The sequence below is a fragment of the Pseudophryne corroboree genome, chromosome 1 (assembly GCF_028390025.1).
Source record: "Pseudophryne corroboree isolate aPseCor3 chromosome 1, aPseCor3.hap2, whole genome shotgun sequence".
NCBI classification, from domain to species: domain Eukaryota; kingdom Metazoa; phylum Chordata; class Amphibia; order Anura; family Myobatrachidae; genus Pseudophryne; species Pseudophryne corroboree.
Genome location: NC_086444.1, coordinates 435,156,428 through 435,228,516, shown reverse-complemented (window position 1 = coordinate 435,228,516; position 72,089 = coordinate 435,156,428).

Genomic DNA, 72,089 nt, shown 5'->3' with positions numbered 1-72,089 from the left:
TATATATTATAATAATAATACAATTATGGATGGACGGACTGCCTGCCGACTGCCGACACAGAGGTAGCCACAGCCGTGAACTACCGCACTGTACACTGGTTGATAAAGAGATAGTAGTATACTCGTAACAATTAGGATGACACTATGACGGTATAAAGAATGAAAAAAAAACCACGGTTAGGTGGTAGGTATATAATAATAAATAATACAATTCTGGTCGGACGGACTGCCTGCCGTGTGCCGACACAGAGGTAGCCACAGCCGTGAACTACCGCACTGTACACTGGTTGATAAAGAGATAGTAGTATACTCGTAACAACTAGTATGACACTATGACGACGGTATAAAGAATGAAAAAAAAACCACGGTTAGGTGGTATATATTATAATAATAATACAATTATGGATGGACGGACTGCCTGCCGACTGCCGACACAGAGGTAGCCACAGCCGTGAACTACCGCACTGTACACTGGTTGATAAAGAGATAGTAGTATACTCGTAACAACTAGTATGACACTATGACGGTATAAAGAATGAAAAAAAAACCACGGTTAGGTGGTATATATTATAATAATAATACAATTATGGATGGACGGACTGCCTGCCGACTGCCGACACAGAGGTAGCCACAGCCGTGAACTACCGCACTGTACACTGGTTGATAAAGAGATAGTAGTATACTCGTAACAATTAGGATGACACTATGACGGTATAAAGAATGAAAAAAAAACCACGGTTAGGTGGTAGGTATATAATAATAAATAATACAATTCTGGTCGGACGGACTGCCTGCCGTGTGCCGACACAGAGGTAGCCACAGCCGTGAACTACCGCACTGTACACTGGTTGATAAAGAGATAGTAGTATACTCGTAACAATTAGGATGACACTATGACGGTATAAAGAATGAAAAAAAAAACCACGGTTAGGTGGTAGGTATATAATAATAAATAATACAATTCTGGTCGGACGGACTGCCTGCCGTGTGCCGACACAGAGGTAGCCACAGCCGTGAACTACCGCACTGTACACTGGTTGATAAAGAGATAGTAGTATACTCGTAACAATTAGGATGACACTATGACGGTATAAAGAATGAAAAAAAAACCACGGTTAGGTGGTAGGTATATAATAATAAATAATACAATTCTGGTCGGACGGACTGCCTGCCGTGTGCCGACACAGAGGTAGCCACAGCCGTGAACTACCGCACTGTACACTGGTTGATAAAGAGATAGTAGTATACTCGTAACAATTAGGATGACACTATGACGGTATAAAGAATGAAAAAAAAACCACGGTTAGGTGGTAGGTATATAATAATAAATAATACAATTCTGGTCGGACGGACTGCCTGCCGTGTGCCGACACAGAGGTAGCCACAGCCGTGAACTACCGCACTGTACACTGGTTGATAAAGAGATAGTAGTATACTCGTAACAATTAGGATGACACTATGACGGTATAAAGAATGAAAAAAAAACCACGGTTAGGTGGTAGGTATATAATAATAAATAATACAATTCTGGTCGGACGGACTGCCTGCCGTGTGCCGACACAGAGGTAGCCACAGCCGTGAACTACCGCACTGTACTGTGTCTGCTGCTAATATAGACTGGTTGATATTTAAAGAGATATTAGTAGTATACAACAATACTATACTGGTGGTCAGGCACTGGTCACCACTCCTGCAGCAAAAGTGTGCACTGTTAATTAATATAATTGTACTCCTGGCTCCTGCTAACAACCTGCAGTGCTCCCCAGTCTCCCCCACAATTAATTATAAGCTTTTAATTTATACATTGATGACTGTGCAGCACACTGGGCTGAGCTGAGTGCACACAGACTGAGTCACACTGTGTGACTGACTGTGCTGTGTATCGTTTTTTTTTTCAGGCAGAGAACGGATATAGCAGAGAGAAGTGAACGGATATATTATATTAAATAAAAGTTAACTAGCAACTGCACTGGTCACTGACTGTGGTAAACTAACTCTGTCTGCGACTCTGCACAATCTCTCTCTATCTAATCTATCTATCTCTATTCTAATGGAGAGGACGCCAGACACGTCCTCTCCCTATCAATCTCAATGCACGAGTGAAAATGGCGGCGACGCGCGGCTCCTTATATAGAATCCGAGTCTCGCGATAGAATCCGAGCCTCGCGAGAATCCGACAGCGTCATGATGACGTTCGGGCGCGCTCGGGTTAACCGAGCAAGGCGGGAAGATCCGAGTCGCTCGGACCCGTGGAAAAAAAAGTGAAGTTCGTGCGGGTTCGGATTCAAAGAAACCGAACCCGCTCATCTCTAGTATAAATACGCCCCAAACCGGACGGACCTCGTGGGTTTAGCTAGTGGAGAGGAGAGAGGTAGTGTTGTGTGGGGTAGGAGATTTGGAAAGTTGTTTAGGTGAGTTTAAGTGATTGCTGGGTGGTGTATTTGGTTTGTAAGTCATCTTGTGATTATTGTTGTGGTGTTTTTTAGAAGTTTGTCCATTTTTTGTGGGGGATTTTCAGTCTATTGTGTGTGTGTGTGTGTGTGTGTGTGTGTGTGTGTGTGTGCGTGCGTGTGTGTGTGTGTGCGTGTGTGCGTGTGCGTGTGTGTGTGCGTGTGTGTGTGTGTGTGTGTGTGTGTGTGTTTGGGTGTGGTTGGTGTGTGGTGTGTAAGGTGTGTTTTGTGTATTTTTTTCTTAGTGTTATTTGTTGTTTGTGTCAATTATGTCTCAGTCAGAGGTCAGTGAGGTGGGGGAGGTGAGTGAAGTGGAGGGGGGTAGTTTGAGGGAGGAGGTGAGTGAGGCTGAGGGTGTTAGTGAGAGGGAGGAGGGTAGTGAGTCGGAAGGGGAGAGTGAGGGTGAGGAGGAGGGTGAGGTTGCTGCTGCGGCCTCTAGTGAGAGTGGTGGTGCTGTTGCTCCGCAGCCATGCACCACTACGAAGACAGGACGCAACGTGAAATTTAGTTACTCTGAAAATGTTGCGTTGGTTGGTGAGCTGATGCACCATCATTGTCAGCTCTTTGGCGCTGAGGCCTCCAAAGTCACATCTCGCAGAAAGAGTGTTATTTGGGGTAAAGTTGTAGCTGTTGCGAACTGCAAGGGACTTGTTAGAAGGACCGAGGACACGTGTCATACACGTGACATAAAGCGCCGTGTCATGGCCAAGATGGTCAAGGAGGCCAAGTCTGCCCGCCAAACCGGGGGCGGACATCCGTTTAACGCTACTTATGCTCAGTGGGAGGAGCCAGTGCAGAGCTTAATTCCTAGCTAAGTGGTTGGTGCCACTCATGTGCGTGATTCCGATCGGTTCAGGCAGGATGGTGAGTATTTGTTTTTTATTTTTATTTTTATTAAAAAATTTAGTTTTTTTTAAATCAGTCTAGTCCTGCTATTTGATATATTTTGTCTATGCTAGTTTATTGTGTATTAGTGTGTGCAATTGTGCCTCTCATTATTGTTTGTGAAAATGCTCCAGTATGTTCGGATTGTCTGGTGCTAATTAGTTTAAGTCCTTGTAAATGTTCCTTGTGAAATGTCCCTTATTTAGGAATGTTTGTATTGGCCAACACCATTTACCTGAAAATGTTTTAGTGTGGATTTTTGAATATTTTGTAGTTACACAAATATCGCATGATGTTTAGTGATGTTTAAATTTTAAATTTTAAAACTAAGACGCTTTTCTTGGTGGTGTTTTGAAGTTTCAATAATAGTGTTAGTGTTCCTAAATACATATTTGGTTAAGGATTGATGCATTTGGTATGTAGTCTGTTCTTGATGAAAAATTGTATGTGTTCATAATTGTGTTTGTTACAATAATCTTTGTGGCATTGTAAGCTACGCACGTGTCAGCATGTGTGTAGCATTGGCCCTCATTCCGAGTTGTTCGCTCGGTATTTTTCATCGCATCGCAGTGAAAATCCGCTTAGTACGCATGCGCAATGTTCGCACTGCGACTGCGCCAAGTAACTTTACTATGAAGAAAGTATTTTTACTCACGGCTTTTTCTTCGCTCCGGCGATCGTAATGTGATTGACAGGAAATGGGTGTTACTGGGCGGAAACACGGCGTTTCAGGGGCGTGTGGCTGAAAACGCTACCGTTTCCGGAAAAAACGCAGGAGTGGCCGGGGAAACGGTGGGAGTGCCTGGGCGAACGCTGGGTGTGTTTGTGACGTCAACCAGGAACGACAAGCACTGAAATGATCGCACAGGCAGAGTAAGTCTGGAGCTACTCTGAAACTGCTAAGTAGTTAGTAATCGCAATATTGCGAATACATCGGTCGCAATTTTAAGAAGCTAAGATTCACTCCCAGTAGGCGGCGGCTTAGCGTGTGTAACTCTGCTAAATTCGCCTTGCGACCGATCAACTCGGAATGAGGGCCATAGTGTTTTTAAAATATTGCAGAAGTTGCATTTCACAATAGTTTTAATTTTGTTGTTTGGTGTTGTTTTAGTGGTAGGTATGTGTTTGTAATACATAATTGAGAAATGGTGTTTGTTGTTAATGTTGTTAGCAAATTCATTTGTGTGTACAAATCATATTTTCCTTTGGATTACAGTGGCAAGAAAACGCACACGCAAAACCACTTCATCAAATGTCGCACATGGTGCTGCTGGTGCTGCAGGTAAATTTTTAACACATAAAAACTTAAGGAGGATGTAAAATCATTGTCAAAATTCTAAAAGTGCAATTGTTTCACATAGGTCCATCCCGCCATCACCCGACTACGCAAATGCGCACAGGCCACGGATCCACCACGCGGAAACACGTGGCACATAAAAGACCACAACCCGATCTGCCAAGACCACAATCTGCCTCTCCACCAACGCGCCGCATCTCTACGGTCTCATCAAGGCCACCGTCGGATATGCTGGCGCCCTCCCCACCACTTCAACCGCAGTCCCCTCAACTTCCAGGTGAGTCCAAACAAATAAACATACCAACACATACCACACAAAACATTAAAGATAATTAGCTAATAAACAAACACACACAGTAATCCTCTTAGATTAGCCTTTAAAATGTTTAACGCAAATGGTTTTGAGATGTCCAGCCCTTTAAAGAACCTTAAAAATGTCTTCTATTTGTATGTCACAACATTTGAAGAAAACACTAGCATATTTGGCACAAGTATACAAACAAATCAGAAAGTCAAGTTAGCACACAGTATAATGGCCCTCATTCCGAGTTGATCGCTCGCTAGCTGCTTTTAGCAGCAATGCAAACGCTAGGCCGCCGCCCTCTGGGAGTGTATCTTAGCTTAGCAGAAGTGCGATCGAAAGGTTAGCAGTTCTGCAACATAAAAATTTCATGCAGTTTCAGAGTGGCTCAAGACTTACTCCTAGCTTGCGATGACTGCAGTCTGTTTAGTTCCTGGTTTGACGTCATAAATGCCCTGCGTTTGGCCAGCCACTCCCCCGTTTCTCCAGCCACTCCTGCGTTTTTACCTGGCACGCCTGCGTTTTTTAGCACACTCCCTGAAAACGCTGAGTTGCCGCCCAGAAACACCCACTTCCTGTCAATCAAACAATGAACACTCGAGCGACTGAAAAGCGTCACTCAAGCTTGTGTAAAACTACAAAGTTTTGTGTGAAAGTACTTAGCGCATGCGCGCTGCGTACCATGCGCATGCGCAGAATTGCCATTTTTCCACCTGAACGCTGCGCTGCGAAAAACGTCAGCGAGCGATCAACTCAGAATGAGGGCCACTATTGGGCCATTGTGTATTTAACATTTAAAAAAAAAATGTGTGATTTTAGAGTCTAGCCATCATAGATGTACTGTAACCTACCAACATAGTGATCAAGGCAAAATCAGACTCAGGAAATGACCTTTAAAATGTCATTTAACATCATGTTTGGCCTTAATGTTGTGTACCAAAATATTTAGATATAAATGGATAAATAGGGCAGGTCATAATGGGAAGGCAAAATGTATGCTTATGTAGGAATGGACTTGGCATCAATATGTTTGTTGCATGTTGTTTTTTTAAAACAATTATGGAAAAATATCTATATAAATAAAAAATGCGTATTTAAATTTTATCCCATTCAAACACACACAGATAAAGGCAGCATGACACCCGCACAATAGTCAGATGATATGGAGGAAACTTATGTGCTTAACCTGCAGCCAGTAGACCCGACCACACCAAGCACGCCACCTATGGCTCTGCCTCCGCCACCAACTACTCCAATACCACAAATGAGCCTAGGCACACCACCGCCACAAAACCCAGAGCAGGCCTTTTGGGACAGCTGGGCAACACAGCAGTCGCAATATGTGGACTGTCTTCGCAGACACACCCAGCTGCTCTCAAGTCTGTCACATTACCTGCCCCGAATAAGTCACACTATGAGCAGACAAAATTCTGAGCTCAGCAGAATTGGTACTTGCATGGAACAAATGTGGGCTGACAACAGCCACGTGATGCAAACCTTGGCCAGGATTATGGACAACCAAATGAGGCAGCATCAGAACTACCTCAATCTTCTTGAAACAAATAATCGCCTTTGTGAAAGTCTAGGAAGAATCATAGAAAACAACACGGCATCAAACAAGCAACTTAACGCCACACTTACCAACCTCAGCCACAATATCTCTACACTACACACCCAACAAGCGAGCACCAGCTCCGAAACAACAACCCCTTTAAATACGCCTATTTCATCCCCAGTAAGAAGATCCAGAAGAAGGAGATCGAATGTCTCCGACCCAGACTCTGCCGGCTCTAAGGGCCCACAAAAAAAATAATGTTTTCCACAACAGGTGTTTGGTTCTTAGGGGGGTAAAGATTATCAGGTTGATTAAAAAGTTAATTTTCACACCAAAAAATATAATAAACATATTTGTTTGAACAAGATTCACCTGATTTGTGTCTGAAATCAATATAGTTATATTGAGTTAATTTAGATTATGTTATTATTGTGAAAATATGTCACACACAAAAAAAAGACTTTACATAATGGGTGGCCAAGAATAGGCCACATATGCTGAACCTATTATAGGCTAGAGATGAGCGGGTTCGGTTTCTCTGAATCCGAACCCGCCAGAACTTCATGTTTTTTTTCACGGGTCCGAGCGACTCGGATCTTCCCGCCTTGCTCGGTTAACCCGAGCGCGCCCGAACGTCATCATGACGCTGTCGGATTCTCGCGAGGCTCGGATTCTATCGCGAGACTCGGATTCTATATAAGGAGCCGCGCGTCGCCGCCATTTTCACACGTGCATTGAGATTGATAGGGAGAGGACGTGGCTGGCGTCCTCTCCGTTTAGAATAGATTAGAGAGACACTTGATTTACTAATTTTGGGGAGCATTAGGAGTACTCAGTACAGTGCAGAGTTTTGCTGATAGTGACCACCAGTTTTATTTATAATCCGTTCTCTGCCTGAAAAAAGCGATACACAGCACACAGTGACTCAGTCACATACCATATCTGTGTGCACTGCTCAGGCTCAGGCCAGTGTGCTGCATCATCTATTATCTATATATAATATTATATATATCTGTCTGACTGCTCAGCTCACACAGCTTATAATTGTGGGGGAGACTGGGGAGCACTACTGCAGTGCCAGTTATAGGTTATAGCAGGAGCCAGGAGTACATAATATATTATATAGTGAGTGACCACCAGACACACAGTGCAGTTTATTTAATATATCCGTTCTCTGCCTGAAAAAAGCGATACACACAGTGACTCAGTCAGTCACATACCATATCTGTGTGCACTGCTCAGGCTCAGGCCAGTGTGCTGCATCATCTATATATATTATATATCTGTCTGACTGCTCAGCTCACACAGCTTATAATTGTGGGGGAGACTGGGGAGCACTACTGCAGTGCCAGTTATAGGTTATAGCAGGAGCCAGGAGTACATAATATTATATTAAAATTAAACAGTGCACACTTTTGCTGCAGGAGTGCCACTGCCAGTGTGACTAGTGACCAGTGACCTGACCACCAGTATATATAATATTAGTAGTATACTATCTCTTTATCAACCAGTCTATATTAGCAGCAGACACAGTACAGTGCGGTAGTTCACGGCTGTGGCTACCTCTGTGTCGGCACTCGGCAGCCCGTCCATAATTGTATATACCACCTAACCGTGGTTTTTTTTTCTTTCTTTATACATACATACTAGTTACGAGTATACTATCTCTTTATCAACCAGTCTATATTAGCAGCAGACACAGTACAGTGCGGTAGTTCACGGCTGTGGCTACCTCTGTGTCGGCACTCGGCAGCCCGTCCATAATTGTATATACCACCTAACCGTGGTTTTTTTTTCTTTCTTTATACATACATACTAGTTACGAGTATACTATCTCTTTATCAACCAGTCTATATATTAGCAGCAGACACAGTACAGTGCGGTAGTTCACGGCTGTGGCTACCTCTGTGTCGGCACTCGGCAGCCCGTCCATAATTGTATATACCACCTAACCGTGGTTTTTTTTTCTTTCTTTATACATACATACTAGTTACGAGTATACTATCTCTTTATCAACCAGTCTATATATTAGCAGCAGACACAGTACAGTGCGGTAGTTCACGGCTGTGGCTACCTCTGTGTCGGCACTCGGCAGCCCGTCCATAATTGTATATACCACCTAACCGTGGTTTTTTTTTCTTTCTTTATACATACATACTAGTTACGAGTATACTATCTCTTTATCAACCAGTCTATATATTAGCAGCAGACACAGTACAGTGCGGTAGTTCACGGCTGTGGCTACCTCTGTGTCGGCACTCGGCAGCCCGTCCATAATTGTATATACCACCTAACCGTGGTTTTTTTTTCTTTCTTTATACATACATACTAGTTACGAGTATACTATCTCTTTATTAACCAGTCTATATTAGCAGCAGACACAGTACAGTGCGGTAGTTCACGGCTGTGGCTACCTCTGTGTCGGCACTCGGCAGCCCGTCCATAATTGTATATACCACCTAACCGTGGTTTTTTTTTCTTTCTTTATACATACATACTAGTTACGAGTATACTATCTCTTTATCAACCAGTCTATATATTAGCAGCAGACACAGTACAGTGCGGTAGTTCACGGCTGTGGCTACCTCTGTGTCGGCACTCGGCAGCCCGTCCATAATTGTATATACCACCTAACCGTGGTTTTTTTTTCTTTCTTTATACATACATACTAGTTACGAGTATACTATCTCTTTATCAACCAGTCTATATATTAGCAGCAGACACAGTACAGTGCGGTAGTTCACGGCTGTGGCTACCTCTGTGTCGGCACTCGGCAGCCCGTCCATAATTGTATATACCACCTAACCGTGGTTTTTTTTTCTTTCTTTATACATACATACTAGTTACGAGTATACTATCTCTTTATCAACCAGTCTATATATTAGCAGCAGACACAGTACAGTGCGGTAGTTCACGGCTGTGGCTACCTCTGTGTCGGCACTCGGCAGCCCGTCCATAATTGTATATACCACCTAACCGTGGTTTTTTTTTCTTTCTTTATACATACATACTAGTTACGAGTATACTATCTCTTTATCAACCAGTCTATATATTAGCAGCAGACACAGTACAGTGCGGTAGTTCACGGCTGTGGCTACCTCTGTGTCGGCACTCGGCAGCCCGTCCATAATTGTATATACCACCTAACCGTGGGTTTTTTTTCTTTCTTTATACATACATACTAGTTACGAGTATACTATCTCTTTATCAACCAGTCTATATATTAGCAGCAGACACAGTACAGTGCGGTAGTTCACGGCTGTGGCTACCTCTGTGTCGGCACTCGGCAGCCCGTCCATAATTGTATATACCACCTAACCGTGTTTTTTTTTTCTTTCTTTATACATACATACTAGTTACGAGTATACTATCTCTTTATCAACCAGTCTATATATTAGCAGCAGACACAGTACAGTGCGGTAGTTCACGGTTGTGGCTACCTCTGTGTCGGCACTCGGCAGCCCGTCCATAATTGTATACTAGTATCCAATCCATCCATCTCCATTGTTTACCTGAGGTGCCTTTTAGTTGTGCCTATTAAAATATGGAGAACAAAAATGTTGAGGTTCCAAAATTAGGGAAAGATCAAGATCCACTTCCACCTCGTGCTGAAGCTGCTGCCACTAGTCATGGCCGAGACGATGAAATGCCAGCAACGTCGTCTGCCAAGGCCGATGCCCAATGTCATAGTACAGAGCATGTCAAATCCAAAACACCAAATATCAGTAAAAAAAGGACTCCAAAACCTAAAATAAAATTGTCGGAGGAGAAGCGTAAACTTGCCAATATGCCATTTACCACACGGAGTGGCAAGGAACGGCTGAGGCCCTGGCCTATGTTCATGGCTAGTGGTTCAGCTTCACATGAGGATGGAAGCACTCAGCCTCTCGCTAGAAAAATGAAAAGACTCAAGCTGGCAAAAGCAGCACAGCAAAGAACTGTGCATTCTTCGAAATCCCAAATCCACAAGGAGAGTCCAATTGTGTCGGTTGCGATGCCTGACCTTCCCAACACTGGACGTGAAGAGCATGCGCCTTCCACCATTTGCACGCCCCCTGCAAGTGCTGGAAGGAGCACCCGCAGTCCAGTTCCTGATAGTCAGATTGAAGATGTCAGTGTTGAAGTACACCAGGATGAGGAGGATATGGGTGTTGCTGGCGCTGGGGAGGAAATTGACCAGGAGGATTCTGATGGTGAGGTGGTTTGTTTAAGTCAGGCACCCGGGGAGACACCTGTTGTCCGTGGGAGGAATATGGCCGTTGACATGCCTGGTGAAAATACCAAAAAAATCAGCTCTTCGGTGTGGAGGTATTTCACCAGAAATGCGGACAACAGGTGTCAAGCCGTGTGTTCCCTTTGTCAAGCTGTAATAAGTAGGGGTAAGGACGTTAACCACCTCGGAACATCCTCCCTTATACGTCACCTGCAGCGCATTCATAATAAGTCAGTGACAAGTTCAAAAACTTTGGGTGACAGCGGAAGCAGTCCACTGACCAGTAAATCCCTTCCTCTTGTAACCAAGCTCACGCAAACCACCCCACCAACTCCCTCAGTGTCAATTTCCTCCTTCCCCAGGAATGCCAATAGTCCTGCAGGCCATGTCACTGGCAATTCTGACGAGTCCTCTCCTGCCTGGGATTCCTCCGATGCATCCTTGCGTGTAACGCCTACTGCTGCTGGCGCTGCTGTTGTTGCCGCTGGGAGTCGATGGTCATCCCAGAGGGGAAGTCGTAAGCCCACTTGTACTACTTCCAGTAAGCAATTGACTGTTCAACAGTCCTTTGCGAGGAAGATGAAATATCACAGCAGTCATCCTACTGCAAAGCGGATAACTGAGTCCTTGACAACTATGTTGGTGTTAGACGTGCGTCCGGTATCCGCCGTTAGTTCACAGGGAACTAGACAATTTATTGAGGCAGTGTGCCCCCGTTACCAAATACCATCTAGGTTCCACTTCTCTAGGCAGGCGATACCGAGAATGTACACGGACGTCAGAAAAAGACTCACCAGTGTCCTAAAAAATGCAGTTGTACCCAATGTCCACTTAACCACGGACATGTGGACAAGTGGAGCAGGGCAGGGTCAGGACTATATGACTGTGACAGCCCACTGGGTAGATGTATGGACTCCCGCCGCAAGAACAGCAGCGGCGGCACCAGTAGCAGCATCTCGCAAACGCCAACTCTTTCCTAGGCAGGCTACGCTTTGTATCACCGCTTTCCAGAATACGCACACAGCTGAAAACCTCTTACGGCAACTGAGGAAGATCATCGCGGAATGGCTTACCCCAATTGGACTCTCCTGTGGATTTGTGGCATCGGACAACGCCAGCAATATTGTGTGTGCATTAAATATGGGCAAATTCCAGCACGTCCCATGTTTTGCACATACCTTGAATTTGGTGGTGCAGAATTTTTTAAAAAACGACAGGGGCGTGCAAGAGATGCTGTCGGTGGCCAGAAAAATTGCGGGACACTTTCGGCGTACAGGCACCACGTACAGAAGACTGGAGCACCACCAAAGACTACTGAACCTGCCCTGCCATCATCTGAAGCAAGAAGTGGTAACGAGGTGGAATTCAACCCTCTATATGCTTCAGAGGTTGGAGGAGCAGCAAAAGGCCATTCAAGCCTATACAATTGAGCACGATATAGTAGGTGGAATGCACCTGTCTCAAGTGCAGTGGAGAATGATTTCAACGTTGTGCAAGGTTCTGATGCCCTTTGAACTTGCCACACGTGAAGTCAGTTCAGACACTGCCAGCCTGAGTCAGGTCATTCCCCTCATCAGGCTTTTGCAGAAGAAGCTGGAGGCATTGAAGAAGGAGCTAAAAGGGAGCGATTCCGCTAGGCATGTGGGACTTGTGGATGCAGCCCTTAATTCGCTTAACAAGGATTCACGGGTGGTCAATCTGTTGAAATCAGAGCACTACATTTTGGCCACCGTGCTCGATCCTAGATTTAAAGCCTACCTTGGATCTCTCTTTCCGGCAGACACAGGTCTGCTGGGGTTGAAAGACCTGCTGGTGACAAAATTGTCAAGTCAAGCGGAACGCGACCTGTCAACATCTCCTCCTTCACATTCTCCCACAACTGGGGGTGCGAGGAAAAGGCTCAGAATTCCGAGCCCACCCGCTGGCGGTGATGCAGGGCAGTCTGGAGCGACTGCTGATGCTGACATCTGGTCCGGACTGAAGGACCTGACAACGATTACGGACATGTCGTCTACTGTCACTGCATATGATTCTCTCAACATTGATAGAATGGTGGAGGATTATATGAGTGACCGCATCCAAGTAGGCACGTCACACAGTCCGTACTTATACTGGCAGGAAAAAGAGGCAATTTGGAGGCCCTTGCACAAACTGGCTTTTATTCTACCTAAGTTGCCCTCCCACAAGTGTGTACTCCGAAAGAGTGTTTAGTGCCGCCGCTCACCTTGTCAGCAATCGGCGTACGAGGTTACATCCAGAAAATGTGGAGAAGATGATGTTCATTAAAATGAATTATAATCAATTCCTCCGCGGAGACATTGACCAGCAGCAATTGCCTCCACAAAGTACACAGGGAGCTGAGATGGTGGATTCCAGTGGGGACGAATTGATAATCTGTGAGGAGGGGGATGTACACGGTGATATATCGGAGGGTGAAGATGAGGTGGACATCTTGCCTCTGTAGAGCCAGTTTGTGCAAGGAGAGATTAATTGCTTCTTTTTTTGGGGGGGTCCAAACCAACCCGTCATATCAGTCACAGTCGTGTGGCAGACCCTGTCACTGAAATGATGGGTTGGTTAAAGTGTGCATGTCCTGTTTTGTTTATACAACATAAGGGTGGGTGGGAGAGCCCAAGGACAATTCCATCTTGCACCTCTTTTTTCTTTTCTTTTTCTTTGCATCATGTGCTGATTGGGGAGGGTTTTTTGGAAGGGACATCCTGCGTGACACTGCAGTGCCACTCCTAGATGGGCCCGGTGTTTGTGTCGGCCACTAGGGTCGCTAATCTTACTCACACAGTCAGCTACCTCATTGCGCCTCTTTTTTTCTTTGCGTCATGTGCTGTTTGGGGAGGGTTTTTTGGAAGGGACATCCTGCGTGACACTGCAGTGCCACTCCTAGATGGGCCCGGTGTTTGTGTCGGCCACTAGGGTCGCTAATCTTACTCACACAGCTACCTCATTGCGCCTCTTTTTTTCTTTGCGTCATGTGCTGTTTGGGGAGGGTTTTTTGGAAGGGACATCCTGCGTGACACTGCAGTGCCACTCCTAGATGGGCCCGGTGTTTGTGTCGGCCACTAGGGTCGCTTATCTTACTCACACAGCGACCTCGGTGCAAATTTTAGGACTAAAAATAATATTGTGAGGTGTGAGGTATTCAGAATAGACTGAAAATGAGTGTAAATTATGGTTTTTGAGGTTAATAATACTTTGGGATCAAAATGACCCCCAAATTCTATGATTTAAGCTGTTTTTTAGTGTTTTTTGAAAAAAACACCCGAATCCAAAACACACCCGAATCCGACAAAAAAAATTCGATGAGGTTTTGCCAAAACGCGTTCGAACCCAAAACACGGCCGCGGAACCGAACCCAAAACCAAAACACAAAACCCGAAAAATTTCAGGCGCTCATCTCTATTATAGGCAAGACATTTTAAGTACATAATGAGCATCATCCTCCTTATTTGCTAGAATAAGCCTCTATTAATACCAATATACTGTCTGGCCCAAGGTGGATTTGGATCAACGTGTGAGAAAAGTCTGACACCTGTGCACATTGCCCATGCCACCCAGCACATAGAAAATTTACATTACTGTATGCCAGTGACACTCCTGGTTCAGCCACCATAGTGTACAATCTCGTTTGCTATGCAATGCACACAACACAAGTGTGTCTAAAATAAATTAAAGAATAATGTTAGTGAGGTCAGTAAAATTATTCTGCTATGTGTGTTAAGTCACATTACACATGTATTTTAAGATTTTAACAAAGTCTATTTGTGACTAATCAACAATTTTAACTTTTTAAAAAGGCGGCCTGTAAGCTTGGATTCTAAGGTAATTTCAAAATAGTCAGGAGTCTGATCAAGGCTAAAACAGAGGGGGTAATTCCAAGTTGATCGCAGCAGGAAATTTTTTAGCAGTTGGGCAAAACCATGGCCCTCATTCCGAGTTGATCGCTAAGAGTCATCGCATCGCAAATGTCCGAAATGTAAGTATCTGCGCATGCGCAAATGCGTGATTACGCATGCGCGAAGACATACGTACGACAACTGTGCAAAATTACTTTGGACAAAAAAAGCCGTAACTGCCAAACGAAAACAAGGAGTGGCGTGGGCGTGGCGGAGGCGAGACTTCGCAATGCTCCGACATGGGCGTGAAAGTGGGCGTACTGTGTGGGAGTATGCAACTTGCAATGGGCGTGTTTTTCGCACATAAACTTTGTCGCTGTTAAAACTAACATAGGAAACCGTAGCAACATTCACGCAGCAGCAGAGTAGGTCTGCAGTTACTCTACATTTGCGAAGTACTGGTACAAGTGTGTATGCAGTAATTAGCAGTTAATTGGAGAGCACATTCATCTGATGTTCAATTACTTGTTAATTACTGAGCCCATGAAAGTTACCAACCAGCAATTGACTGAACACACATTACATGTTTATTCTACTCACATATTAATCTCACACACTGTTAAATAAGGTTGTTATTTGTGTTTAACTTGGTGTGTAAGCATTGTGCAGAAATGTTTGAATGTGTGTTAGACTACTAAATACAAACAAGTTACATTTTTATTTAAAGTTATATAATTCTGCAACATTCTGATCAATTAACCAACACCCACATAATGCCGCATACACTATGATTTATTTTTAAAAGTCACAATAATATATGTTTTTAACATCTGTCAATGTTTTCAATGATGTCATGTTGTCCAAAGATATTTTATCAAGTTGTCGTGTCTGTTTTATTAATATGGACATTAAAGTGTGGTGCAAAACATACCTTTTTTTTTTTTTTTTTTTAAATTTGAAGGAGAATTAGCAGATTGGTCACCAAGTGTCTATATGTTGACATAATCTTTTTGTAAGTAAGATTTTGCTAATGCATTACCTTCAAGAAATTGCACACATTTTGAATTTATATTTTTTATTTCAGAAATAATATGATCCAACATTTAAACATGGCTCCACATGAGTCTCACAGGCAGAGATAGACCAAGCACCAAGCAGATGGCACTGACAATAATTAGATAGCAGAACTCAGTACTCTGCAAATTTCTGCTTCTGACAAAAGTATATTTTAAATTCATAAATTCAACATATTTCACACCCTGCCACACATAAATTAGACACAAACTGAGAAAGAATTATTATCCACCACACAAACACAACAATACACAGCACACTAGTGAGAGGAAGATGGCTCTGTTGTTTGTTAAAAGAAACTCACAGGCTACAATTCCTCCAAACAGAAAAAAGACATTTCACTAAGAGGGAGTGATCCATTCTGGCCACACAAGCCAAGTCCAAAATAACATAGAGGCAACTACAAAAACATGGGTGCTGCCCATCTGGAGAGACATCACTTTCTTCTTTTTCTTCCCGCCTGAGGCTGATCTTCTTTGCTTGGTCTGCGGAGTGACCTTCGTTGGGCCTGCCCAGTGTCCTGTTCTTCCTGGGCAGGGGCAGGGGAGGGAGCCGATGTGGTTGGCTCTCTGCCACTGTGGGCAAGGGAGACAGCGATGGCCTGGAGCCCTTGCAAGATGTTAGTTGCAAGGCTTTGGTTTGAGGAGGCCAGTTGTTCTTGGGCCTGCCTGATCTCTGCCAGACTTTGGCAGAGTTGAGCAACACCTTGCTCAACACAGGTTCGGATCTCAGTGAGCCGGACAGTTATCTGGCTTACCTCCCGGATGACCCCGTCTTGAAATGTGTTTAGGCTCTCACCATACCTAGCAATTTCAAGCAGGATCTCCGGGATAGCAGAGGGTTGGGTGGGGGGGCCAGTAGGAACCTGCATAGGTGGGTTTTGTTGGCCCACACTGGCAGACCCACTAGGTCCCTCCACCTCAGCCTCAACCACATTACCGGCCTGTGACTCAAACTGTTCACCACCCTGTGCTGTGTTTTGTGGCAAGCAAATAGAAGAATGTGTGGGGGAAAAGTTGGAGGCAAAATTAGTTTAAGATTAAAAAAACAGTTCAAATTTCAGACAAATACATGTGTAAACTTACCTTCCAAGTCATGTCCCGTCAGAATCTCAGGCAGGTCCGTGTCCATATGAGACACCCCTTGGCCCTCCTCATAACTCACACAGGCCATCGCCATCTCCTCCAAGTCAGTAAACTCCACAGCGACAGGTGGTCCCCCCCCTGTTGCCCTTGAGGCATTCCACTCCGCAGCCCTCTTTGCCTTCAGGCGGGATTTGAAGTCGGCCCACCTACATAAATATTGTGAAAGAGGGAAAAAGATGAGTCTTCTTATTGTTCAAAGTAAATATATAGCACACATGTTCTGCTTGTGTTTGCTAGACATAACATGACATGTAACTACATTTTATGTTCAACTTAGCACAGAAAAAGGATTGTCAAGATGCACTTACCGTCGTCTCACTTCCTGTGATGTTCTGACGACAGAGCCAACTTCATTCACAGAATTTGTGATGTCTCTCCAGATGCGTTCTTTGGAAGCAGCCCCCATGTTTTTGGGGCCCCTATGTATTTTGGCCATGGCCTGCGTGACCAAGACACGCAACTCCCTCTTAGTGAATGCAGGCTGTCTTTTTTTCCGTCTGGAGGTAGCCTGTGAGGTTTCTTCAGGTTGGTCATCTCCATCTTCCTCCTCACTAGCAGCTTCTGTCTGCTGTGTTTGTGTGGCTAAAGTCAATTCTCCCTCAGTTTGCTCACTATGTGTGTGTGGCAGGGTATCCACACTCAATGGTTGAGGTTCAGAAGCAGAAATTTGCAGAGTACTAGGTCCTGCATCAACATCCGCAGAGGCGGATTCTAACAAGCGCCTTTGACACTCTAGGCGTTGTTTCTGCAATGCCATCTGCTGCTCTGCAATGCGGTCTATCTCTGCTGCGATTTGCTCACGAGAAGCCATGTTTGTGATGACGTGTGTACGCCGAGGTGTGTGCGCTTATATACCTACGTGCGACTCGTTAATTCACACAGGTGTACACTGTTATTCTGTTTAATGATTGCACTGCTTATATAAGGGCCTACTTTGCACGCTGTAAGTGGTAGTTTGGCGTTTGTTGTTGGCTTGTGCGGGAAGGTGATAGTGGAATTGGCAGAGTGAGTAATTGTCAAGCATACCTTTGTCCTTTTCTTTGCGTTTTGAATATAGACAGTGTTGCATTTTTTGGTGCGTATTTTAGTTTGTGAGTATTCAGAATTGTATTGGTTTTTTTTTTTTTTTTTTTTTTTTAAATACATTTTAATATTCTTAATTTTATAACACATATATATTTTGCTAGTCCATTTGTGTAAATATTCCCGTGCTTCTTTGTTTTGACTGTCATTTGTGTTCTCTTGTAGGAGTTGATTTATTGGTGAAAAGAACCTATTTTTGTTCTATTTTTGGGTGTGGTTTCCAAAACCAAGAGTTTCTTTCTTTTGGAGCAGGTAAGTGTCCTTGGCCTGTGTTGTTGCTTGTTTGTTTGAATTGTCGGTATGTTTTTTTTGACTGTCATTTGTGTTCTCTTGTAGGAGTTGATTTATTGGTGAAAAGAACCTATTTTTGTTCTATTTTTGGGTGTGGTTTCCAAAACCAAGAGTTTCTTTCTTTTGGAGCAGGTAAGTGTCCTTGGCCTGTGTTGTTGCTTGTTTGTGTTTGTTAAAAATTTATTTTAAATTTTAGTATCAAGTTTGCTAAACAAAGTGTTTGGGTTTTCCAGGATTGATCTGCAAAGTAGTGTTTGTCTTTCCTGGACTAGCTACTAATTTTTTTTTTTTTTTTTTGCGATAGTTTTTGTGCATTAATATATGTTTATTCTATCCAAATTTTAAATTTACTTTTATTTGCTTTTTAATTTTGCATTTTGGACATGAATTCAACACAGAAAAAATGTACGCTCCTGCAGTAAGTTGACACCACAATAGTAAACACAGTTATTGTTGTAAATTTTGGGAAACTTAGATTTTGTATTTTTAAACATTTTATAACATTCTCTCCAAAAAGTGTGTGATGTCAATACATATTGCGGCAGAAGCCCTACCTCCCCAACCCACGCCAGCACTCCCACCCCAACCGCCAGCCCCACAACCACAGCCGGCTCCTCATCAACCAAGGCAACGGAGGCGTGCTAGGCCACCAATTTTCAGAACCCGTGTCATACTTTTTGGGATGCCAGATGATGTGGTGGTGCGTAGATACCGGCTGCCACCACATCTAATCCTAGACACTCTCTCCATAATAGAGAGTGATCTGGAGTCTGAAATTCGGTATCCTACAGCAATACCACCATTGACACAATTCCTTGCAGTGTTACATTTTTTGGCCACAGGATCATTCCAGCATGTTGTTGGAGACCTGGTTGGCATGTCGCAGGGCCAGTTCAGTAAGGTCCTGCGACGTGTCTGCCAGGCTTTCATCAAGCGTGTTAAGCAATTTATTGCTATGCCTTTGGATGTTGGTGCCCTAGATGTGGTGAAGCGGCAATTTGCGGAAGGTGGTAGTCGCTTCCCACATGTTATTGGGGTTGTGGATGGCACACATGTTGCTATTCAGCCACCAAGACATAATGAAGAAATTTATAGAAACAGGAAACTGTTTCATTCTCTGAATGTAATGGTTGTTTGTGGGCCATCCCTCCAGATCCTTTCCCTGAACGCAAAGTTTACAGGAAGTTCCCATGATGCGTATGTCATTAGACAATCAGGGATATGGCAGAGATTAAGATCAAGTCAACGACCAGACATGTGGTTATTGGGTGAGTTGTTGCTCAAATATTTTAGTTACAAACTTACAAAAATATATGAAATTTGTGATCTAAAATTTTGCTTTTATTCCAACAGGAGACCGTGGATATCCTTGCACCCCCTGGCTCATGACTCCTTACCGTAATCCCAGGCCAGGACCACAGATGGCATTTAACTCCGCGCTTACTGCCACTAGGCAGCTGGTGGAGCGCACAATTGGTGTCCTGAAAGGGCGCTTTCGTGTGCTCCACCGCACGGGTGGCGACATCATGTATTCGCCGGAGATGGCAAGTAAAATAGTGGTCCTGTGCGCAATACTCCATAATATCGCGGTAAGGAGTAGTGTCGAGCTTCCTCAGGCAGAGGAATTGCCTGATGAGGAGCCAGGGGTTGTGCCACGCTTCGGTGGGGGGAGTGTGACACGGAGGGGGAGCCAAGTGAGGGCAAGAATTGTAGCAGAACATTTCAGGTATGGTGTTTTTAACATTTATATTTGCACAAATAATACAACCCAGTATGCTTATGTATTTTTAAACATGATTGCATTTAGTATGTTCTTGTAAAGTGATTGGGTAATGCTGTTGTTGTGTTGGAATGGTTTTTTCTTTTTAAACACAAAAAACAAAAACACGTTAAGCTGACAATGTTTATGTAATAATTTAAATACTGTAATGATAATAAATAGTGTCCTTATTTATTTTATATCCTCAAATCCTGATTATGTAAACAAACACACAAACAAATGATCCTCAATGTTTGACACTTTGTGACTGTCCAGCTGAATGATCACACGACCTGTGGTGAGTACACAGATATGTTTAGTAATTTTCAGTAAAGTCTGTGTCTCTGTGTGTTTATTCTAATTGTTTCTAACAAACATTTTCGCTTCTGCTAATGCGAATTTCCGCTCGTGCAAAATAACACTCTGCTCTTCACAGCATTGCAAAGATCAATAAAGTTATTAGAAATGACATATTTTTGGCCAATCACATGCTAACAGACACTATAAATATATGCCCAAATAAGGAAAACGCCATTGCCATGATGCGTGCAGCACCGTTCTCCAGGCGGGAGCTCCGCGTGCTGGTAGCGGTGATGGACCGCCGCGTAGGCCGCGTTGGGCGCTTCATCCCCAATCGGGTGAAGCGCGAGGCCTACGCGGAGGTCCGCCGCCTGCTGCGGACTCGCGTCCGCAGCAGGCGGACAATCATCCAGCTCGAGAGGCGATGGAGTGATCTCCGCAGGCGGACTCCAGATTTGTTGGCGGAGATCCGCCAGCAAATCCGTGCTCTCCATACCCGAAGTAAGTTACATTACATAAGATTTTTTGCTTAAAATGTGATAATGCTTGATCTTCCCAATTTTGAACAAAAGGTTTTTTGTAAACCATTGTGCAAAACCATGTGCACTGCAGGGGAAGCATATGTAACATGTGCAGAGTGAGTAAGATTTGGGTGGGGTGTGTTAAAGCATCTCAATAATTTGCTGTGTTTAAATTAAACAGCCTGTATTTTCCATGCCCATAATTGAAAAAGTCCACCAAATCTAACTCTCTCTGCACATGTTATATATGCAACCCCTGCAGAGCACATGCTTTTGGACAATTGCAAACTAAATTCCAGCTGTAATCCCCTTTGAATTATCTACATTTTACAGTAAGTGGTAGGCTAATTGCAACCTTCAGTCTCCTTTTTAGGAAATTAGGTCAGTGTGTGTGGTTAGGGGAAACAGTACTGACTGTAGTAAAGTGACACGAAACAAGTGCATGTTTCCAAGAAATAAGAAGCAGCCAGGAAACTGGTCCAAAATACTTGATAAATGCTGGCTATATAATAAGGGCCCTTGAATAGTAATCTGGTGATGTTGCCTAGACAAATCACTATGACTCAATGGACTAGATTAAGGAATGAGCTTCAAAGTTAAAGTTTGGCTTCATTTTGTTTGCTATGGCCAACATGAAGAGGATCTTAACATGTTTGATTTTCTATTTTAAATTTTTTAAAAAAAAACATGTAACATAACATTTATATTTAAAAATCAATACTATGTAATTTTGCATGATTAAAAAATGTGGACAATATTTTCATTCTAGGACAACAACAACGGCACAACTCCCCACCCCCTTCCCCTTCCCACTCCCCCTCCCCTTCTCACTCCCCCTCCCCTTCTCACTCCCCCTCCCCTTCTCACTCCCCCTCCCCTTCTCACTCCCCCTCCCCTTCACACTCCCCCTCAGCTTTCCAGTCCCCCTCATCTTCACAGTCCCCCTCAGCTTCCCAGTCCCCCTCAGCTTCCCAGTCCCCCTCAGCTTCCCTGGCCCACTCCACTTTCCATTCCCCTTCTCACCACACCTCTCCATCTCTTTCTGGGACCCCTTCTCCTCCTTCCCATACCCCTTCTCCTTCCACTTCGACATCCCCATCTGAACCCCCCTCACCCTCTATTGCTTTAAATTTCTCTCCGCCCCCCTCGCCCTCTCAATCAGACCCCCCCTCTGAAATTGCGGCACTAATCCAGCCTCCTTCCCCCATCCAGCCTCCTGCCCCAATCCCTCCTCCTTCCCCAATCCCTCCTCCTTCCCCAATCCCTCCTCCTTCCCCCATCCAGCCGCCTTCCCCCATCCAGGCAACATCCCCACCAAGTGAATGGGCAGAGGAAGCCCCTGCAGAACATTCCGGGAGTCTGGATGTTTCCGAGGAAAGTAAGTTTATTTAAATTTTATACAATAAGATTACCCACTTACACTTACAATGCCAAAACATGCAGTGTTGTACTGTTTGAATTCTTGGACCCTGGAAAAATATTTAAACATTTCATCATGGTGTACATGTTGCCTTTACATATTTGTGAGTGTCATTATATGTACAGTGTGTATGTGTGCAATGTTTTGTGTGTCCACTCTAGGTTGACACTCATTAGGTAGCCAGGGTTGCCAGGACAACAGGGTTTATATGTGTTACTTTTTCAGTGAAACAGTTAGACCTGAGTGGATTTTAGTATGTTGTTTGCCTTTTACACTTGGGCCTGTGTAGTCTGAATATTTACACTTACAAATCACATGCTTCACTTTGTTATGCAGCCTAATGACACACTGTTTTTTTGTGTGAAAGTTACATTCTCAAAATTAATAATTGTTCGAGTCAAACATGTTTCCACTTATTTAGTAAGGGCAGCTTTCAGGGAGTGTGGGAATGCTATGATATGTTGGGCTGCTGAAGATGTGTTTATGCAGTGTGATGATGCAGGACCAACCCCCTAAAAATAAAAAAATAAATAAACAACAAATGGGAATGAATGCCAACATGGTGTCACATTGACGAAGATGGTAGTTATCTTTAACATGGGATGTCGGACATAGCAACCAATAAGATTATACTTAAAAAATTGGGAGCCACTTCTACAATATAATAATCATATTTTGGCTTGATTGCTATGGGCAACGTTCCATCTTAAATATAACTCACATAGTAGTAAATGTAACACATGGTCTGGAACACTTTAAAATCTGAAAAAAAGGCTGAGCAGGCTTGTGTGTTCTGCTAATGATTGTACCATAAAACAGCCAGGATGTAGTAACTTTGCCATTAAAGCAGACCTGTCCAAACTGCGGCACTCCAACTGTTGAGAAACTACACATCCCAGCATGCCCTCACACAGCTTTGCCATTCCCTGACCACAAAACTGTGTAAAGGCATGCTGGTATATGTAGTTTCACAACAGCTGGAGTCCAGCAGTTTGTACATGCCAGCATTTAAGTGTGCTTTGCGCCTTGCTTGGCTAATAAGTAATGTAATTAAGTTATTAATGTTTGTGTTGCATCTTAATTTCAGATGTTGCAGTTGGAGATCCCACAAGTTTTGCAGGGATTCTAAACACCATGCGCCAACACCTGCAAGCAATGCTGGATTGTGTGGACCATTTGGAAAAATTTGCATAATTTAGAATATTTGATTTACCAAAAAAAAAAAAAAAAGTTGTTTAAAGTTAACCGGGTGTTGTGTTTCTTAATGCAAAAAAGGATCAGCAGATTTGCAGGTAGAATTTTTATGACAAAAAAATTACACACATCTAACGTTACATTTTTACCCAAAAAAAAAGGATAATATTGTGTTAAGAAACATGTAAACACCTTCATTCACAAACAACACCTTTAAAAATTAAAAAAGTGAAGGAAAAAAAAAAAAAATTTACACTTTGACATGTTGATGGGCAATTATGGCAACAAAGTGTTAATCTGGTTTTGTTCACAGACTTAATTGTTTTTGAACATTAACAATCAAAACACTAATTGGGTTCGTAATTGAAAAGGGCTTGTGGTCTTTAAAAGGAAAGGTGTAATTGCACTTAATAGTCCAAAAAAACATTTTTGTGCGTTTTACCTTAAAAGTGTGCACTTTTACGCCAAACTTTGTAAATATACTCAAACTTAGTATTTTTACGATTAAGTATGTGTTATTGCGATGATTTCGCAATGCTGCGATGGTTTTGCATTACTGCGATGTCATTTGGCGTACGCCCACTTTGTGTAATACTGCGTGCGAATTTGCAAAAATACGTTGAGGGCGGAAGTTCGCAAAATTACTACATTAACGCAACTTTGCGAATATGTTGTGCGTCCGAAAAACTTAGCGATCAACTCGGAATGAGGGCCCATGTGCACTGCAGGGGAGGCAGATATAACATGTGCAGAGAGAGTTAGATTTGGGTGGGTTATTTTGTTTCTGTGCAGGGTAAATACTGGCTGCTTTATTTTTACACTGCAATTTAGATTGCAGATTGAACACACCATACCCAAATCTAATGGGCCCTACACACTGGCCGATATTTTGAAAGATATGAACGATCTCGTTCATAAATGAACGAGATCTCGTTCATATCTTTCAGTGTGGAGACTTAAGCGATGAACGATGCGCGTCCCCGCGCTCGTTCATCGCTGGTCTCCTGTCGGCTGTGCATGCAGGCCAATATGGACGATCTCGTCCATATTTGCCTGCACGTCTATGGAGCCGGGTGACGGGGGGAGTGAAGAAGCTTCACTCCCCCCGTCACTGCCCCCCCCGCCGCCGGGTCGCTCGTCGGCCGTATCGGCCGTCGGGCACCTCGGCCAGTGAGTAGGGCCCATAACTCTCTCTGCACATGTTATATCTGCCTCCCCTGCAGTGCACATGGTTTTGCCCAACTGCTAAAAAATTTCCTGCTGCGATCAACTTGGAATTACCCCCAGAGTGAGAGTGTGTTTTTACAGGTTGTAAATTCAACATAGAACAGGACACATACCCGGTTAATGTATATTCTATGTAGTCTGGATGAGCTGTATGGCCTCTTAATAGTCCACATAAACCAAAACGCACTGCGCAGCTTACGCAAAGCCTATTCAACCTGGTAACATCGTCAGTTTCATGGCCCTGGTTTATGTGAAAATGATGGAGCAGTGTCAGGAATACATCTGAACACATAAATTTACTGCAACAGCCATTTGTGTGTGTGGGTTTGTAATCATGTAGTTATGTTCTTTTTTTATGTTGTAAAAAATGTAGGGTGAACTTAGGTTTAACATGAAACATATCTAAACACGATTCTCAAAAGCAGGTCTATTTGAAAATCGTAATTTTATACGAATCTCTAAATTTCACGGCCGAAATGGTCCTTTCGCGGTGGTAATTACAAATACGAATTTTGAGTAAATTACCGAGTTGTATAAAATAACAGGCGTTTTTGACCTATGGTGTATTCATTCGTATTTTTTTTCTCTGACTTAAAAAAAAATACAAATGCACTCATCACTGCCGAGATTTGAGTTTAGTAAATTCCCGAGATGACACTTTGAAAAAAAACCACACCAAATCGGTTAAAATCGGGAGCTTAGTAAATTTACCCCATAATGCCCACAGTAGTAGTGCTCCTTACACATACTACCCACAGCAGTACTGCCCCTTACAAATAACGCCCACAGTCATAGTGTCACACATAATGCCCACAGTAATAGTGACCCTTACATATAATGCCCACAGTAGTGTCACACATAATACCCACAGTAATAGTGCCCCTTACATATAATGCTCACAGTAGTGTGACACAATGCCCACAGTATTATGGGGGCCCCTTACACATACATCTGCACAGTGCCGTAACTAGGTGTGTGCGAAGGGGGCACCGCACACAGCGCAGGCGTCCTGTAGGCGGAACCAGCCGCATCCGTGATCTGTAAGTTCCACTTCCTGCTGCAATGTACAGTATAGAAGCAGCTTCCCGACCTCTATCTTAGTCCCACGCCTCTCACCTGCTGGTTCCCTCTCCTGCTCCCGGCCTGCTGCTACAGACTTCTGCGCGCTGCCGGTGCCATCCTGTGCTCCCCAGCAGCTACACCCCGCACTCTGGCGCCACTCTGTCCGGCCCGCAGTCCTGGATTCCACCACCCCTGCTGTCACCTTGTACATGGCCCCTGGCCGCACGGCAGCTTTATTGGTAGTGCCTACTCGCACCACAAATGACACGGAAGACGGCTGCGGGACCCGCTCCACCTCCAACACACAGGCTGTGGCTGTGAGAGCACCAAGCTGCCCGTCTGTCACACTGAAATGGGGGTTATTCTAGATTGCAGGTTTTTTTTCTGTGGTGCTCCCCCTCTCAGTCATTCTTTCTCACCCACCCCTGTCTCTTTCCCCACCTCATTCTCTACTCCCAACATCTCACTGTCAGGTCCGGGTGTTTTTGTGAATCCGTTAACCTGGAACCAACCTCAGGTGTAGGTGCTGGGGTATGAAGAAAACAGGGAGGACGAAGGAAGTTCCGTTTCATATATTTATTAAAGTAACAATTCGGTAAGGAGTTAAATGACTAGTTGTTAATCATCATTATACTGAAGTATTGCAGGAATGACAGAAATAATATGCAAGAGAAAACTCAGAAATAAATAAAAGAAATGTTCATGGAAACATATGCAGAAACAAGCTGAAGAATAAATGTTGAATTGTCCAAATATAAACAGGCTTTGATGCTGAACTGCAGATTGTGTTTAACTGGTTAATGCAGACATGGAGAATTAACTGTAAGAATTTGTAATGGAGTTTTAAGAGTTAACTGAGAGACTGTGAAGAATTATCCTTGTAATGACAACATAGAAAAAGTACTGAATTGGGTTACTTGCGGGTTCCGGAGATCACTGTGAAACTGTAGTAGATGGCAAGGTGATGAATGGGTTAAATGCAGAGTTGAACAAACGAACAGCTGAGGGAATTGGAATCCTCCAGACTTTGTATGATAGGCAGACAGACAGGGTAACCTCATGCAGGACACTGGGAATCCGAGTATTTCCAATAGGTGTGCAATTGACTGATAGCACAATGGAGAGCCGGTAGATCTTTGGCAGTGAAGGCTGCAAAACGGACCTCTGGGAACGGAGGCGATATCTGGACCACGGGAATCACACAGGAATGCACGGAGAGAGTTCAGAGCTAGAGCACAGCTTTGATACAACAAAGCACTGGCCCAGAGTGACATAATCCCAGCCTACTTAAAGGCAGCACAAGCACGGGATTGGCTTACACCTGCCCACAGGTGTTTTCACAAGTGCTCAGTATTAGCTATTTGGTCTCCAACATGGCCACCTCCTATACAGCAGACACACCGCAGTGCCTTAGGCCATTTGGTCCCCGCACTCACAGTTCCCAGACTCTGCATTACCTGTGCCATTGATCACGCCGTGTCCCCACACGGGCGCACAGCACCGCGAGCAACCGCACTGGCAACGGATGAACCCCAGAACCCGCAAAGGTGAGAGACCGGTTCGTGACAGTACCCCCTCTTCTACGGGTGGTCTCCGAACACCTTTGAACCTTGTCAGGATTTTTGGAGAAGTATTTCTGTACCAGTCTTGGAGCATGAACATCTTCAGAGAAAACCCAGGATCTCTCCTCCGGGCCGTAACCCTTCCAGTCAACCAGAAACTGTAAACGTCCATATCGGGAACGTGAGTCCACAATCTCTTTAACTTCAAATTCCTCATTCTGCAAAGAGTGAACTTTAGGAGATTTGGACTGGGTAGTACGGAACTTATTGAGAATCAAAGGCTTCAGTAAAGATGTATGAAAGGCGTTAGGAATTCTCAAAGACGGAGGCAGCTTGACTTTGTATGACACAGGGTTGAGTACCTTTACAATGGGAAATGGACCAATAAACCTGGGAGCAAATTTCTTAGAAGGAACTTTGAACTTGAGATTGCGCGTAGAAATCCAAACTTGGTCTCCCACTTTGTAATTCGGTACAGCTTTACGTTTTCTATCTGCAAAAGATTTATAACGAGCGGAAGTTTTGACCAAGGACTTACGTACACAACTCCAGATGCTAGATAGACGTTGAAGCTCTTGATCTGCCGCTGGGACCTCTAGGGCTGGCAATGGATGAAACTCTGGCACACGAGGATGAAAGCCGAAGTTAATATAAAAGGGCGTAGATTCTGAAGACGAATGGAAGAGATTATTATGAGCAAATTCTGCCAATGGAAGGTAGTCAACCCAGTCATCCTGTGAGGACGATATATATAGCCGGAGAAATGTTTCAAGGTCTTGGTTGACTCTCTCAGTTTGTCCATCTGTCTGAGGATGATATGCAGAAGAAAAGTTCAACTTGACATTTAAAGATGAACAAAGCGACCTCCAAAACTTGGCCACAAACTGTGTTCCCCGATCAGAAACAATTTCTCGAGGAAGGCCATGCAACTTGAAGATTTCAGAGATGAACAATCTGGCTAGTAAAGGGGCAGATGGTAACCCAGTTAATGGAATGAAATGTGCCATTTTCGAAAATCGATCCACTATCACCCAAATGGTATTTCGCCCTTTTGATGGAGGTAGATCGGTCACGAAATCCATTGAGATATGAGTCCATGGTTGTTTGGGTATGGATAGTGGATGTAACAAACCTGGTGGAGAACTTCTTGGACTCTTATGTTGGGCACATTTAGGACATGCTGCTATAAACTCTTGGACATCGGCTTTGAGACGTGGCCACCAATAAGACTGTTGAATAAACTTGAGAGTCTTTAGAACCCCAGGATGACCCATGAAGGAAGAGGAGTGAGCCCAGGTAAGCAGCCGTTTTCGAAGACTTGTGGCGACAAAGGTCTTGCCAGGCGGAGGAACTGGAGAGGTTCGAGTCATTAAAAAGGACCTAGGATTCACAATGGCTTGATTCGTGGTAGCATCATTTAATTCAGAAGAAGCAAAGGACCGGGAAAGGGCATCTGCCTTTTTGTTCTGAGACCCTGGACGATAGGTGAGTTTGAAATCAAATCGTGAGAAGAAAAGCGCCCATCGAGCTTGTCGTGGATTCAAACACTGAGCTGACTGCAGATACAGAAGATTCTTATGATCAGTATAAACTGTAATGCGATGTTGAGCTCCTTCTAGAAGGTATCTCCACTCCTCAAATGCCAACTTGATGGCAAGTAACTCTTGCTCACCGATTGCATAATTACGTTCTGCCGGGAGGAACTTACGGGAGAAATATCCGCAGGGATGGACCTTTTTATCTTCAAAGACTTGTGACAACACAGCTCCTACTGCTTCTGTAGATGCATCCACCTCTAGTAGAAAGGGACGATTCAGATCAGGCTGTCGAAGAATGGGGGCTGACACAAAGGCTTGCTTTAAATCAGAGAAGGCTTTGATTGCTTCTGAAGACCAGTTCGTAGGATTTGCTCCCTTACGAGTTAGGGCTGTGATGGGAGCAGCTAACGTAGAATAATTCTTAATGAATCTCCTATAGAAATTAGCAAAGCCGAGAAATCGCTGAATCCCCTTGAGAGTTGTAGGAGTGGACCAATCTCGGATAGCTTGTACCTTACCGGGATCCATACATAGCTCTGATCCAGAAATGATGTAACCAAGGAACGGTATGGAAGATACTTCAAAAGTGCACTTCTCTAACTTACAATAAAGTTGATTTTTCCTCAGACGTGTCAGTACCTCTTTAACTTGGTGACGGTGAGACTTTATATCCCTAGAGAATATTAGGATATCATCCAGGTACACTACTAGACACTTGTAGAGAAGATCACGAAAAAGTTCATTCACATAGCTTTGAAAAACTGCAGGTGCATTACAAAGACCGAAAGGCATTACAAGGTATTCGTAATGCCCATCCCGGGTATTAAAAGCAGTTTTCCACTCGTCCCCTTCTCGGATGCGGATTAAATTGTAGGCCCCTCGGAGATCCAGTTTTGTAAACACAGTAGCTCCTTTTACCCGGTCAAATAATTCTGGAATTAAGGGTAATGGATACTTGTTTTTCACAGTGATCTCATTGAGTCCACGGTAATCTATGCATGGTCGTAACCCACCGTCCTTCTTCTTAACGAAAAAGAATCCGGCTCCTGCAGGTGAAGAAGATGGTCTGATAAATCCTTTGGTTAGATTTTCTTGTATATAATCAGACATAGCTTGCGTCTCTGGGATGGATAGCGGATAAATTCGTCCCCTAGGAGGTGTTTTACCCGGAACCAGGACAATTGGGCAGTCCCATTCGCGATGAGGAGGTAGAGAGTCTGCTGCTTGTTTACTGAAAACATCCGCAAAGGATTGATACACCGGAGGTAGGTCGGGAAGGCTGATTGACCGGAGAGGTACAATTGAGGCTAAACAGTCCTTGGTACAAGATTTACCCCATGAAAGGACTTCCATGGTTTGCCAATTAAGTTGAGGGTTATGTTTCTGCAGCCAAGGTAAACCAAGTATCACATCTTGAGAGGCTTTGGGAATCACGTAGAAGGAGAGGTATTCGGAATGGAGCACACCAACTTTCATCTTGAGACATACGGTTCGATGAGTAATTATACCATCTGGAATTCGACTTCCATCCACTGCTGTAACGGCAACTGCTGCTTCCAGAGGCATGGTTTGAACTTTAGACCGCATGACAAAGGCTGAGGAGATGAAGTTCTCGGCTGCCCCAGAATCTAGGAGAGCTGAAACTTTCACTGTAGAACTTGGAACTTCTAATTGAATAGACAAAGTCGGCTCTTCCCCAGAACGTGATTCTAGAGTAACTCCTAGCTTAACCTCTCTTGAATAAGCTAGGAGCGAGAGTTTCCCGGTCGGAGTTTGCAGAATTTAACTAAGTGTTCAGAGGACCCACAGTACATGCAGAGGTTACCCTGTCGACGACGAAGTCGTTCCTCTTCTGTGAGGCGAGAGCGCCCAATCTGCATAGGTTCGTCTGTCGTTACCGGAGACTGTGATGAAGAATCTTGTCGAGGCCTAGGATGATAACGTGGACTGGATCGCTCTGCCCTGGATTTCTCTAAACATCGCTCCCTGTAGCGTAGGTCAAGTTTGTTACAGAGAGAAATCAATTCATCCAGTTTAGTTGGCACATCCCGGATAGTTAAATCGTCCTTGATTCTCTCAGAAAGTCCATTCCAAAACGCGGCGATCAGGGCCTCCTCATTCCAGTTTAACTCTGAAGACAACGTGCGAAACTGAACAATATATTGATTGACAGGACGTAAACCTTGACGTAGACGGAGAATCTCCAAAGATGCTGAGGTGGTCCTGCCGGGTTCGTCAAAGATTCTCCGGAAAGAAGATACAAACTCTTTGTAATTAGAGAGGATAGGATCACCTCTCTCCCATAATGGTGATGCCCACTCCAGAGCCTGACCGGAGAGGAGGGCAATAATATATGCGACCTTAGAACGAGCTGATGGGAAACTGGCGGACATCAGTTCGAACTGGATCTCGCATTGATTCAGGAATCCCCTGCAAAGTTTTGGAGTTCCGTCAAACTTACTCGGAGAGGGTAACTGCAAGCGGGACGTAGGCAGCATCACAGGAGAAGCTGTAGTGGTAACTGGGACAACCGGAGTTGGAATCTGGACTTGAGACGTTTTAATTGCTGTATGAAGAGTCTCTAAACGGTCTGCCATAGTTTGCATAAACTGCACTATTTGTGTCTGTATAGACTCCTGGTTTTCCAGACGGGAAAGGATATTTGACGTAGCACCGCCTCCTGCGAATTGGTCACTTGACGGATCCATGTGGCCAGTGCTTACTGTCAGGTCCGGGTGTTTTTGTGAATCCGTTAACCTGGAACCAACCTCAGGTGTAGGTGCTGGGGTATGAAGAAAACAGGGAGGACGAAGGAAGTTCCGTTTCATATATTTATTAAAGTAACAATTCGGTAAGGAGTTAAATGACTAGTTGTTAATCATCATTATACTGAAGTATTGCAGGAATGACAGAAATAATATGCAAGAGAAAACTCAGAAATAAATAAAAGAAATGTTCATGGAAACATATGCAGAAACAAGCTGAAGAATAAATGTTGAATTGTCCAAATATAAACAGGCTTTGATGCTGAACTGCAGATTGTGTTTAACTGGTTAATGCAGACATGGAGAATTAACTGTAAGAATTTGTAATGGAGTTTTAAGAGTTAACTGAGAGACTGTGAAGAATTATCCTTGTAATGACAACATAGAAAAAGTACTGAATTGGGTTACTTGCGGGTTCCGGAGATCACTGTGAAACTGTAGTAGATGGCAAGGTGATGAATGGGTTAAATGCAGAGTTGAACAAACGAACAGCTGAGGGAATTGGAATCCTCCAGACTTTGTATGATAGGCAGACAGACAGGGTAACCTCATGCAGGACACTGGGAATCCGAGTATTTCCAATAGGTGTGCAATTGACTGATAGCACAATGGAGAGCCGGTAGATCTTTGGCAGTGAAGGCTGCAAAACGGACCTCTGGGAACGGAGGCGATATCTGGACCACGGGAATCACACAGGAATGCACGGAGAGAGTTCAGAGCTAGAGCACAGCTTTGATACAACAAAGCACTGGCCCAGAGTGACATAATCCCAGCCTACTTAAAGGCAGCACAAGCACGGGATTGGCTTACACCTGCCCACAGGTGTTTTCACAAGTGCTCAGTATTAGCTATTTGGTCTCCAACATGGCCACCTCCTATACAGCAGACACACCGCAGTGCCTTAGGCCATTTGGTCCCCGCACTCACAGTTCCCAGACTCTGCATTACCTGTGCCATTGATCACGCCGTGTCCCCACACGGGCGCACAGCACCGCGAGCAACCGCACTGGCAACGGATGAACCCCAGAACCCGCAAAGGTGAGAGACCGGTTCGTGACACTCACCCACTCACACATGTCTCTTGCTCTCCCCCACGTCTCATTCTTGTAGCTCACATTCCCGCGCGTCTCGTCTCTCTCGCACTCCCCCACGTGTCGTCTCTCTCACTCTCCCCCACGTGTCGTCTCTCTCACTCTCCCCCATGTCTCGTCTCTCTCGCTTTCCCCCGCGTCTCATCTCTCTCGCTCTCCCCCGCGTCTCGTCTCTCTCGCTCTCCCACGCGTAGTGTCTCTCTCCCTCTCGTCTCGTCTCTCTCACTCTCCCCCACGTCTCGTATCTCTCACTCTCCCCCACATCTCGTCTCTCTCACTCTCCCCCACATCTCGTCTCTCTCGCTCTCCCCGCGTCTCATCTCTCTCCCTCTCCCACGTGTCCTTCCTGTCTCTCTCGCTCTCCCCCGCGTCTCGTCTCTCGCACTCCCCCCATGTCTCGTATCTCTCACTCTCCCCCACGTCTCGTCTCTCTCGCTCTCTCCCGCATCTCGTCTCTCTCCCTCTCCCAAGCGTCCTGCCTCTCTCGCTCTCCCCCGCGTCTCGCCTCTCTCGCACTCCCCCCATGTCTTGTCTCTCTCACTCTCCCCCACATCTCATCTCTCTCGCTCTCCCCCGCGTACTGTCTCTCTCGCTCTCCCCCGCGTCCAGTCTCTCTCGCTCTCCCACGCGTCCTGTCTCTCTCTCTCCCACATGGCCCGTCTTTCTCGCTCTCCCCCACATCTCATCTCTCTCACTCTCCCCCTTGTCTCTTCTATTGCTCTCTCCCCCACATCTCTTCTTTTGCTCTCCCCCACATCTCTTCTCTCGCTGTCTTCCCTACACATCTCTTTCTCCTCCATGTCTCTGTCTAACACACATCTCTCCCCCACCCCTGTCTCTCTTCCCATTTCGCTCTCCCTCCTCAACATCTAGCCCGCTCCTCCATGTCTCACTCTACCCAACGTCTCACTCTCCCACATGTCTCTTGCTCTCCTCCACGTCTCATCTCTCGCTTTCCCCCACGCAGGGCCGTAACTATGTGTGTGCGAGAGGGGCCTCGCACACAGCGCAGAGCCCTGGGGAGCGCACAGTCACTGCCCTGTTTAACACTGTACGGAGCATCAGAGCTCCGTACCGCTCTATTGCCCAGCCGCAGCCCGCCCCAGCACAGCAATCCACCTCAGCTCCATTGTACAGCTCCACTGTACGGAGCTTCAGAGCGGGGAGGACCCACCAACATGCCCCAGCCGCCGGCGCCGCTCAGCTCCATTGCCCAGCCGCAGCCCGCCCCAGCACAGCAGCACCAGCCAGTGTCACAGAGGACAGCGGGGAGAGATGGTAAGAGTCTGTCTGTCTCTCTCTCTCTCTCTTGACGCTGTCTGCCGTAATGTGTAAAAAGGGGACGCTGTCTGCCGTAATGTGTAAAAAGGGGGACGCTGTTTGCCATAATGTGTAAAAAGGGAGACGCTGTCTGCCGTAATGTGTAAAAAGGGGGACACTGTTTGCCGTAATGTGTAAAAAGGGGGACGCTGTCTGCCGTAATGTGTAAAAAGGGGACGCCGTCTGTCATAATGTGTAAAAAGGGGGGCGCTGTCTGCCGTAATGTGTAAAAAGGGGGACGCTGTCTGCCGTAATGTGTAAGGGGGACGTCTGCCGTAATGTGTAAAAAGGGGGACGCTGTCTGCCGTAATGTGTAAAAAGGGGGACGCTGTCTGCCGTAATGTGTAAGAAGGGGGACGTCTGCCGTAATGTGTAAGAAGGGGGACGCTGTCTGCCATAATCTGTAAAAAGGGGGACGCTGTCTGCTGTAATGTGTAAAAAGGGGGACTGTCTGCCGTAATGTGTAAAAAGGGCTCTACCTGGTGTAGTGGCGCTACTGTGCGGTGTAATTTGAATAATTACATATATAAAATATAAAATAAACACATGTACACATAAAATTATAATTGAAGTTAAAAAATCCTCCCTGCTGCAGCTGATTAAATTTAACCGGTTATTTATATTGTATCCAAATAAAAATACTTATTGTAACCCTATTTTCAGTGAAAAGTCCCGAACAATATATAGTCCTTATTAGGAGCAATTTATGGATGCTTGCTGTTTAATTCCAGCTATAGGATTTTTTCCACATGCTCATGGAGATCTCCTTATATGTCAGATAGAAGCCGGCTTTCTACTCCCGTTAATTAATGCCGCTGAGCGGCCAGGTGCGTAGGATACTTATGCTTTAGTATCTGTTTAACGGACTTTTTTCGTCCTACTCTCACTGCGCTAGATAGGGCCACATTTGCAAGATTGTCCACTTTACTCACAGCCAGGAGTGGATCCGTTTGATCTCCGTGGACGGCCCCCGTTGTCGAACACAGCCACAGTGGAGAGAGGCACCTTCCTGGATTACGGGGTACTTGGAGAATCTCTAGAGACGGTTAGCATCCATACATGGAAAATAGCACCAAGAGGGTATTATTCAGCCGGAATCCGCTGGTAGCAGGAAGGACATCCGTATAGAATAAGCCCCAGTCCTTACGCGTTTCTCCGCAATTGTCAGTGTGCGGTTTCGTCAGAGGATGACACAGGGCTGTCCAGCATGCTATTTAAATATCGGTGGACCAATCACATTAAAGATTACCTACATTGGCACACCTGAATAATCATTGATTCAATCGCACATGTGTAAAATAAAATTCCAGTCACATAACAACCCATATAATACCAACTTTACAATATAAATACATAAGATAGATTTATTATATCATATCTTTATAATGCTATACATTTATAAGTCATAAAGTGCTTTCTAAACAATAAAATTCTTTATATTATCTAATTAGCAAAGGACAAAGGTTGATGGCACTCGTTCACTAATTGCAAATGGAAACAACAAGTCTACACAGAATCTATATTTCCTATGCAGACTACTCTAGCTTAGCGGTCTAATGCCTTGTGTTAATAACCACAAGGTCCCAAGTTCGAATCCAAGGTGTTCCTATATGTATTATTAATTTTCTATTTTTTATTTTTTATTATTATTATTTATTTTTTATTTCTTTCAATATTGTTGTTATTTATATTGAACCATTATATACTCCCATGAATTAAGGCAAATGCGTAATTCTAACCAGTATATAGAAACAGAAAAGGGAAGAAAAGAGAAAATATATCAATACAACAGAGCAATTTTATACAATTTTGTTTATTTATTTATTTTATATAGGGGACCATAATCAATAAAAATGAATCCCAATCAAAAAACGCACCCCTTATTTTAATGTACTTTTCAGAGTGCACTCAGTACTACACAAGAGACAAAAATGACAGGTTAATAACAAACTCAACAACCTAATAATAGGTCTATTTATGAGATGTTATGCGTAGTCCCACCGTTTGCCAGATAGGTATAAATATAATCATACATATAGGGAATAAGATAACAGGAAGAAAAAAGGGGGGAGATAGGAATGGAGAGATGCATGACCAGGAAAAACTGACAGCAAATATTTCAACTGGCACCTTGAAATCATCTGATATTATTAATCTCCATATTCTCATTTAGACCCTCGGGCATCAAGGTGCCCAGATTAAAAATCCAGAATGCTTCTCTTGTGCATAATTTATTGAACCTGTCGCCGCCTCTAGGAGTGGGGGCCACAGATTCAATGCCTTGTACCTTTAGTGAGTCCACCTTACCATCATGATGATGAGTAACGTGTCTTGACACACTATGATAAAGATTCCTCTTAAGGACATTTCGTCTATGTTCCAAAAACCTGATATTAAGACTCCTAACTGTCCTCCCCACATATTGTTTCCCACATATGCAACTTATCAGGTAAATGACGTACGTCTGTTGACAGTTAATAAAGGTCTCAATTGCAAATTCCATTCCCAGTGTTGCTGATTTAAAAGAAATACTTCTATGCATTATAAATTTACAAGTGATGCAATTGGTCTTACCACATCTAAAACAGCCTATACTTTGATTAAGCCAGGTTTTCTTGACCAATGATTGTGTACTAGCTTGAAAAAAACTTGGAGATAGATGATTTTTTAAATTCCTAGCCTTCTGAAATACCACTCTAGCCGAATCTCCCAACCAAGGATTAAGAACTTTATCCAATTTCAGGAGTTCAAAGTTTTTCTTTATGATTTTCCTAACATCCTCAGCATACGTGTTATATTTGTTACAAAAGGCATGATATGGTTGTTAACATGTCTAGCTTTTAGTGCCCCCAAACTGGTAGTCGTAGAGAAGAGAGAATTTCTTTCTCTATTGACTACCCTTTTGAGGGAATCCTCCAGGAGTTTCTTGGGGTAACCCTGGTCAAGAAATGCATCTGTAAGAACATTGGATTGTTCATAAAACATCTCTTCATCAGTACAGTTGCGTTTCATCCTAAGATATTGTCCCATAGGTATGTTGTCTTTCCATTTACGGTGGTGACAACTGCCATAATTTAAAAAACTGCTGCAGTCCACCTCCTTTCTATAGGTTTTAGTGACCAATTTATTGTCCCTAACCGAGAGAGCAATATCCAGATAATTAATGTGTGTAGAGTGACAAGAGTGACTAAACTTAAGCCCAAAAGTGTTGGAATTAAGATAGGAAAGAAAAGAAGATACACTAGAAGCCCCATCCCAAATAATAAACAGATCATCAATGTACCGACCATAGAGCACCAAGTTCACGCCGAAAGGTCCCCCCCAGATGTATTGCTCCTCAAAGAGCCCCATATATAAATTGGCGAAGCTCGGCGCGAACTTGGTGCCCATGGCGGTACCGTGCACTTGAAGATAAAACTGTGAATTAAATAAAAAATAGTTATGTGATAAAATAAAATTCATGGATTCCAATACAAACCCACATCGCTCGGGCGACAGCCCCACAGTAGATAAATTGCTCCTAATAAGGACTATATATTGTTCGGGACTTTTCACTGAAAATAGGGTTACAATAAGTATTTTTATTTGGATACAATATAAATAACCGGTTAAATTTAATCAGCTGCAGCAGGGAGGATTTTTTAACTTCAATTATAATTTTATGTGTACATGTGTTTATTTTATATTTTATTGTGATATATATGTAATAAATTCAATATATTTGGTTAAAGCGCTCTCTGGTAATATATTATTATCCCTGGTGCCGTTTTGTGTGTGGACAGGTCAGTACTGTCCAGTTGAGAGCTGCTTATTTTAGCACATACGACCCAAAAGTGCATGAGTTAGGTGTTAGTGACGCGCTGGAATATTTGTTTCTTTTGTTGTGTTTATTTACTGTTTTGTTTCTGGCAGCGGTTATAAGATATTTTTAGATTATTACAGATATGTCTTCTTTTAAAAGTGTGACGGATAGATTATTAAGGAGACAGAGGTTGATGGCAGATAATACTATACAAAATGATGTCGTGGGCACGGATACACCAGAAATTGGCAAGTTATTTTTTGAACTAGAAACATTATTAAAAACAGAAACTCGCCACTGGTGGGATCAAGTGACCCTCACAAAATATTTGGACACAAAAGTGATTCCACGGGGTTTACGTATTCACAAGTCATGTTCATTTAAAGATGACCCTGACTTGACGAAACAATGGAATGATATATTAGATTCCTGTTCTTTTTCCCTTATTAGACTTTTAATCAAGTATAGGGAAGAAAAGGTACATAAACTTTCCAGAGATATTGAAAAGATACAAGAACAGCTCAAACCCTTTGAAACCAATAAAGAGTTCATTGAACGAGATGGTTTATTAAATACGGAGATTAAAGATTTTGAACAATCACTTATTGCTTTCAAAAAGAAAAAATTGGAAAGAGACAATAAAGATTATAATCTGGACCAAGTGAGATCCTATAATAGGAGATTTAGGAATGGAGGGAATGAGAGAGAAGGATATCAGGTTAGAATGAGAGAACAAGAGACAAATTCATATAATAATAAGCAGTACAATACAAATAAAAACAAGAGAATAAACACTTCATCCACATACGGTCATCATGAGATAAAAACGACCAGTTATGGGGGAGGATCAAGTTATGAAGGAACCCAACAAGAAAGAGAAAAAGGTTTTAATAAGGAAGGGAATTATATTCAAAATAAAAGGAGAGGGTCTTTTGAAAGTAGAGGAGCAAGACCTAAGGAACCATATAGGATGGAAGGTGAATATAGATTTGAACAGAAATCTAAGAAAGATTTTTTAGGAGTGGGGAGGGGTCATCTGGAAATACAAAACAGATTCCAGATGTTACAACCAAATACCCCCAAAAGGTCAAGACCAGAAGAACCAGAGGGTGTAGAGGAGGAATTAAGACACAACACCAAAAACGGAAGGCTAGGGTAAGGAATAAGGGTATTTTTAATTTATCATCTAGAGTACTGAGTGAGCATGAAAAATCTGTAATTGCCAAAGGTCTTAAGTTTGCTCCATCAGTAAAACCTGATATTTTTGAGCTTTTTGTGGCCCTTAACAGGTATACTAGAGATTTGTGCCGCAAGAGGTACTTTATTAATAAATCCTTAAAACAACATGACATTGAAGGTATACCCATCATATTGAATGATGAAGACCAAAGGGGAGTGGAGATTTTGAATTCGTTATTAATGGAGAATGATGATGGAGAACAAGATAGTGAGAGAAGAATCAAGAAGGTCTTTGATATTATAGATAATACATATGAGGGGGTTGGCGGTAATAAAGCCTTTAAAAAGAAGTCAGAATTCTACCCTCTACAACACAGAAGTTCCTATATTGAGACCTTCTATAGTTCAACATTGAATGATTTTCGTTCCTTATGTATTAAGAAAAAAGGAGTCAGAAAGGGTGACAATTTAAATATTAATGAAAGACGAGCCCTTAAAGCACTTAAAGATGATCATACCATCATCATCAAAAGTGCGGACAAGGGGGGAGGGGTTGTGCTACAAGATAAGGCTACATACCATGAGGAAGCCTTGAGACAATTGGGGAATGAGAAATTCTATGTTAGACTTCCTTCCAATCCCACAACGTCCTATGTTCAGGTCTTTAAATCCTTTCTCCAGCAAGCCCTAACCGAGGGAGCAATCTCCAAAGATGAGTATTTATTTCTTTTTACTCCCTATCCAGTTATCCCCACCTATTACCACCTTCCCAAAATTCACAAGTCCTTGGTAGCACCTCCTGGGCGCCCAATTATATCTGGTGTAGGGTCCCTCACATCTAATCTGTCAGCATTCGTGGATTCCTTTTTACAACCCCACGTCGCCGGGCTCCGGTCCTACATTAGAGATACCAATCACTTTCTCCATCTAGTGAGTGGTATCGAGTGGCGAGAGAGCTATGTACTCTTGACGTGTGATGTCGAGTCTCTTTACACCAACATCCCCCATCAAGGAGGGGTGGAAGCTTGTCGCCAATTTCTCGAATCTACTGTGGGGCTGTCGCCCGAGCGATGTGGGTTTGTATTGGAATCCATGAATTTTATTTTATCACATAACTATTTTTTATTTAATTCACAGTTTTATCTTCAAGTGCACGGTACCGCCATGGGCACCAAGTTCGCGCCGAGCTTCGCCAATTTATATATGGGGCTCTTTGAGGAGCAATACATCTGGGGGGGACCTTTCGGCGTGAACTTGGTGCTCTATGGTCGGTACATTGATGATCTGTTTATTATTTGGGATGGGGCTTCTAGTGTATCTTCTTTTCTTTCCTATCTTAATTCCAACACTTTTGGGCTTAAGTTTAGTCACTCTTGTCACTCTACACACATTAATTATCTGGATATTGCTCTCTCGGTTAGGGACAATAAATTGGTCACTAAAACCTATAGAAAGGAGGTGGACTGCAGCAGTTTTTTAAATTATGGCAGTTGTCACCACCGTAAATGGAAAGACAACATACCTATGGGACAATATCTTAGGATGAAACGCAACTGTACTGATGAAGAGATGTTTTATGAACAATCCAATGTTCTTACAGATGCATTTCTTGACCAGGGTTACCCCAAGAAACTCCTGGAGGATTCCCTCAAAAGGGTAGTCAATAGAGAAAGAAATTCTCTCTTCTCTACGACTACCAGTTTGGGGGCACTAAAAGCTAGACATGTTAACAACCATATCATGCCTTTTGTAACAAAATATAACACGTATGCTGAGGATGTTAGGAAAATCATAAAGAAAAACTTTGAACTCCTGAAATTGGATAAAGTTCTTAATCCTTGGTTGGGAGATTCGGCTAGAGTGGTATTTCAGAAGGCTAGGAATTTAAAAAATCATCTATCTCCAAGTTTTTTTCAAGCTAGTACACAATCATTGGTCAAGAAAACCTGGCTTAATCAAAGTATAGGCTGTTTTAGATGTGGTAAGACCAATTGCATCACTTGTAAATTTATAATGCATAGAAGTATTTCTTTTAAATCAGCAACACTGGGAATGGAATTTGCAATTGAGACCTTTATTAACTGTCAACAGACGTACGTCATTTACCTGATAAGTTGCATATGTGGGAAACAATATGTGGGGAGGACAGTTAGGAGTCTTAATATCAGGTTTTTGGAACATAGACGAAATGTCCTTAAGAGGAATCTTTATCATAGTGTGTCAAAACACGTTACTCATCATCATGATGGTAAGGTGGACTCACTAAAGGTACAAGGCATTGAATCTGTGGCCCCCACTCCTAGAGGCGGCGACAGGTTCAATAAATTATGCACAAGAGAAGCATTCTGGATTTTTAATCTGGGCACCTTGATGCCCGAGGGTCTAAATGAGAATATGGAGATTAATAATATCAGATGATTTCAAGGTGCCAGTTGAAATATTTGCTGTCAGTTTTTCCTGGTCATGCATCTCTCCATTCCTATCTCCCCCCTTTTTTCTTCCTGTTATCTTATTCCCTATATGTATGATTATATTTATACCTATCTGGCAAACGGTGGGACTACGCATAACATCTCATAAATAGACCTATTATTAGGTTGTTGAGTTTGTTATTAACCTGTCATTTTTGTCTCTTGTGTAGTACTGAGTGCACTCTGAAAAGTACATTAAAATAAGGGGTGCGTTTTTTGATTGGGATTCATTTTTATTGATTATGGTCCCCTATATAAAATAAATAAATAAACAAAATTGTATAAAATTGCTCTGTTGTATTGATATATTTTCTCTTTTCTTCCCTTTTCTGTTTCTATATACTGGTTAGAATTACGCATTTGCCTTAATTCATGGGAGTATATAATGGTTCAATATAAATAACAACAATATTGAAAGAAATAAAAAATAAATAATAATAATAAAAAATAAAAAATAGAAAATTAATAATACATATAGGAACACCTTGGATTCGAACTTGGGACCTTGTGGTTATTAACACAAGGCATTAGACCGCTAAGCTAGAGTAGTCTGCATAGGAAATATAGATTCTGTGTAGACTTGTTGTTTCCATTTGCAATTAGTGAACGAGTGCCATCAACCTTTGTCCTTTGCTAATTAGATAATATAAAGAATTTTATTGTTTAGAAAGCACTTTATGACTTATAAATGTATAGCATTATAAAGATATGATATAATAAATCTATCTTATGTATTTATATTGTAAAGTTGGTATTATATGGGTTGTTATGTGACTGGAATTTTATTTTACACATGTGCGATTGAATCAATGATTATTCAGGTGTGCCAATGTAGGTAATCTTTAATGTGATTGGTCCACCGATATTTAAATAGCATGCTGGACAGCCCTGTGTCATCCTCTGACGAAACCGCACACTGACAATTGCGGAGAAACGCGTAAGGACTGGGGCTTATTCTATACGGATGTCCTTCCTGCTACCAGCGGATTCCGGCTGAATAATACCCTCTTGGTGCTATTGTCCATGTATGGATGCTAACCGTCTCTAGAGATTCTCCAAGTACCCCGTAATCCAGGAAGGTGCCTCTCTCCACTGTGGCTGTGTTCGACAACGGGGGCCGTCCACGGAGATCAAACGGATCCACTCCTGGCTGTGAGTAAAGTGGACAATCTTGCAAATGTGGCCCTATCTAGCGCAGTGAGAGTAGGACGAAAAAAGTCCGTTAAACAGATACTAAAGCATAAGTATCCTACGCACCTGGCCGCTCAGCGGCATTAATTAACGGGAGTAGAAAGCCGGCTTCTATCTGACATATAAGGAGATCTCCATGAGCATGTGGAAAAAATCCTATAGCTGGAATTAAACAGCAAGCATCCATAAATTGCTCCTAATAAGGACTATATATTGTTCGGGACTTTTCACTGAAAATAGGGTTACAATAAGTATTTTTATTTGGATACAATATAAATAACCGGTTAAATTTAATCAGCTGCAGCAGGGAGGATTTTTTAACTTCAATTATAATTTTATGTGTACATGTGTTTATTTTATATTTTATTGTGATATATATGTAATAAATTCAATATATTTGGTTAAAGCGCTCTCTGGTAATATATTATTATCCCTGGTGCCGTTTTGTGTGTGGACAGGTCAGTACTGTCCAGTTGAGAGCTGCTTATTTTAGCACATACAACCCAAAAGTGCATGAGTTAGGTGTTAGTGACGCGCTGGAATATTTGTTTCTTTTTTTTTTTTAATTTGAATAATGGAGACTACTGTGCACCGTAGTATGAATTGGTATTATTTTGTGGCCACACCCTTTCCCCATAAAGCCATGCCCCTCATTTTTTTGCGCGCGCCTACAGCGCGCACTGCCCATGTTTTGCGTAAGGGGGGCGCCAATGCAGTTTCTTGCACACAGCGCTAAAATGCCTAGTTACGGCACTGCATCTGCACAGCGCGGCCCCGGTACCTGCAGGAGGTCCCAGCTCGGGCACTGCTCCTCCTCTTCCTTCTTGGAGGTTCCATTACTCCAGCAGCAGCAGCTCTGGAGGATGTCGGCAGAGACGTGGAGAGGGGGGGATGGGTACAAATTATCCAGGCCCAGGACTGATGAAGGGGACTGATGAAGGGGACCGGTGGGAGCCCTTGTCCACTGCACACCTCCCCTCCCTCCTTACTGGGCAGCAGCAACAGCACAAGCTCTCATCTTGGCAGTGTGTGCTGTGCTGCAGTGCCAGAGGCAGAAGCTCTGCCTGAGCCTTTGCCTTTTCCTATATGGGCAGGAGGGGGAAGGGGGTGATCACACTGATCATACTCCCCACTCAAATTGCTCCTAGCTGAGGGGTTCAAGGCCCCAACCCCCTTTACTTCACTGGGGTGTGCAAAGATTTTTTTCCCTTCATTTTTCATAAAGGGGCATGGCCAAGCCTCCCGCTATTAGGCCACGCGCCAAAACTTTACAAGGGCAGGAAGAACTCTCTGCATTGGATGTCGGCGGCAGCAGCGCTGTTACCGTGCACTTTCTCTGGGAACAGGAGGAGAAGGGGGAGGGAGCCATGCTACCAGCTGCCAGCGCCGCTACCTGTCATCCAGTCTGACAGGCACATCAGCAGCCAGCAGCAGCAGGGTAGCAGAGCAGGGAGAGCGCCTCTTCAGCTGGGCGCCTCCCTGCACTGCATACCCTTGCTGAGCGGGTAGCGCTGGCTCTGCCTGGACTGTTACTAATAATAGGACACACCAGCCCCTGTATGTTATACTGGGTTAATTTAATTAATACTGGGGCAAAGCCCACTGGATTTATGAACAGAGCACTCCTTTCAGATACAGCAGACAGAGCACCCCTGGACTGATACTGATAGAACACACTAGCCCCTGGATGTTACTGATTTAATTTAATTAACACTGAGGCAGAGCCCCTGGATGTATGGACAGAGCACCTCTTTAAGATACAGCAGACAGGGCACCCTTGGACTGATACAGCAGACAGAGCACCCCTTTCAGATACACCAGCCCCACGCCAGTCAGACACACAGTACTGAGATGGACACGTCCGTTTAGTACACTCTCCACAGCTGGAGTGACTATGGCGCAGATCACCGGGGACCTTTATAGAATCCAAATACCGGAAGAATAGGACAGCGGGATGATGTTTTGACTCCATTTGGGATCCGAGTAAGGCTGAAAACACCAAACCGGACTTGGATCTGGAATCAAATCGGGAGTCCGGGTGGGTCCTGTTCTCAGAGAACCGGACCCACTCATCTCTAATGAAAACATCATCTTATTAGCGATCCAGCACTGATGTGTTTTAGATAGCCAATAAGAAAGATTCAAACTTGCGATGAGTTGGCGAAAATAAACAAATCCGAACAGAGCAGCTCATCTCTACTTTTAATATAGGAGGCTGTTTGTATAATCAGACACCTTATTACAGCCTTGTGGGTATACAAAACAATCATATTACTCATCTCTGGTTCATTCTATAATAAGTTTTACGGTTAATGGCATGGGAAAAACATGTTAAGCCATATTTAATTTAGGGGTGTGCGCCGGGCCATTTTTCGCGTTTTGTGTTTTGGTTTTGGATCTGTATTTCCTTCATGTTTTGGATCTGTATTGGAGGGGTAATTCAGATCTGATTGCTGGGCTGCTCATTTTGCTGTCCTGCGATCAGATAGTTGCCGACTCCAGGGGGAGTATAAATTCGCCGAGCATGTGTGCGATCGCATGGGTACACCGATCTGTGAAAATCCACTTTGTGCAGTCTGTGCGCAACCCAGGACTTACTCCTCCAGTGCGATTAGAACAGCGGGGTCGGAGCTGACGTCAGACACTCTCCCTGAAAACACTTGGGCACGCCTGCGTTTTTCTGGACACTCCCTGTAAATGGTCAGTTGCCACCCACAAATGGCCTCTTCCTGTCAATCACCTTGTGAACACCCGTGCAATTGGATTTTTCGCACCATCCTGTCGCTGACTGACGATGCCAGTTGTTGTCCAACGCGCTTGCGCATTGCGGTGCATATGCATGCACAGTTAGGACCTGATCGCCTGCTCTGCGAAAACGTACAGCAGCAATCAGATCTGAATTACCCCCTTGGTGTTGCCAAAACTGCACTTGCGGGTTTTGGTTTTGGATCTGTATTTTTTTTTTTAAATCATAAAAACAGCTAAAATAACAGAATTTTTTGGGTGTTTTTGTTCCTGCAGTATTAGTAACCTTAATAACATTCATTTCCACTAATTTCCAGTCTATTTTGAACACCTCACAGCTCACAATATTGTTTTCAGCCAGTTTAGTCCAAAAGGTTGCACCAAGGTAGCTGGATGACTAAGATAAGCGACAGAAGTGGGCAGCACAAACAGGTGGCACATCCAGGGTCGGGCCGAGCCTAATTTCTTTGGTAAGCGAATATAGATTTTGACATCCATTAATGGAATAAACCCTCATATTGGCACCAATAGGAAAAAGAACAAACACATTGGCACTGATTGGTAAGAACTAGAGATGTGTGGCTGGCACTTTTCGTCTTTTGTGTTTTGGTTCTAATTCCACTGTCGTGTTTTGATTTTGGCTTGGTTTTGCCAAAACCACCCTTTCGTGTTTTGGTTTTGGATCTGGATGATTTTTGAAAAAAACATAAAAACAGCTACAATCACAAAATTTGGAGGTAATTTTGCTTGCTCCTACGGTATTATTAACCTTAATAACAATCATTTCCACTCATTTCCATTCTATTCAGAACACCTCACACCTCACAATAGTGTTTTTAGGCCAAAAGGTTGCACCGAGGTTGCTGGATGACTAAGCTAAGCAACACAAGTGGACAACACAAACACCTGGCCCATCTAAGAGTGGCACTGCAGTGTTAGACAGGAGGGCAGATATAAAAAAAAAAGGCCCCAAACAGTACATCATGCAAAGAAGAAAAAGAATTGCAATGAGGTTTTTGTATGACTAAGCCAAGCGACACAAACAATTGGCCCATCTAGGCGTGGCAGACAGGAGGGCAGACATGCAAAAAAAGGCCCCAAACAGCACATCATGCAAAGAAGAAAAGGGAATTGCACTGAGGTAGTCGTATGACTAAGCCAAGTGACACAAACAATTGGCCCATCTAGGAGTGGCACTGCAGTGGCAGACAGAAGGGCAGATATCAAAAGAAGGCCCCTAACTGTACATGATGCAAAGAAGAAAAAAAGGTGAACCGAGGTTGCTAAACTAAGCAACACAACCACCTGGCCCATCTAGTAGTGTCACGCCGTGGCTGAATGTCGAGAGTGGGCCGCAATTGTTCGGTCCACTGACAGCATCTCCAGCACGCTCCAGTCATTTAAAAAAAATTCTGCAATTGGTGGACTTATACGGCAGTACCCCAGGACTAATACAGCAGTACCCCTGGACTCATATGGCAGTGTCAGACAGGATGGCACTTTTCAAAAACTAGGCCCCAAACCACCTCATGCAAAGATGTCGAAGAGGTGCAATGAGGTTGCTGTATGACTAAGCCAAGCGACACAAACAATTCCAACTGGAATTATACGTCCAAATCACTGGAATTATACGTCCAACTCACTGGAATTAATTGGCAAAATCACTGGAATTATACGTCCAAATCACTGTAATTAATTGGCATGATCACTGTAATTATACGTCCAAATCACTGGAATGAATAGGCAAAATCACTGTAATTAATAATTATACGTCCAAATCACTGTAATTATACCGCAAAATCACTGTAATTATACGTCCAAAGCACTGGAATTAATTGGCAAAATCACTGTAATTAATAATTATACGTCCAAATCACTGGAATTAATTGGCAAAATCACTGTAATTAATAATTATACGTCCAAATCATTGGAATTAAATGGCAAAATCTCGGTATCACCTGCCTAGTGAAGTGTAATCTAGATGGGATTTGGTACAGGGGACACAATACCTCCATAAATTGTCTAAATCCCACTGCACTAATGGCAGATACCGGACACACGTCTAACACCAACATAAGTGTCAAGGCCTCATTTATGAGGGCTTCCATCATCATGTGAAGCTGAACCACTAGTCATGAACATAGGCCAGGGTCTCAGTCGTTCCTTGCCACTCCGTGTCGTAAATGGCATATTGGCAAATTTACGTTTCTCCTCAGATTATTTACATTTCTTTTTTTGGGGGTCTATTTACTGAACTTTGTCTTTTTGGATTTTACATGCCCTCTATTATCACATTGGGCATCGGCCTTGGCAGACGACAATGGCATTTCATTGTCTATATCATGGCTAGTGGCAGCAGCTTCAGCACTAGGAGGAAGTGGTTCTTGATCTTTCCCTATTTTATCCTCAAATTTTTTTTTCTCCATTATGTTTCTGGAGTTATATAACACAATATGCGGCACAGGAATGACTGATGGCCAGGACACTACTACTGGTCTGATGCAGCACAACACAGCAACACTGTAAGGGACTTGTTGTTGTTATTATTATTATTATTATTATTATTATTATATTGTAGCAGTGGACATATAGCAGCAGTGTATACCACTGTGACTGCCTGGTCACTGGAATGACTGATGGCCAGGACACTACCACTGGTCTGATGCAGCACAACACAGCAACACTGTGAGGGACTTGTGGTTGTTGTTGTTGTTATTATTATTATAATACTGTAGCAGTGGACATACAGCAGCAGCGTATACCACTGTGACTGCCTGGTCACTGGAATGACTGATGGCCAGGACACTACCACTGGTCTGATGCAGCACAACACAGCAACACTGTGAGAGATTTGTGGTTGTTGTTGTTATTATTATTATTATTATTATTATTATTATATGGCAGCAGTGGACATATAGCAGCAGCGTATACCACTGTGACTGCCTGGTCACTGGAATGACTGATGGCCAGGACACTACCACTGGTCTGATGCAGGACAACACAGCACCACTGAAAGGGACTTATACAGCTACACTGGATATATGGCAGTAGAGGACACCACCACTGTGACTGGTCACTGGACTGATACTGCACAAGACACTTCCCCTGGTCTAATGCAGGACAACAAAGCACCACTAAAAGGGACTTATACAGTTACACTGGATATATGGCAGCAGAGAACACCACCACTGTGACTGGTCACTGGACTGATGCTGCACAAGACACTACCCCTGCTCTGATGCAAGACAACACAGCAAAAATGCAAAGGACTTACAGCAGCCAGCAGCACTGGGGACATATAGCAGCAGAGGACACCAACACTGTGACTGGCTGGACTGATGCAGCAAATACACTGACTACACTGGACTGGACTGAGCAGCACAACACAGCACAAGACTCGCCACCCCACTTTCCCACCCCCACACAGACACTGAGACACGTCCTCTCACTACACTCTCCGAGACTGGAGTGAAAATGCCCGTGACGCACGGCTCCTTATATGGAATCCAAATCCCGCGAGAATCCGATAGCGGGATGATGACGTTTTGCCTCGTTCGGTTTTCCGAGTCAGGCGGGAAAACCCGAGACGGGCTCGGAACCGGACTCGAATGGTTAAGTTCGGTACGGTTCGGTTCTCTGAGAACCGAATCCGCTCATCTCTAGTAAGAACACACACTCAGTGTCACCGATAGGAAAAAGAACACACACACTGGCCCTAATACAAAAATAATAAAGCACATAGACCCACACAGGAAAATAAAAAAGAACAATAGCTTCATGTGAAAATAAATTGTAAAGCACAACAGAATTTGCTGCGCTAAGAAACTGTTAAGAAATAAAATAATAAATAGCACATTGGCACCATTAGGGAAAAACACACAGAAAGGCCACCACAGGAAAATAATAAAGCACATTGGCCATCACATTACCATAATAAAGCACATAGGCTTCACATGAAAAATGACAAACACACACATTGGCACTGATATGAAAAAAACACACACACATCGGCACCGAAAAGTAAATCAAAACTTGCAATCTCAATAATCACACTATGTCTAAGCTTCAGGATGTGGTGTCATTCATGTGACTGTTTGGCAGCTAGCAGTGACATTCTCCTCCTCTCTAACACACACAATTGCAGTGCCGCCGAATGGCTCCTCAAATGAGCTGCTCCATATTCAGGTTATGTCACTCTCTTAAAGGGGAATATAGGTGGCCCAGAAAAATTTCTAAAAGTTGCCTCGTGTGGGAGGTACCAAATAAACTGTAGGTGGAACCAATACCAAAGGAGGTCGGATTGCTATTTCAACAAGAAATGGTGGCAGATTTTACTTATTTTTTTTTTATTGAGTTGCTTTGTTGAGCTCACCCCCCACCCCCCCACTGGCATCTTAAAGCCGGGATCACGGCATCGGTATGGTGTTTGGTGATCTCCAGACTGCCGGGCATGTGGATGCTATCACTGAAATAGTCATCAACCATTTAGTAATGGTGACAGCATCATATGCAGTGATAGTAGACATGTCAGTAATTGTAGACAGCTCCTTCAGTCTGAACCAGATGTCAAAACTTATTCCTGACTGATCTGCATCACCGCCAGTGGATCTTTTTGGAAAATTTAGTTTTTTCTTTGCAGCCGCTGTTGCCAAAGAAAATTAAGAAGATTTTGCAGTGTCATGTTCTGCTTGAGCTGACAGTTTTCTCATGACAGCTCTTTTCATCTCTGCAGGTTTGTGCCCGTTGGAAAGAAAGATACAATATATGACTTAAACCGAGGATCAAGTACGGTCACCAAAATATAGTGATCTGATTTCAAGAGATTGATGACCCTTGAATTCTGGCAAAGCGAATGAAGGGCTTAATCTACAAGTCCACCATACTTAGCAGAATTGCTCCATTTCAGCTCCTCCTTCACTTTCTCCAGCCGCTTTTGCAAAAGCCTGATGAGGGGAATGACCTGACTCAAGCTGGCAGTGTCTGAAATAACTTCACATGTGGCAACTTTGAAGGGCTTGAGAACCTTGCACAACACGGAAATTATTCTTCACTGCGCTTGACTTAGGTGCATTCCCGCTCCTTTTCCTATGTCATAGGTGGATGTGTAGGTTTGAATGGCCTTTTGCTGCCCCTCCATCTATTGAAGCATTTAAAGGGTAGAATTCCACCTTGTTACTACCTCTTGCTTCAGATAATGGCAGGGCAAATTCAAGAGTGTTTGCTGGCGCTCCAGTCTTAAACATGCAGTTGCTGAATGTCAAAAAATGTCCACAAATTCTTTGGCCCACCGACAGCATTTCCTGCATGCCCGTCATTTTAAAAAAAATTCTGCACCACCAAATTAATTGTGTGAGCAAAACATGGGACGTATTGGAATTGGCCCAGATGTAATGCTCTCACAATATTGGTGGCATTGTCAGATATCACAAATCCCAAGGAGAGTCCAAGTGGGGTAGGCCATTGTGCAATGATCTCCCTGAGTTTTTCTAGGAGGTTCTCAGCAGTGTGCCTCTTACTGAAACCAGTGATACACAGCGTAGCCTACCACTGAATGAGCTGGCATTTGTAAGATGCTGCTGCTGTTGTTGCTGCAGAAAACAATACATCTACCCAGTGGGCTGTCACAGTCATATAGAGATGGAACGTGGTATAGTGAGTAAACTAAAAAAGAATGAACAGGATTTAATTAAGAAAAAACAGAAAAAGTTTTTTTTAGAGATAAAGAAGATTTAATAAATGTTAATTACTATCAGGATGAGGAAAGGAAGATTACTGAGGGACAGACTGATGTAAGTTTTCTGGATAGAAAAGAAACAGATCAGATACCTCAAAAAGAAAAAGAAAAAGAAATAAGGTAGGAGAGATATTAATGTAAGATATGAGAGAGAACAGTCCCCTTTCGAGAGACTGGATGAATATCCCCAGAGAGAGAGAGAGAGATATGAAGTGGGTAGGCTATAGGAGACAATATAAAGATTCTAGGTTAGAATTTAAGGGGAGAGAAAAATATCCACAGAAGGATTTCAGATATTTTAATGAGAGAGATTTTAGACCACAGGGTTATCCCGTGAAAATGGTCTTTTTATGTAACGTTTGTTACCAGTTTTCATGACAAGCTTTGCATCAAAATTAAAGCATATCATGTACCACACAAACAACATTTACTTTGCACAAAATATTCAATACACATGTTCAAAAAAATATATTTCACATGAAATATATTTCAAAATGTAACGTTTGCTACAATGGAATGACCCCCCAGAGATATAAGATCCTATTAAGAAACAGGTTTGAACCCCTGACAGAGAACAGACGAGAAAGGGATAATTGAAGAGGAGAAGATAATGTTCGTTATTTAGAGGAAAGAAACAACAGACAGATGTTAATAAGTCCCCGGTTGTCCACTACAAGGATGAGGTTCAGGAAGTAGCTAGATTTCATCAAAGGAGAATAAGAGGGGAAAGAGGTGGATTAAAAAAGAAAAAGAAAAAGATAGAATAAAGAAGAAGGAACGGAAGCTTAAAAACATAAAGGAAGGAAACTACAAAGAATTCAATAGGGATAAAATACAAGAGAAAGATAGATGTTTAAAAGACACTAAGATTTATAATATTAGTTCATACGTTTTGACAGAAGCAGAAGAGGGTGTATTAAGAAAGGGATTGAAATTTGCACCCACAAACACAGCGAAGGAATTCGATTTGTTTGTGGATGTGCAAACATTTTTAAGGAAGCTCTATTTGGAACATTTTTTTTATAAGGAAGGTGAAGAGTGCCCTGAGAAAATAGAAAAAGATTCTAAGTTTAGAAAGAAGTCTATTTTCAATCCCACACAATGTAGAGGTCCAGCTGTGGATACCTTTGGAAAAATGGTTGTGCAGGATTTGGAAAAGATGTGTGATAAGGAGGCTAGAAATAAGAAGGGAAAGATAAAGTGTAAGAGGAATAGGACCAGAATAGAAAGAGAAGCTCTAAAAACTTTAGAGAGTAATGACCTCATCACCATCAAGCACGCAGATAAGGGGGGCGGGGTGGGGGTGATGGATATAGAGACGTATGAAAGTAAGGTAAAGATAATGCTATCTGAAACTGAAACCTATACTGTTATAAAAAAGAATCCAATGGAAAAAGTAACTCGTGTGCCTTGGTAGACAGGTTTTATGGTTTTGGAGTGATTAGTGAAAAAGAACAGGATTTTCTGAGAATTGATGATCCATCCCTCCCAGTAATTTATGGCCTGCCCAAGGTACATAAAGATACTGAGGATCCCCCCTTGTGTCCGATTGTGCCAGGCATGGGGTCTGTGACCTCAAATCTGTCACAATTAATTGATTCCTACTTGCAACCTACAGCCTGTAAGGGTAAAGCGAATCTGAAAGATACGACTGATATAATAAATAAATTGAAGGATATACATTGGCAACAGGGAGACATTTTGGTGACCGCAGATGTGGGATCTTTATATTTTATAATAGAACACGACCGCAGCTTGCAAACAGTAAAACATGCACTAAATAGTGAAAACATGGAGGAGGATTTAAAAAAGTTCCTTCTAGAAGGTATAGAATTTATTTTGAAAAATAACCATTTTTTCTTTAAGGACACCCATTATATGCAACGCCTGGGGACAGCGATGGGTACGCGATTCGCCCCCAGTTTCGCAAACATATTTATGAATATGTGGGAGGAGAAATTTGTATGGCGTGAGCTGGGGGCAGGTCTTGTAAAATACCATCGCTACATAGACGATATTGTTTTTGTATGGTGAGGGGATGTAGAATCCTTGAAGGAATTCCAAGATAGCTTAAATAAGAATGATTTTGGTGTATTTTTGACGTTCACTGATAGTGAATGTCAAATAAACTATTTAGATCTGACCATATATATAAAAGATTAGACTATTTGTACTAAAAATTACACCAAACCTATGGATAGTAATTCCTTTATAGCAACCATCATCCCAGTTGTCTACGGCCCTACGGAGTGTCCCGGGAAGCCAGTTTCGTCACCTAAAAAGGAATTGCACCGAAGAGGCAATATATAAAGAACAATCTTTGTTGATGCAGGAACAATTTTTAAATAAAGGTTACGATCAGGAAAGTTTAAGACATACTTTGATGGATATAGAGAAAATTGAGAGGAACACACTATTGAATAAAACTATTAAGAAAAGAGAGAAGGAGTTTACTATTCCTTTTATAACAACATATAACAGTGAATATAAGGACATCGTAGTTGTATTGAAACGGCATTGGCGGATCATAAAAACGGATCCTATTTTGGAAAAGATACATCCTGATAAACCTAAAGTGATATACAAACGAGCTCCAAATTTGAGAACACGTTAGTGAAAAGTGCGATTGCACCTAAACCTACTATGCTCACCAGAGTAAAATCAAAGGGGTATTTTAGGTGTGGATTATGTGTAGGATGTAAAGATATTAAAAGTAAAGAAGGAAATAAAATTGAGACTTTCCTATCTAACACTACAAAGAAAGATTATAAGATCGATCACTTTGTAACATGTGGGAGCAGTAATGTAGTTTATTTAATACAATGTCAGTGTATGAAACAATATGTGGGGAGAACTAGTTAGAATGGGGGAACACCTTAAAAATATTAAGAAAGGTGTGGAAAATCATTGCTTGTCAGCCCATTGTAAGCAGATGCATAACTGTCCTATAAATAGCATTATTAGTTGTAAGGTAATCGATCATGTGAAAGGAAATTGGAGAAGAGATGATGTGGCAGCATCTCTAGCGAGAAAGGAGATGTGGTGGATTCATAGACTTAAAACCCTTCTACCTAGGGGGTTAAATGGAAGTTTTGAAATTAAATGTTTTCTATGACAATTGAATTGACGTTGTAGGGAAGATCTAAATGTTGGAATTATTAATACAATCCTTACATCTATAAAAATGCTGTTTGTAAGTACATGTGTGCATCTCCTTATGATATGTTATGTGGTGAGTCCTATATAGGATTTGCTGTTTTAGTGTTCTTATTGTTAGCAATGCTACATCCTCGGATTGTGCTATCGTTATGTGGAGTTCGATGCCACATGTCATTTGTGTATGAAAGCGGCATGACATGGTCATCATTTTAGGGTGTATTTTAATGGTTGATGTGTAGGTGTTTTTATACTGAAATGTATCAATATATTGAAATGTACGATTAAGCTGGATATATCTTTAAATGGCCCCGAAACATGTAAAGATGTGCACAGGAATGAGCATACCAGATCTTCGGGAGGCGGTATAAATTGAGTGACCAGAGCAAGATCACCTGTGCCTTGACAAAGACCCAATAGAGTTGAAACGCGTCGGCGGCAGCAGGTGGACTTGGTCACTACTTGCGTGTATGTAACAAGGTGGCAGCGTTTGGAAGCAGGAGGGAGCGGAGAGACCTGGTGACACGTGCAGCGCGGGAGGCTCGCGGTCACAGGACGGCCAGCGGTGGATGTTCAGTGTCCGCAGGTAGAGCAAATCCTGTTGTAGAAAGCACCGCTCGAGTGAAGGCGTCCCGAGGATCTGGTGAGCTCCATAATTGTGTACATCTAAATTCCAGGACTGTACTCTGTTTATCCTGTAGAAACCATAGCTGCATCTTGCAAGAATTTACGGTTTTTAAAGAAAATGATTTTTAATAAAGCATTTTTATTTTACTTCCCTGTGGTCTCAGGTTGTACTATTTGGAATACATTTGAATGAACCTACATTTTGTGATATATGAGGATATAAAGTGCATAATATCAAGCATCCAAAGTGCTGAAAATGATTGTGTGGAAATTGGGAACTCTCTGAAGAATATTTGAGAACAGCGCTGTGGTTTCCTTTGTATGACTTTCGGTATTCCATTTGGTATTTTGTGCAGATTGAATTGATGTTTGATACTAAGGAGAACAGCTGCAGTTGTGAGAGCGCTTAACGAGGAGGACTATTAATTTTAGTAATTAGTTTCTTTAGTGTGTTGCGGGGCAATATTTGCTTCTGTTTGTCCTCATATTTTATAAATTGGCAGCCACAAGCACTGGTTTTGTCTATTACATTGACCAAAAATAGTTTGAATTGGTCCTGGACCACCAATCCAAGGCACCCCTGCTAGTGTCCTGAGGCACCCTAGGGTGCCGCGGCACACAGTTTGGGAACCACTGATATAGTCTTTAGTTTTCCCTGTTCTATTTGTCCACATATCCGTGGTTAGGTGGACAGTGGGTGCAGCGGCATTTCTGAGGACACTAATAACACTTTTTTTTTAATGTCATTGTACAGGCTGGGAATTGCTTGTCTAGTGAAGGGGAATCTAGACAAGATTTGATCCCGGGGACACAGTACATCAATCAACTGTCTAAATCCCACTGCACCAATGGTAGATACTGGATGCACGTCTAGCACCAGCATAGTTGTTATGACCTCAGTAATCCGCTTTGCAACTGGATGACTGTTGTCATACTTCATCTTCCTTGTAGAGGATTGTTGAACAGTCAATTGTTTTGTTACACTACAAGTACTCTTCCTGGTCCCCTCCTGGGATGAAGATTGACTCCAACAGCAGCAGCAGTAGGCGTAGCACTCAAGGATCCTTCTGATTAATTGGATTCAGGACTACTACCTGATTGAGGGTGTTGGTGGTGGGGATTGCAGGCGCTTGGATCCAACAGAGAAAAGGGATCTATAGGTAGTTGTCGCTGGACTGGTTACATTCTTAGCCAAAGTTTCTGAATGTGTCAACAACTTGTGATGTACGCGCTGCAAGTGGTGTAACAGTGAGGAGGTTCCTAGGTGGTTACGGTCCCTACCTCTACTTACAATGACTTTACAAAGGCTTCAGATGTCTAGACAGTTATTGTCCGGGTGTGGGGAGAAATAGTTCCACACAGAAGAGGTGGATTTTTTTTGTCTTTTGCCCAGGCATGACAATGGACTTGTTTTTCATACCATGAGCAAAAACTGTCTCCACTGGAGCCTTATGTAAGCAAACCACATCCTCATCATCAAGATCCACATGGTCAACATTCTCATTAGTGCTAGCTACACCAATATCCTCCTCATCCTGGCATACTTCTACAGTGACATCCTCAATCTGAATGTCAGCACGTTGACAGGCGCTGCTCTTCCCAACACTTGCAGAGGAGCCTCCTCTTCCTGTACAGTATTGGAAAGGTCAGGCTTATACATCGCAACTGCAGACACACTTGGACTCTGCTTGGGGGTTGGTGATATTTCTGAATGCTCAGTTGGTTCCTGTGCCTTAACAAGTTTTATTTTTTTAACTCCACTACAGGGAGGAGGGCTTACATCATCATTATGAGATGCAGAACCACCAATCATAAACACAGGCCAAGGCCTCAGCCTTTCCTTACCACGTTGTGTAGTGAATGGCATCTTGCCAATTTTATATTTCTCGAAAGCTAACTTTACTTTTTTATTTTATTTATCACCGTAAAATATGGCTTCTTTGATTTTACATGCCCTCTACGCCATTGGGCATTGGACTTAGCAGATTATGTTGACGGACTTGCATTGTCAGGACTAGTGGCAGTAGCTTCAGCATTAGTATTTGGTTGCTGAAATCCTCTCAATTGTTCGTATTATAGGGGTAATTCCAAGTTGATCGCAGCAGAATTTTTTTTAGCAGTTGGGTAAAACCATGTGGACTGCAGGGGGGCAGATATAACATTTGCAGAGAGAGATAGAATTGGGTGTGGTGAGTTAAATATGCAATCTAAATTGCAGTGTAAAAGTAAAGCAGCCAGTATTTACCCTGCACAGAAACAAAATAACCCAGCCAAATCTAACTCTCTCTGCAAATGCTATATCTGCCCCCCCTGCAGTGCACATGGTTTTGCCCAACTGCTAAAAAATTTCCTGCTGGGATCAACTTGGAATTGACCCCTATATTTCCACCAACAGCATCACACAACAATATGTGTATAAGTCACAGATAATGATGCACTGCGGTTCACTTTCACCAACAGCGTCACACAACAATACGTGTATGAGTCACAGAGAATGATGTACTGCAGTCCACTTTCACCTACAGTGTTTTCTTTGTGTTTTGTTAATTTTTTTTAACACTAAATGGATGGAGAGAACATCTCTTGTCAATGGAAGCAGCAGCCCCTGGATGTATACTGGGGTACAGAACAAAATATAAATATATATGTATAAATATATATATATATATATATATATATTTATTTTTATTTTTTTTAACACTGGGGCAGAGCCCCTGGATGGATGGACAGAGCACCCCTTAATGGAAGGAGCAGTCCCTTGATAGATGCACACAGTAGCAGCCTCTGGATGTACAGCACAAAATATAAATCTATATTTTTTTAACAATGGGGCAGAGTCGCTGGATGGATGGATGGATGGATGGATGGATGGATGGAGGCAGCAGCAGCCTCTGGATGTAAATTGGGGGTACAGCACAAAATATAAATATATTTTTATTTTTTCAACACTGGGGCAGAGCTCCTGGATGGATGGACAGAGCAGCAGCCTCTGGATGAATCCTGGGGTACAGCACAACATATAATTAAATATATATTTTTTTGTTATGTTTTTTAACACTGGGGCATAGCCCCTGGATGGACGGACAGAGCACCCCTTAATGGACAGAGCAGCCCCTTGATGGATGGACACAGCAGCAGCCTCTGGATGAATCCTGGGGTACAGCACAACATATAATTAAATATATATATTTTTTGTTATGTTTTTTAACACTGGAGCATAGCCCCTGGATGGACGGACAGAGCACCCCTTAATGGATGGAGCAGCCCCTTGATGGATGGACACAGCAGCAGCCTCTGGATGATTCCTGGGGTACAGCACAACATATAATTAAATATATATTTTTTTGTTATGTTTTTTAACACTGGGGCATAGCCCCTGGATGGACGGACAGAGCACCCCTTAATGGACGGAGCAGCCCCTTGATGGATGGACACAGCAGCAGCCTCTGGATGAATCCTGGGGTACAGCACAACATATAATTAAATATATATATATATATATAATTATTTTTTTACACTGGGGCAGAGCCTCTGGATGGATGGACAGAGCACCCCTTAATACACAGAGCAGCCCCATGAAGGACCAACAGCAGCAGCCTTTGGATGTATACTTGGTGAACAGCACAAAATCTAATTGTGTATTTTTTTTTTAACAATGGGGCAGAGCCCCTGGATGGGCAGATGCAGCAGCCCCTTGATGGACGGACGCAGCAGCAGCCTCTGGATGTACACTGGGGTACAGCAAAATAGAATTAAATATATCTTACTTTTTTTTAAACACTGGGGCAGAGCGCCTGGATGGACTTAGATGTCACAGTAGCCCCTTAGATATATGTCACAGCAGCCTCTTAGATGTCACAGCAGCCCCTAAATCTGAGCCCACCGCAGCAGACAGCACAGACACGTCCGTGCTGTACAATATCTAAACCCGGAGTGAAGATGGCGCCGATCACTGGTACTCATATAGAATAAAAGATCTGGTATACCTGCACTGCTATAGTGTTTGAGTATTGGTTGATTGTAAGTGACCAACATATAAATAAATAGTTTGAATAATTCATTAATAATTAATGGTGTTGGCGGTGCTCCCCAGAGGAAATGATAAATATCATACAGGGTTTTTTTTGCCGGGGAAAGAGGCCACGGCAACAAAGAAGAAAACCTCTTTTTGGGGGCACTCGTTTAATAACAAAAGATATTGTTTAAAATTTATAATTTTAATTTGATTAGTTTAAAAATATATGTATGTGGGATGTTAACCCAAACTGCTACACCCCTTAATAGGATTAGCAGAGAAAGAGACACAAGGTGCAAATTACAAGAAGAGTGTCACTAAATTGATTAACCACTGGTTATTAGTAAATATCTAATCATTCACTATGGTACAAGTATTGCTTTCTATGAGATGTTTCTTTACCTTTAAATCCTGGATAGCTGTAGATATCTTGTATCCATGGCTTGACAATTAATTATAGCAGGGAAGGTAATAATGTTAGCAATCGAAAGTATTCTGTACCTAATAGGTGAATGTGCCTAGTAGGTGAATATGAACATCTGTAACATGATGGGATTCCAAATAAGAATAGTTTCTCCCACCATGTAGGGCATATTAATTTACCCAGGGAAACAGTCATATATAGGGCATTCAGTCCGTTTGAAAAAAACACTTGTTTCTAAAGAATTAGAATCAGTGTCGGTTTTTCCGCTGACTTCTGCTGCCTTCCCATGTGTGGGTGATTCCACAGTGAATGGGAGGTGAGAGAGTCGAGCGGCCGGCGCTGATGTGAAGAAAGAAAGCGGCGTTTGCTACTGTTGTGGGCTGCGGGTCGGGTAATCCCTGATTACCTTTAGGTCATTGCAGGGAAACGGGACCCGCTGCTCCTCAATGAGAGCACACCAGAATACCTGTCCGTAGAGAAGATTGTTGCAGGATGCGGGACGTACAGCAGCGCTGCGGCTGATCGGCGCGTGTTTCTCCTGGTGCCCGGGAACGGAGCCGTGTTCTCTGCACGGAAGCTCCGTGTGACGTCACTGTGACGTCTGTTAGTTGAACGTACGTTTCACCCAAGGGGCAGGGCTTGTTCACCAGGAACACTGGTGAACAAGCCCTGCCCCTTGGGTGAAACGTACGTTCAACTAACAAACGTCACAGTGACGTCACACGGAGCTTCCGTGCAGAGAACACGGCTCCGTTCCCGGGCACCAGGAGAAACACGCGCCGATCAGCCGCAGCGCTGCTGTACGTCCCGCATCCAGCAACAATCTTCTCTACGGACAGGTATTCTGGTGTGCTCTCATTGAGGAGCAGCGGGTCCCGTTTCCCTGCAATGACCTAAAGGTAATCAGGGATTACCCGACCCGCAGCCCACAACAGTAGCAAACGCCGCTTTCTTTCTTCACATCAGCGCCGGCCGCTCGACTCTCTCACCTCCCATTCACTGTGGAATCACCCACACATGGGAAGGCAGCAGAAGTCAGCGGAAAAACCGACACTGATTCTAATTCTTTAGAAACAAGTGTTTTTTTCAAACGGACTGAATGCCCTATATATGACTGTTTCCCTGGGTAAATTAATATGCCCTACATGGTGGGAGAAACTATTCTTATTTGGAATCCCATCATGTTACAGATGTTCATATTCACCTACTAGGCACATTCACCTATTAGGTACAGAATACTTTCGATTGCTAACATTATTACCTTCCCTGCTATAATTAATTGTCAAGCCATGGATACAAGATATCTACAGCTATCCAGGATTTAAAGGTAAAGAAACATCTCATAGAAAGCAATACTTGTACCATAGTGAATGATTAGATATTTACTAATAACCAGTGGTTAATCAATTTAGTGACACTCTTCTTGTAATTTGCACCTTGTGTCTCTTTCTCTGCTAATCCTATTAAGGGGTGTAGCAGTTTGGGTTAACATCCCACATACATATATTTTTAAACTAATCAAATTAAAATTATAAATTTTAAACAATATCTTTTGTTATTAAACGAGTGCCCCCAAAAAGAGGTTTTCTTCTTTGTTGCCGTGGCCTCTTTCCCCGGCAAAAAAAACCCTGTATGATACTCATATAGAATCCAAACCTCACGAGAATCCGACAGCGGGATGATGACATTCGGCCTAGTTGTGGATATGGAAAATGGTGCAAAGGATTGAGCCGGGAGCGCAAATTCCATGGATCGGTGAGGTTCAGGTGGGTTCGGTTTCCAAGATATATATATATATATATGTGTATTAGACACATTGGATAGCGCACTGGTCAGTAGTATAAAATATAAATTTTACTTGTAAAATCAGCTTACATACATTGAAGTTTAAAATGAACAGCATAGATGCGTAGCTGTAACTTAGCCGCTCCGTTTGCACAGGGCTATCTGCTCAGCATCCGCCCTGGTCTCGGCCGATGACGTCACAGCGTCCACATCTAAACCACGCCCCTACGCGTTTCATCCAATCATGGGACCTTCTGACATCTATGCTGTTCATTTTAAACTTCAATGTATGTAAGCTGATTTTACAAGTAAAATTTATATTTTAAATGGTATAGAAAACAAATAATCAGTGCTATAAGCTGGGTAAGATGAAAAAAATCACAATATTGTATAAATAACATTTAGTATTAAGAAAAATTACTGTTGCAACAGAGATTAAAAATAGGGCAGAGGCAGCACTGCTATGAATAATAATAATATATCATGCTGGGAGAATGTTTCGTAAGAGGAGCCACAATCCTAGGGAGATGATTGCAAATGCACGTATTACCAGTTAGTCGTATAAGATAAGTCCTCCATTAGGTTAGCACTCCTGTTGGTATTAGAGGTCCTTTTAGAATTTGGATTCTGCTGGTATTCGTGCTGTCCAGTTGTATATAGACCATTGCAAGGTCCTTTGGCATGAATTCAAAGTAGCGTCACAATGTAGTAACAGCAACTCCCAGTAGCGGACTTCTAGGCAAACCTCTGTTGTTTTGTTGTCCCAGACTTGTCACCAATGCGTTTCACTGCTTCAGCAGCTTTGTCAAGTGAAACGCGTTGAACAAAGACGTGGACAAGGACGATTCACAGCATACAGACGTGGCACTCCCGGTGAAATAAATGAAGCTTCACAACTTACACAAGGTTTAACAGCAACGTTTCAGTGGTCTGCGCCACTGTCGTCAGGCTTTATTAACAAGAAAGCACACAACACATACCTTTATACCCCTCATGTGCATTCCCCACCCCCATCTCACACCTGATAGTTTAATTAAAAATCATTTAGCACACAATGAGCTGAAGTAACTAACAGCCAGCACTCTGACAGCACAAGAGCTACACAGGACAAAAAGAATGTAACAGATTTACAATGTAACAAATGCCTAGTTGCAAAAAGGGAAACTATGTGTCCATCAAACTATACACACAGATGTAACCAGTTCATTAATACAGTGCATACATTCTAACTGCTACTTTGCACAAATATCCTTATTTTAGAAAACAGGCAAAAGAGATCTGTTCATTTAAGCCCCTAGGATGTATTACATCCAACCTAGCGATCCATCTGGCCTCGAGTTGCAGTAATTTCGTGGCCCGATCTCCTCCCCTAATGTCGAGAGGGACCTGGTCAATCATCCTATAGCGAATGCTATTAAGGGGATGTCTACATGTCACAAAATGCCTCGCAACAGGCTGTTCACTTGTCCCTGTCGCTAATGCATTCCGGATAGCGGATCGATGCCCTGTCATACGCTCTTCACATTTTCTTTCAGTCTTACCAATATAGCTGAGACCGCAGGGGCATAAGATTTGATAAACTACGTAAGTGGAATTACATGTTAGCAGAAATTTAATCATAATTTCTTTACCCGTATGCGGATGATGAAAGAAATCCCCATCCAATAAAAACTGACACGTTACACAGGCACATCTAATGCAGCCAACTCTTTTGTGTGAGCTAAGAAAATTAGTTTCTGTAGTCAAATTCATACCAGATCCAATTTTAGAGATGTCAGTTTTCAGCAGGTAATCTTTAAGGTTTCTGCCACATGAATAACATGGCATCAATCTTGAACCTAACAGTTGTTATTGTTTGTCTGTTTCAATAATAGGCCAGTGTTTTTTGGCTACCCTAGTGATTATATCAGATTGTTTATTAAATTGATTCACCCAAGGGAACCTTATTTGATGTTCTACTGGTGGTGGTTTTTTCCGCAGCAGATCCTCCCTATTCAACAACATCACTTTAGTTTTGGCTGACATCAGTAGTTCCTTTGAGTAACCCCTGAGCAACAATTTCATGATCAGACTGTCAATTGGTCTGCCAGCAGTTACAGCATCACTATTCACCCAACGTATTCGAATCATCTGTGCGTAGGGCAAGCCTCTTTTCAAAGAGGCCGGATGGCAGCTTCGAGCGTGCAGTAATTGATTACGGTCGGTGGGTTTGGAAAAGACAGAGGTCATTAATTTACCCTCACTGTAATTAATTTTAACATCTAAAAAAATGATTTCAGTTTGGCTTACAGTGAAGGTAAATTTAATAGGTCCTGTACCTGAATTATACTGTTCAATGAGAGACGTGAGTTCATTCACATCACCCTTCCAAAAAACAAATAGATCGTCTATGTAACGATTGAACAATACTGCATTAAGTCTAAATGTGGCATTGCTGTAAAAAGCCTCTTCCTCTATGGCAAGCATGATATTAGCATATGTCGGTGCCACGAAGAACCCATCGCACAGCCTTGGGTTTGTAGGTAGAATTGCCTGCCACAGAGGAAAAAATTGTTGGTAAGGATAAGTTCCAATAACATAACAATAACCTCAATCTTACTCACTTCAAATGCATTTTTCTTCATCAAAAACCGTTTGACCATGGCCAAACCCAACTCATGAGGGATGGACATATACAGGCTGACCACGTCTATGGTTGCCAACCAACCTTCTACAGGAATGGTAGTAACAGACCTTAACCTATTCAAAAAGGTAGTGGTGTCTAACAAAAAGCTTTTTTCATCCATTAATAGAGGCTGCAAAAGTGTATCTAAAAATATAGCCAAGGGTTGTAGCAATAAACCCCTATCCGACACAATAGGTCGGCCCGGCGGTGATTCCAATCCCTTATGAATTTTAGGCAGTAGGTAAAATATTGGCACCATCGGAAATTTAGGTACCAAGGTCTCCATTAATTCCTCAGAAATTAAACCCACTGTTACTGCACATTCCAAACATTCTAGAAGTTTCTTTTTGCACATGGCCATTGGATTGGCCTGTAATTTCACATACACCTCAGAGACAGATAGTTGACGTAGGGCCTCATTATTATAATCCTGGAAGTCCTGCAGAACTATAGCCCCACCCTTATCAGCCGGTCTAATAATAAGGTTGGGGTTATTAGATAATGATTCTAATGCTTTTCTCTCTGGTAAAGTTAAATTAGGATGAAAACTACCATTGCTACTCAACCCTTTAGACACATCCTGATCAAGTAAACGCATGAAGGTTTTTAGACTGGCATTGTTGGATAAAGGTTCAGAAGCAGACTTTTTACGGAACTGTTGTAATTTCTGTGGAATACAATCAGGTTTAACAATCGATTTATCAGAACCAAAATATTCTTTTAATTTAATTTTACGTTGAAGAGCATGTTTCTCAATATTCCACTGAAACTGATTAAAGGGAACTGTTGGAACAAATGACAAACCTTCATTCAATAAACAGACTTCTGCATCAGATAACTCATAGGATGACAAATTACAAATTATTTCTTTCTTTCATTCGGTCTGCCTACTCGCCTTTTGTCTGTCACATTGGCCCCCTCACCTAGTATATCTCCGTTTCTTACATCTGTGGTTGCTTTTATCGCAACCCCTAAAGGGACAGTGGCCTGCTTAAATTTCTCAACCTCACTATTCGTATCCTGCGAGGAATCTGTATCAAATCTTGAAAAAAAATTGAAAAAAATGTACGCGGTCTGCGGCTGAACGGTCACCTATTCCCACTCTCTTTATGCCCAGACAGCCAGCGGTACACAGTGTGACGTTCATAATCGGTTTCAACTTTTAACAATTTCTGTCTCTTAAAATCCATCAAATCTTTCTTATATTGTGCTACTTGTTGCTGAATCTTAAGCATCCAATCACAATCTTTATCAGCCATAAGAATAGGCACATTAACACTCTCAAAAGTTGTAATTTTACTTCTGATCGATTCTAATTCCTTGGTTGATTGCTCTATAACCAAGAGAATTAGATCGAGAGAGCATTTATTAAGAATAGCGATCCACTGGTGGCAGAACTGAGCGTCCTGCCTGCCGATGGTCGGACAACTGCGAACTCGAAAACCTCTAGTTATCTTCTTAGACTTAAAGTAATCACTGAGAGAGAGACTATGCAAGTGAAAGTCAATTTCTTTTTTCTTTAAATTCAATAAGTTTCTAAATACAATATTAGGGGCAAGAGATTCCGCTTCATCCCGCATCCCTTTACTACAAAGGATGGGCTCCGCCTCCGCTTCCGAGTATTCGCTATAGGATGATTGACCAGGTCCCTCTTAACATTAGGGGAGGAGATCGGGCCACGAAATTACTGCAACTCGAGGCCAGATGGATCGCTAGGTTGGATGTAATACATCCTAGGGGCTTATTTGAACAGATCTCTTTTGCCTGTTTTCTAAAATAAGGATATTTGTGCAAAGTAGCAGTTAGAATGTATGCAATGTATTAATGAACTGGTTACATCTGTGTGTATAGTTTGATGGACACATAGTTTCCCTTTTTGCAGCTAGGCGTTTGTTACATTGTAAATCTGTTACATTCTTTTTGTCCTGTGTAGCTCTTGTGCTGTCAGAGTGCTTGCTGGGTACACACTGGCAGATATATTGGCCAATCAGTTGGTTGTCCAATATATCTTTTGCTGATCTGCAGGTGTGTACAAGCAATATGTCTGTGAAAGACGTCTTTCACAGATATATTGCATCTGCTGTGCGACACAGCAGATGACCAATATATCTGCAGATATATTAGTGCATCTTTCAGTGTGTATGAACAATCCCCATCTGCAAATATAGCTGCAGATAGATTTAACAGCAGATATATCTTTAAGATAAATTGGTGCATCTTCCTGTGTGTATGAACAACCACCATCTGCAGATATATCTGCAGATCGATTGTACTGCAGATATATCTGCCAGTGTGTACCCAGCTTTAGTTACTTCAGCTCATTGTGTGCTAAATGATTTTTAATTAACCTATTAGGTGTGAGATGGGGGTGGGGAATGCACATGAGGGGTATAAAGGTATGTGTTGTGTGCTTTCTTGTTAATAAAGCCTGACGACAGTGGCGCAGACCACTGAAACGTTGCTGTTAAACCTTGTGTGAGTTGTGAAGCTTCATTTATTTCACCGGGAGTGCCACGTCTGTATGCTGTGAATCGTCTTTGTTCACGGAGGCACCGGTGGTTTGACCAGTTACTTATGGAGAGTGCCGTACGTGCTGCTGTATAAGTGGAGACGCACTGGCTGTGCTATCTCCGGTAAAGGCAACCCTGTTCATTCAATCATTTATCTTACTACTGCATGGGCTTTTACTGCCTGTCTTCATTGAGGACATTTTAATTGAGCACTTGCACACAGTGCTCTGGAGCACAACGGCTGAGCAGCTGAGCGGCTGAGCGGCACAAGGATGGAGACACGGGGTGGCGTCATCAGCGCTGTGAGCAGCGGCCTGGGCTCATCGCCTTCCAGTGACGTGTGGCATAGCGGCTGGCGACTGTGAGACGCTGGGAGCGGGACGCAGTGCAAGCGGCCTGGCCATCAGCTCCTCCGTTTGTGTGGGATACAGTGACCTGAGGAACAGTGCTTTGTAGACAACAGGATCGGGTCTGAGTGTGGCTGCTCCGACAGCCCCTGGTGTGTTTTGGTGGAGAGATCCGTGGCTCAGCGGCTAAACACCTCCGGCAACAAAGAACTGTGCAGGGACCCGATAAGCACCTATTCAGGTATTTGCACTTTCAAGAGTTTGAACTACAGGAGTGTGCTAATTGCGGCCACCTGGGTACCAGTGACTTTGATATTTCATTATGACAGAACTTAGTGAACCATGGAGCCACTTGAACTTTCCAGTAGGGGACATTTATTCATACTCGGAAGCGGAGGCGGAGCCCATCCTTTGTAGTAAAGGGATGCGGGATGAAGCGGAATCTCTTGCCCCTAATATTGTATTTAGAGACTTATTGAATTTAAAGAAAAAAGAATTGACTTTCACTTGCATAGTCTCTCTCTCAGTGATTAAGTCTAAGAAGATACCTAGAGGTTTTCGAGTTCGCAATTGTCCGACCCTCGGCAGGCAGTACGCTCAGTTCTGCCGCCAGTGGATCGCTATTCTTAATAAATGTTCTCTCGATCTAATTCTCTTGGTTATAGAGCAATCAACCAAGGAATTAGAATCGATTAGAAGTAAAATTACAACTTTTGAGAGTGTTAATGTGCCTATTCTTATGGCTGATAAAGATTGTGATTGGATGCTTAAGATTCAGCAGCAAGTAGCACAATATAAGAAAGATTTGATGAATTTTAAGAGACAGAAATTGTTAAAAGTTGAAACCGATTATGAACGTCACACTGTGTACGGCTGGCTGTCTGGGCATAAAGAGAGTGGGAATAGGCGACAGTTCAGCCGCAGACCGCGTACATTTTTTTCAACATTTTTTTCAAGATTTGATACAGATTCCTCGCAGGATACGAATAGTTAGGCTGTGAAATTTAATCAGGCCACTGTCCCTTTAGGGGTTGCAAAAAAAGCAACCACAGATGTAAGAAACACAGATATACTAGGAGAGGGGGCCAATGTCAGAGCCGGATTAAGGGGGGGGGTTCTGGGGTTAAGTACCCCGGGGCCCCCAATCTGAAAGGGCCCCCCGCCACAAGCCACAGATCGGATCAATGTACTGATCTGATCCGCAGCACGGCACTCCCCTCTGACAGTGACACCGCTTCACACACAGCTGCAGAGCTTTGCTGGGCTGCCTGCCGAGTGACAGCTCAGCTGTCCAATGGTGTGTGTAGCTGCAGCCTACACTCCAGCCAGTCACGGAGCCGCAGGTTGCTGCTGCACATACCATTGGACAGCTGAGCTGTCACTCGGCAGCCAGGGGAAGCAGGATTTCAAGCGTGCCGTGCACTGCAAACAGCCACAGCATGCTATGTGGATGTGTTTGTCGGAGGAGAGAACTTCAAGCTCTTCTCCTACTGTTCTGTGAGTCTTTGCCATCAAGCAAACGTAAGACAGGTTGTATTTTGTTATTAATTAAATTTGAAGTTGAGATTCCTATATACAGTACACACACACACACACACACACACACACACACACATATATATATATATATATATAAAGAATACATGTGTGCATATAAGTGTGTGTGTGTGTGTGTATGTGTATATATATATGTACGTACGTACGTACGTACGTACGTATAAATGTGTGTGTGTGTGTGTATATATATTTTTTTTTTTTATTTTTTTTTTTTTTTATGTGTGTATAAAGTTGTAGAAAATTAGCACTCAATTCTCCACTCTTAACACAAATACAACTGGCAGAGACAGGCGGCACTTCCAGGAATTAAACAGTGGCGGTAATTAAGAGACGGAGTCCCAAATATCGATTTATATGTATGTACTACTGTATGTCTATCTATCTATCTCCAAAGTGCCCGGTACTCCCTTAGATCAAATTATACAGTGTGTATCATATATATATATATATATATATATATATATATATATATACATATATATATATTTATACACATAAACATACAGGTTGAGTATCCCTTATCCTAAATCCCAAATTTTTGGGTCCCCTACTGAGATAATGACATATATATTATATATTATGTGTATATGTAGATATATTATATAGATATATAATATAATATAAATATATGTCATTATCTCAGTAGGGGAATCAAAAATGTGCGAATTTTTGATAAGGGATACTCAACCTGTATGTATGTATGTATATGTGTGTGTGTATGTATATATATATATATATATATATATATATATATATATATGTGTGTGTGTGTATATATATATGTGTATGTATGTGTGTGTATATATATATATATATATATATATATATAATGTATGCATTTGTATTGTGGTTTTAATTTTAGACCTGAGGGCCCCCCCTGTTTTACGTTCCCCGGGCCCCCCGAAGTCTTAATCCAGCTCTGGCCAATGTGACAGGCAGAAGGCGAGTAGGCAGACCACCCAATGCAAGAAATAAATAATTTGTAATTTGTCATCCTATGAGTCATCTGATGCAGAAGTCTGTTTATTGAATAAAGGTTTGTCATTTGTTCCAACAGTTTCAGTGGAATATTGAGAAACATGCTCTTCAACGTAAAATTAAATTAAAAGAATATTTTGGTTCTGATAAATCGATTGTTAAACCTGATTGTATTCCACAGAAATTGCAACAGTTCCATAAAAAGTCTGCTTTTGAACCTTTATCCAACAATGCCAGTCTAAAAACTTTCATGCGTTTACTTGATCAGGATGTGTCTAAAGGGTTGAGTAGCAATGGTAGTTTTCATCCTAATTTAACCTTACCTGAGAGAAAAGCATTAGAATCATTATCTAATAACCCTAACCTTATTATTAGACCGGCTGATAAGGGTGGGGCTATAGTCCTGCAGGACTTCCAGGATTATAATAATGAGGTCCTACGTCAACTATCTGTCTCTGAGGTGTTTGTGAAATTACAGGCCAATCCAATGGCCATGTGCAAAATAAAACTCCTAGAATGTTTGGAATGTGCAGTAACAGTGGGTTTAATTTCTGAGGAATTAATGGAGATCTTGGTACCTAAATTTCTGATGGTGCCAATATTTTACCTACTGCCTAAAATTCATAAGGGATTGGAATCACCGCTGGGCCGACCTATTGTGTCAGCTAGGGGTTCATTGCTACAACCCTTGGCTATATTTTTAGATACACTTTTGCAGCCTCTATTAATGGATGAAAAAAGCTTTTTGTTAGACACCACTACCTTTTTGAATAGGTTAAGGTCTGTTACTACCATTCCTGTAGAAGGTTGGTTGGCAACCATAGACGTAGTCAGCCTGTATATGTCCATCCCTCATGAGTTGGGTTTGGCCGCGGTCAAACGGTTTTTGATGAAGAAAAATGCATTTGAAGTAAGATTGAGGTTATTGTTATGCTGTTGGAACTTATCCTTACCAACAATTTTTTCCTCTGTGGCAGGCAATTCTACCTACAAACCCAAGGCTGTGCGATGGGTTCTTCGTGGCACCGACATATGCTAATATCATGCTTGCCATAGAGGAAGAGGCTTTTTACAGCAATACCACATTTAGACTTAATGCAGTATTGTTCAATCGTTACATAGACGATCTATTTGTTTTTTGGAAGGGTGATGTGAATGAACTCACGTCTCTCATTGAACAGTATAATTCAGGTACAGGACCTATTAAATTTACCTTCACTGTAAGCCAAACTGAAATCAGTTTTTTAGATGTTAAAATTAATTACAGTGAGGGTAAATTAATGACCTCTGTCTTTTCCAAACCCACCGACCGTAATCAATTACTGCACGCTCGAAGCTGCCATCCGGCCTCTTTGAAAAGAGGCTTGCCCTACGCACAGATGATTCGAATACGTTGGGTGAATAGTGATGCTGTAACTGCTGGCAGACCAATTGACAGTCTGATCATGAAATTGTTGCTCAGGGGTTACTCAAAGGAACTACTGATGTCAGCCAAAACTAAAGTGATGTTGTTGAATAGGGAGGATCTGCTGCGGAAAAAACCACCACCAGTAGAACATCAAATAAGGTTCCCTTGGGTGAATCAATTTAATAAACAATCTGATATAATCACTAGGGTAGCCAAAAAACACTGGCCTATTATTGAAACAGACAAACAATAACAACTGTCAGGTTCAAGATTGATGCCATGTTATTCATGTGGCAGAAACCTTAAAGATTACCTGCTGAAAACTGACATCTCTAAAATTGGATCTGGTGTGAATTTGACTACAGAAACTAATTTTCTTAGCTCACACAAAAGAGTTGGCTGCATTAGATGTGCCTGTGTAAAGTGTCAGTTTTTATTGGCAGGGGATTTCTTTCATCATCCGTATACGGGTAAAAAAATTAAATTTCTGCTAACATGTAATTCCACTTACTTAGTTTATCAAATCTTATGCCCCTGCGGTCTCAGCTATATTGGTAAGACTGAAAGAAAATGTGAAGAGCGTATGACAGGGCATCGATCCGCTATCCGGAATGCATTAGCGACAGGGACAAGTGAACAGCCTGTTGCGAGGCATTTTGTGACATGTAGACATCCCCTTAATAGCATTCACTATAGGATGATTGATCAGGTCCCTCTCAACATTAGGGGAGGAGATCGGGCCACGAAATTACTGCAACTTGAGGCCAGATGGATCGCTAGGTTGGATATAATACATCCTAGAGGCTTAAATGAACAGATCTCTTTTGCCTGTTTTCTAAAATAAGGATATTTGTGCAAAGTAGCAGTTAGAATGTATGCAATGTATTAATGAACTGGTTACATCTGTGTGTATAGTTTGATGGACACATAGTTTCCCTTTTTGCAGCTAGGCATTTGTTACATTGTAAATCTGTTACATTCTTTTTGTCCTGTGTAGCTCTTGTGCTGTCAGAGTGCTGGCTGTTAGTTACTTCAGCTAATTGTGTGCTAAATGATTTTTAATTAACCTATCAGGTGTGGGATGGGGCCCGGAATGCACATGAGGGGTATAAAGGTATGTGTTGTGTGCTTTCTTGTTCATAAAGCCTGACGACAGTGGCGCAGACTACTGAAATGTTGCTGTTAAACCTTGTGTGAGTTGTGAAACTTCATGTATTTCACCGGGAGTGCCACGTCTGTATGATATTATTTCCCCCACATTTGTGGGAGGTCAATTGGAGGGCACCAGAACGCAGCTGTTTATTTAAGCTATGGCGTGCTGGGCTTTATACTGTATATAAAGAGAAAACAATGCCCTTATTTTGCACTAAATAAAATGTAAAAAAGCTGCACCTCTCAGTAAGGGGGCACCCTATTAGCAGCGGTTATTTACTGCTGCCAATAAGTTTGTTGGGGCTATTCAATTAGTAATGATAACCGGCATTTATCGGGGATTATGCTGAGGTACTCGAAGCATAATCCACAATAAGCAGCCTTCGGAGCCACAATAATACATGGGTTTGGGAACTTGTCCCGGATCCCATGTGTTATC